General features: G+C 52.1%; 2 protein-coding genes across 15 annotated transcripts; both read right to left on the reverse strand.

Annotated features, from left to right (window-relative positions):
• Positions 1-499: 499 nt before the first annotated feature.
• Positions 500-37,532, reverse strand: CTCF (CCCTC-binding factor). Of its 14 annotated transcripts, none has more exons than XM_076349507.1 (14): positions 37,483-37,532; positions 33,096-33,245; positions 28,855-28,967; positions 25,072-25,166; positions 13,862-14,651; positions 13,032-13,202; positions 11,981-12,114; positions 10,358-10,478; positions 9,362-9,511; positions 7,792-7,952; positions 7,191-7,373; positions 6,660-6,795; positions 3,102-3,269; positions 500-2,064 (listed from the first exon to the last, which is right to left on the reverse strand). In XM_076349507.1, exons 4-14 carry the CDS (start codon positions 25,123-25,125, stop codon positions 1,883-1,885), a joined length of 2,250 nt encoding a protein of 749 aa, XP_076205622.1. In that variant the 5' UTR covers positions 25,126-25,166; positions 28,855-28,967; positions 33,096-33,245; positions 37,483-37,532; the 3' UTR covers positions 500-1,882. The 14 variants fall into 14 exon arrangements, with proteins under 14 accessions (XP_076205622.1, XP_076205618.1, XP_076205620.1 ...); XM_076349503.1 differs by having other exon boundaries at positions 13,862-14,654; XM_076349505.1 differs by having other exon boundaries at positions 13,862-14,654; positions 25,072-25,199.
• Positions 37,533-43,869: 6,337 nt separating this feature from the next.
• On the reverse strand, positions 43,870-68,521 carry RIPOR1 (RHO family interacting cell polarization regulator 1). The gene is given in 24 exon segments (XM_076349518.1): positions 43,870-44,850; positions 45,893-45,983; positions 46,293-46,376; positions 46,490-46,686; positions 47,065-47,223; positions 47,364-47,525; positions 47,684-47,819; positions 47,971-48,145; positions 48,526-48,665; positions 49,097-49,909; positions 50,790-50,876; positions 51,132-51,261; positions 51,492-51,640; positions 51,855-51,980; positions 52,179-52,222; positions 52,309-52,372; positions 52,455-52,607; positions 52,715-52,768; positions 53,297-53,320; positions 53,640-53,718; positions 54,047-54,196; positions 56,546-56,672; positions 68,265-68,349; positions 68,351-68,521. Coding segments are annotated over 24 exon segments (3,498 nt in total). The 3' UTR covers positions 43,870-44,752.
• Between the last annotated feature and the right edge of the window lie 604 nt (positions 68,522-69,125).

Below are 69,125 nucleotides of genomic sequence, written 5' to 3' on the forward strand. Positions count from 1 at the left end.
CAGAATGAAATAGAAATACATTCCTGCTATCTAAACCATCAGCTACAATCATTTAAACTCACAGCCAAAACAAACAGAAGCAACAGCTACTCCCGCATTACTTCTTGCTCAAGCTGTAAACGCTGAGGTTCGCAGCGGCCAGCCCAGCACGTTTTACATCACCTCTCTGCTGCACGCTCCTCCGTGCGGCCCCAGCTGAGACCCCTGGTACAAACGGAGCTGCTGTAAGGAAACTGGGACCATGCACTGGCTTCACCGCGGTAATGACACTTGCTTACGTGCACACCCACCTGCGGCCGGCACAGGGCAGCGCGCCGTGATTTAATGTCACGGACAGCTTACCTTGCATTCGGCACAGGGCAGACGGAACGCAAGAGAAGAGCTGGCCCCTGTTACAGGCGTGCAGCATCCTTCTAGGACGAGCAGCTTTACAGTCTGGAGATCACTGCCAGGTCACACCGTTAATATACACAAAGAAAGCAGCCAGTGAGCACGCATGTTAATCCATTATTATTTATTAGCTGTACAGCAGTATATTCTCCTTCCCAGCTTTCAAACCCCATTACATATTTTATAACAGTATTTTTCCCCCCCCATGTTGGCTTCCTAAAATAATGAAAAATATCACACAGTACAGCTAAGTACAAAAATGCATCAACCTAGAGTCTGATAGCTAAACTGATAGCTCTCTTAAAAGCGATACATAGAAGAAAAATTTGTTTGAAATCAGCAAGACTGAGGCTCTATAAAAAGCTTACATATTTTAACATGTGACAGTTCATATACAGGCATCATTTGTATTTCACATTATTCCTTTTTTGTCTTTTCAGAGATCCAAAATTGTGTAATTACTGACCTATTAAAATTTCCTGGCCCAGGTTTTGAGGGCTGCAGTGACCCACTTAAAAAAATCACCACTTCTGCCTTAACATAGGATTCATAAACACAAAATACAACTACAAGATAGAGCAAAGAAAATGTCGTCGTGAAATTATAACTCAAAAAGAAGGTTAATTATACATGTTTCAAATGCCAGTTTTGTGTGCTTCAAAACCAGCTTTCACATGTGGGTTTCTCTTGTTCTGCAAGCAATAGTCTGGGTACGTCTCTTCTCTACATGATTGGTATCAACAGCTTTTCCAACATTTACACTCTATCAATTCTCTTGTCACTTAGTTTGAAAGGAATTAAAATACTGGGGTTTATTTAAACTGCATTTTTGCATACCTCTTAATTAATGGAAAAAGATTAAAATGTAAAAAAAAGTTATTTACAAGCTTGACCATTACAGAAATGCTTTGCAGAAAGCAAAGCATATTAAGGACAGAAACCAGTTGGAGCATGCCAAAACTACCGTGTGCAGCCGACTTGGAGAACCGGAGCTAGTCAGTGGGGAAAAGCAAAAAACATTTTAAAAGTCTAGAACCCTCCCAAGTCTGCATTTACAGTTAAAAACACTACTGAGAGAAGGAGGCTCAAGGACTCTGGGAACTGGAAGGGCAAGTCCGGAGTGGTTTACCACATACTCTAGTCAAGGCTTCCGCTTTCATATATTAAAACTTGGTGCATGTAAACACGGCCCTTGGACCAGCTTTACAATGCAGTTCAGAGCAAAACTAAATCAAGCATCTCACAGGAAACCCTCAAAGACTCCAAAGTATTTCCTAATGTTCCATGATCCTGTAATGCTAACATAAAACAGCAAGTTCTAGTTAAATCACATTCTAACATCATTTTGAAGTTTTATTTCCCAGTATGTTTGGTAAAATGGTCTAAAATGATGCATTTCCCAAAGCCAAGAAAAAAGGTAAAAGGAAAAATAGATTTGAGCCGCTTAAACACAGCCCAGGCCAGTTCAGTCAGCCAGCGTGGTCTTCCTCCATCACCGGTCCATCATGCTGAGAATCATCTCAGGAGTGAGGTCTCCATTGGGAGCTTCCACTACAGCAGGCTGAGCTTCCTCCTCTTCCTCTGCTGTTTCCGCATCAGGTTCTTTCTTTACTTCAACTATAATATTTTCAATTTCACCAGTGTTCTGGTCTTCAACCTGAATGATTGCTGCAGCTAGAAGGGCAGAAAACAAAGGGGGAGGGGGGAAACAACATTTTTTTTTTTACTGGTTCCAGAGCTGGCCTGCACACCTCACCAGATAAGTATCTACCAAAAAGTTAAGACTCTTCCATGGAAAGGGAAGGTGGGGCCCACAACTCACATTCCCACATTAGTAGGGAGCAATTCAACCTGCCTCATTCATCCAAGTATCAAGCATCTATTTCCTTGCCCCTGTATGAAGATGTGCTACCACTACAGTTCCAGTATGCCTTTTGATATTAAGACATCATTCAAACAATGGATTTTGTAGAGTAATCAACAAACAAGACCATATCAATGTATGGGCGTAAGGCAAAACTTCAAATTCAGGGGAATCCAGTAACGCTAGTGACGAACTCAGCATAAAATATTTCCACAGGCTGTAATTCCAGGAAGGACACAGGCCGCACTTGTAGCACTGAGCAGACAGGCAAGCCACTGGGGAAGCCATTCCCTCTTGAGGGAACAAGTTTGCCCTTCCTGCTTTGTTCTTACAATTTATTTACTTAGACTTTGCGCAGTTATCGATGTCTATTCTTACGGAGAAAACTCTGTAGAGTTGAAACTACATCTGCATTGATGCTAGGCTCAGAACTACAGGCCTGAAGCATGTTCGTTTGTGGCAATACTTACAAGAGTTTACATAGGTAAGAATACCACGGTGATTGTACCAACAGTTGCTTTACCAGGAACTGTACTATAGTAGAGACACCGTAAGTGGTACAAAAAGAAGTGAGCGATTTGCACATCAGTGAACTGGAGTAATACTAAAGAAAAAGTGTCCTCTCCTTTTAGCACAGTCTGAAGTGGCTATGTTCCCTCAAGACCAGGAAACCCTTGCAACAAACGTCACACAAAAGGTGAGTTCTTAGCAAAGTAGAGACAAGTGCAGTTATCCATTTTTAAAATAAGCTCACTTGAGGGGAGCCGTTCTCCTACAAGAACTGCCAAATCCAAGGAAAAATCAGCTCAAGCAAGCAGTGTAACATAAGCTTCAAATAGTGACTTACGCTGGGATTGTTTTGGTTGGGTGGCAGCTTTGCCTGGTGGTCTTCCTCTTCGTTTCTTACTGGGAGGTGGCGCAGGAGCCTCTTGCTCGACTTCTGGTTCGGCTTCAATTTCTACTGCTGTCTCCTCCTCATCTTCATTATCATCCAAATCTGGTTCAGCATTTTCCTCTGCAAGAGATGTTATATCAGGTAAGTCTTCAGTTTAAACAAGAACAAAACACATCCACCTACAGAGAACCACCATCAAATCCTCATCCAAAAGGAGTCAACTCTGATGAGAAAGAAGGCAAACAAGGCCTTTGTCGAGAAGCTGGTGGCACAGACTGTTAGTCTGCTACCCTCACATTAGAGAGAACAAGTTGTCCTTCAGAAAGCAAAAGGAAACATAATTATGTTAGATTATGTGATAAAAGCTCCTCCTCCGCACATCCACAGAGGAGCTCGGAGAGACAATGGCAGGAGGGAGGACCACATAATGCAGTGCTGGGCTACTCCCAGGCCCATCAGAGGAGACATCAGCACATCAGAGTCCCACCTGCACAACCCAGAGGAGCACAGGAGTGCACAATGGAAGGTGGGAACCCAAATCAAGGACTTGTCTGTCTTGGCTCTCCTGGGAGTGGCCCAGACGCCAGCCCCAGTGTCCAGGCATGAAACCCACCACAATGAGTTATCAGGAACAGCTCTCCAGATCACCTTTCAGACTAAGGGGTATGGGGGAGTTGCTGGCTGGGGGTGGGACACATAATGGGATGCAGGGGAAAGGCAGTTTTGGATCACACAGGACTACTTATGGGATGCTTAGGGGAGGGGCTGAGGTGATTTGGAAAGGAGTAAGTGTGGGGAAAATAGAAGGGCAAGAAGGGGCCAGTCACATGTTAATAGTGGTAGCAGCCACTACAGTATCTCTGTGAAACACTAGAGCTCAAGAGGGATCCAAGAGCAAGTCTCCTAGCCCTCAAGAAACGGCAATGCCATCCTTCAGTCGTTCTCTGTTAAGTAGACAGGAAACCAGGGTAGCAGCTCCCAGATACTGGGACTTGCGTCCAAGACCTCAAAATCTCAGGTTGAGTATGGCAGAACCACACAAAACTGGGGAGTTCTTCAGCCTTGTGGGTGAGCACAGGCCTGCAGACCACTCACCATGCTTTCCAGGGCCATCAACACACAGTCTACCAACCAGTGACCAAGAGGATCTTCCCCAAGATCTCTCTTCAAAGGCAGGACAGGTCTAATGCAGTATATTTTATGAGGCCCTGTCTACTCAAAGACTTTATGATGGCATCTCCCATTCACATCAACTCTTTGCACCTCACTACATTTTGGAGCTGATTCTAATCCAACAGTCCTCATGGCAAGCTGTGGGTTTTTTGCAACTTTTTTGTTAACTGAGCTTATTGCTCTACACTTTATTCTTTAGAACACTCCTTAAAGTTACTAGGTTAGCACCATCGACATGTTCAGAGTGCCCCAGGCAAAACCAAAGCAGACAAAAAGCAGTAAGAGATGTCGAATAGGATGATATTGTTTGGACAGCAAAATGATTGCCCTTAAATTTGTAAGGGTGTCCACCGCATAGAAGAGTAGCTTCACTCACAAATGAAAGGGCCATTGCATAAGGCATACTTCTGTTTATCCAACTAAAGGGGGAAAAAAAAACCCGCAAACTGTCCCTTACATACACTGAGGCGTGTATATGCTGCATTATTTTACACAGTCACTCAAGGAATATTCCGCAAGCCAAATTTCTTTCATCTATTGGATTTCTCAGGTCCCACCTTTTTAGAGCTTCTTTACATTCCCCCCTCAACTCAATGTCTGTCAACTAACTGTCTAATGTTGGGCAGACAGGCCAGATGGGAGACAAAACTATCATTTGCTATTTTTCCCATTAGCACATGACAGGTCTGTTTCGTCACAGCTTTGCTCACCATTTTTACATATTTAGCAGTTGCCAAAACTCATGAAACTGCAGATCTAGAGATAGAAACAACACTGCATAATGCAATTCTCCTGAGAATGTGGTTAGGACCTCTTTCTTGCCGCTACTCAGCTCACACTAGTCAATTCTTCATGTCTATCAAATGACTCTTGAGGAAGTCAACCCAGACTTGTCAACTCATCTGAGGCTGAAGGGATTCTCTCAGTCATGGAGCCTGAGCCACCATCATACAATGCTCATCATCGGTTCACCTACCAAGCACGACTTTTGACCAGCTTCCCCAAAAAACTGTTTTGAATCCAGATGATATCAACTAAATAAAATTTGGGGTTTTAGACTAGGCTAAACTCCCAGGAAGCCTATAAATCAGATAATAAAAATTGGATACTCCAGAATCCCACATTTTTAATTACCTTCCATCAAGGCAGTTATTTCACTCTCTCTGCCTCCACGATATTTTTGTATTTTAAATGAACAATTAGTTACACATGCTTTATTCAACCGATTGTAACGCATTTTTTCAAGTATCTATACAAACATGAGTTTAAGCACTTATTTCTATAGAGTTTTTGCAATCAAGGTTTGCACAAGCCATTTGACCGTACTCACCCTGTAAAAGCTGTTTGCAGCATAAGAATTTCAGATACACATCCTCTAGCCAGAAAGATCCCTGTTCTCCCAACCTACACCCCTCGATTAATTACATAAAGCACTCCAGATAAAAGATTAATCAGCAACGCTGCTTTTGCAGAATTATCTTTGAACTGGTTGGTCTTGAGACTCCACTTTGATTTTTCTGCTGAAGACATGACTAAGTTTTCCCTCTACCAGGAGGGAGGACTATGACTGAGTTTTTCCTTCACAAATAATACTGCAGTGAAGGTGACCACTATCTGCTGCACAGTTTCTGTCGCCTCCCTGTTCTGGAGAAGCTTACAGACAGTAGCCACCCTATTACAAATTGCACCTAACCCATCTTCTGGCACATTGTCCAGGCAGTCAGAGCCCCTCAAAAGCCATCTTCTCAATACCAGCATACATGCAAACACACCCGTGAAGTGGAAGGCACCACCAGCTCCTTGACCCTTTAATTGTCTCAGCAGGCCCTTCACAACAGTCCATAGATTGCCAGCACTGTCTCCACCATTCTCCTGGATGCTGCCAGCCTTCCCCCACAGAAGCAGCCAAGCTATTCAGCAGTGGGGTTGTCTGGACATACCACATGCTACCCAGTAGCGGTGAAGCAGGAGCATGCACCATTTCATAGCAGTGCACCACAGAAACACACGGTTTCTTTTGGGACACTGAAAACGTTACCAGAGAATTTCACACACCGAAGAGCAGGCAGGACAGGAACCGCGCAGCCTAGGCAAGGGGTGTCAGACAGTGTTTTTTCAACCACTCTGTCCTGGAAGAAGCCCAGGACAACAGAATCTATACTATCCCTCACAGGCAGTCACCTCTGTACTTGGCCATGTACTATCATGTTTTGCTTGCTGACTAGATAAAAGCCTTTCAAGTGCCAGAACAAACCTGCAGAACAGGCAAACTAACAGCTAACACACACAGTGAATCACAGGCCTGTAACTCTCAGAACGTACTGAGCTTTTTCTTACCGCTATCAGAGGAATCTTCTTTCTTAGACCGCATCTTTCTCTTTCGGCCACGTTTGCCCTTCTTTGTCTCTCCTCCATTCTCTCCTTCCCCACCATCTAGGCCAGAGCAGTTATCAGCATGTCTGGCCATCGTGTTCTACTCAGTGCAAGAGAAAAAACACAACAAAAAATACAACATGCATTGAATTCAAGATCAGATATTCTGGCTCTGTATTTTCAAACACATTTCTGGTAACTTATGTCTCTTTTTTTAAAGGAAGACTGTTTAGGGGAAATGGAAAAATTTCATTAACTTTTATTCATAAAGTTGCATTTTCACATTGCTCAATCATGTCAACACTAATACGTGCTAGTACTAATTCGCAATTATACCAGGTCTCCCTCCCTCTCTTCCTCTCAGAAAGAAGTGCTCTATTTAGAAGACCTGTACCTCACCGACCTTTCCTTTTGGGTAAACATGTTCCCCTCACCTTGGCTAAAAGCCTCATTCCATCCCCAAACCCCACAATTCGAAACAGCGTATTCCCTTACCCTGCGAGTGAATGTTTTGCCACACTTGGAACAGACAAAGGCAGCAGGGACAAAGTTGGGATCGTGATACCGTTTGAAGTGCATATCGAGGAGCTGTTTCTGACGGAAGGTTTTATCGCAATGGCTACAGGCATAAGGCTTTTCTCCAGTATGGGTCCGTTTATGCATGACCATGTGCCGCTCCTACCAGGGACAAGACAGGAAAAGGAACTTGAGAACTCAGACATACAGCTACAGAAGAGCAAATTTTCAGCTAAAAGAAGGCCAAAACTTTATCCTTAATATCAAGTAAAGGATGATTCCGCTGGAACGTGAGAACATCTTGATTGATGGCATAGTCAGTCCTAGCTACTTCCATCCTATATGAACTCTTATCCCTTTGTCAACAGATACATCAAGGTTGTGACTTAGAAGGTACTTCTCTACAGGGGAGCACTACACCAAGAAGCAAAGGCCACTGAACTTTCCTTCACACCCTTCAAAAGATTTAGAGAGCTAATCTGATCTCGACAGCTGGTCAAACTTAACAGCTAAGATTTCCACCTCGTATTTTTAGCTCCTGTTCTAACACTCGTAAGGTGTGCCAGTCCCACCAGCTTACCTGTCTGCATGCATAATCGCACTGGTCACATTTGAAGCGCTTCTCATTCTTGTGAGACTTTTGATGCTGGATGAGGGCATACCGCTCATGAAATACAGCGTCACAATAGCGACACTTCTTGCCCTGTTCGATGTAGGAATGCTGCTTTCGCAAATGGACACCTAGGAGCAAAAGAATCAGAAGCTTTAATCACCATGGCTTTCCAAGCATGAAAGACTAGACTACAATCCCCTTAGTGATCTTCCCTCCACATATTCTTGAGCTCAAGCCAAAAAAGTGAAATAGTTAATTTTGGATTCAACTAAAAACCTACAAAACCCGTAATTAAAAGCAACCCGAACAATTTCTAGACAGAAAGATCTTGCAAAAAAACTCCATCAAGTTTTTCCATGGGATTCTACATTTGGCTATTAGTCACAATCTGTGCTGATACAGTACACTTGCATTTGATAACGTACGATTGTCAAACTAGAGCGTCTTGTGGACTCTTATGTCTAAGACTACTCCGAATTGCCTGGATACAGCCAGAAGCCAGGTAATACACTGGGGGAAACAGGATTTTCTGCAGGATTAGAAGTCAGAGTGACAGGGCTAAAAGGCAACAGGGATACCAGCAGATAATCCCCGACAGATGTTTTAGTAACTTCTTTAAAATCCTCAACTAAGAGCACACCACAGCTGCACGAGGTAGCTTAGGGTAGACTAAAGCATTACTAGAAAAATAATTCTTCATAGCTAACATCAGTTTTCCTCTGTTGTAAATCAGCTCGTTTGCTCCTGACATCAACTGACTGCCATCCTCTCAAGCTGCCTCTCACTGTAGCACTTTACACTTGTCTTTACTGGAAGGGAGCCTGCCTTCCCATTACGTGGGTGATATTTTGTTTATAGACAGAAAGTTACACCAAATCGTGGCTTCTACACCTTCCTTCTCCTCAGCTGCTCTGTGCATGATATAATTTTTCACCTTCTTGTAGAACGTAAGAGAGCTTGCCTGCCGGAGTCACGCTGGGTACTGCTCACTAGATCAAGACTCTCCTACCGCAAGGACTCGAGGCTTTTGTGACAACTCAGTCTCTCCTACCCTGTCTGTGGCACGCAGCTCCACATCCTGTAATATTAAACTATTTGGTCTAATTCAAACCTTTTAGCTTGATGAAAATATCTCTGCATGAAACTTAATGGCCTCCCATGCGCAGGAGGTCAAGCCAAATGATCTTCTGTTTTTTCAGACCTCAATCCATATACAGTTGTAATCTCAATCCAAGTTCAATAAATGCCTTGCATCTATGGGCCTGAAAACAGTAACCTGCCTTGTATGCTTGGAAAACATGCTACATTTTCAAATAATGAAAAGAAACTGAAAATTCTTATAGTTTGCAGCACCTATTGTAAGCTAAAAGCGTGTATTACCAGTCACACATCTAAAGCCTGTGCTTCATGTTGTACAGTTACCAGAAGTATTAGGTTAAAAAAAAAAAAAGAGACAGCAGTTGGGTTACGTGAACTCTAATTCTGGGAAGTGTTTTGTAGAATCTTCACCAAATGGCCACTTCTGAGAGATACATACCCAAGTCACTCTTTCTCGCTATAACAGTATCACAGTGAGGACAGTGAAATTTGGCCACATTCTCCGTGTGCTTCTGCAGAATGTGCATCTTCATGGTACCACTCTGAGTGAAGCGAGCATGGCAGATGTAACATTCATATGGCTTCTCTCCTTTAGTAGCCAAAGGAAAAAAAAATAGCACAAGTACTTTTATTAAAAAATCTCACCAAGAAGTCCCAAACAAAACAACCTCCCAAAAACTTGCAACAGGCAGCTAGTTGACAGAAATAGTAACTAGAAAGAGCTCAATAATGTCTCTTTCTCTAGAAGTTTTAGCTCCAGTATGCATATTTCTACAAAGAGACTCGAGTTCAACCTCTAAGCAAAAGACTTAAGTTACTATCCTTACTTTGAGAAATGCATGGAAGACCTACACACAGGCTGCCAGAAGACAGCAAGCAGCATCAGATTTTTCGGGGGGTGGGGGTTCTAAATGCTCGTGTATACATGCAAAGGCATTTTTTTCCCCTTCAATTTTAGCAGTATAATTAATTTGGCACTCCAGTAACGTTCTGTGCTAAAACCATCCCTATTTCTATTGAAGAAAAAAATTTAGGATCTTTACGAACTAACATGCATGAGGTGCTTTCGCAACTACACTCAAGCATGAAACTGTAAACGCCTATAAACTTAAACTGGAAGTGGAACACTGGTAATAGAAGTTTCTTCTCTTCATACTAGAAGAAGTGTCTGTATTTTATCACTTCACAGTCAAACTGGTAATTAGAATCCTCCAAGCTCATTTCTCAGTACAGCAATTACTATCAGGTTATGAATTTATTAGCGCTTACAAGTTACTGTGCCTTCTCTTCAGCTACAGACTTTATAAAGGTTTTATATTAAACTACAAGATAATATTTCTTTTGCTGTTTAAGTGTTAGCACACACTGTACACAGCCTCAGCACTCTGACACTAAAACATAAAAAACCCACACTAAAAAAACATGGCATCAATACCAGAGTGGGTCCTCATGTGCCTCTTCAGTTTGTAGGTATCCCTGCTGGCGTAGCTGCATAAGCTGCACTGGAAGGGACGCTCTCCAGTGTGAGAACGAATGTGGCGTTTCAATTTGCTAACCTGGAAGTCAAGAGCAAGACTGAAGTTAGCATAGATGAGCAGGTCAGATTGCCAAAAATACAAGAAATCAGTCAAGAGTTTAAGGTAGTCTGTTTTTATCTTGCCACTAAAACAAGCAGACATGTTTCAATACCATTCTCATACTGCACATAGCCACTCGCTCCTGCCCACTCTACTTCACCTCCCAACCTCATTCCCAGTCTTGCTTGATGCTTGTTCCCACTTTCAGTGCAGCCTGGTTTGGTCTTGTGCTCACCTTACTGTTATCGACCATCTCAGCATCTGAAGACACGCTAAAATTTGAAAGTATCCTGGAGAGACACAAGAAAATGTTCTGGGAAAGCACGCACCCAAGAAACATTGCGGGGGGGGTTACTGTTCCCTGTACAGTATATTTTTCTCCACAGGGTGCTTTCTTGGGTCCTCTCCAGTTACTTTGAGAGGGATAAGATAAATCAATTCCTTGCTAAGAACAACAAAAATCTAGTCCTGCAATCAACAGGGTGACTTAATTCCTTTCCTCTCCTGCTTTTATCTAGGAGGCACGAACCCAGCTTAAAGGTCAGCATGAACACAAATGTTAAGGCATTTTCTAACCTAGCCTGACCACGCTGCTTGATCACCAACCTACGTCTACAAAACGCAGCACAAGCTCACATGAGGACCAACTTGGTTATTCTTTCCTAATTCGTACTATGAAAACCACTGCAACACAATTTATACAGCACTCAAACCACAGGGCCTGGAATTACAGCACAGCAGCCACAGTGTGGGTAGGAAAAAAGCCCGAAGCCCGTACTCAACGTCTCCCCACTGCAGCCTTCTTCCACTGCAGACATCTTTTTTTTTTTTTTTAAATTATGTGGCTGCTCATCTTGCTCAAATTTCTTATCACAATATAAAAGCTATCCTGTAGCTTAAGTAGCAATACTGCATAGGGGAGAGCATTCAAGGAAACTTAATTTGCTTGAGCAAATTAGACAATCACCCAGTATTAGCAAAGCTACTTTTCACCAATATTGAAGCAAAGGCTCATTAAATTTTGGCTATGGTCACCTTAATGGCATGAACAGATAATGAGCAGAATGCACATTTCTAAAATGGGAGGGCACCTCTAGTCTGAAAGTACATCTTACTGCAGCAGGAGATGGCTGCCTCCTTCAACATGGAGCACGCTACAATTCCTGCAATCATCTACAATTCCTGCAATCATCTTAAAGGCCAAATAATTTAAGAAACAATGACAACTGTTGTCACCAAAGAGGAAATGGATATCACCTAGGATTTCTGTGCATAAATGCTCTCAAACTGTTTTCTCATTAACTGAGGAAACCGAACCATTTGCTTCCAAGAGCAGACCTGATTTGTAACTTTTTTTGCTCAGAGCCTTTTAAACAAACGGCCAAAGAGGAAATGCCTAAGAACAGAGTTTATAACAGATGGTAAACAAGCTCTGAAGCGCACAAGGAAGTATTCAGCACTGTAACAATTAACTAACATACCTCCACACTAGCATAATCGCACATTGAACATTTGAATGGTTTCTCATGGGTATGTTTGTAGCGGCGATGCCGAACCAACTCTCCACTGGTCACAAAGGCCATGTCGCAGTCTGGGCACTTGTGAGGGCGAGTACCTAATTGTTTGCAGCAAAACAGAAAGATGATGACATTCAGCTTTAGTGGCAAAAGAAAATATGGGACAGCTTTTTTTTTTTTTTTAAAGTGAATTAACAACATTGCTTTCATGTTCTGAAAGATTAGATTAGAGCAACAAATAGTACACAGGAGTCACAACATTTGTATACATAGCTAATGGACTGAAGATCTTAGAGAATTAATATCCTTTCAATGAGGAAACAAACTCCCTTATTTTTGTATCACTTGGTTATTTACAAATTTCAAGCCATCCAGTTAGACATAATGTAGGCAGGCAAAGGACTTGAGGGATATGACACTTCTTTTGGCAGAAAGGTCACAAAAAGCTTAATTACAGTTCAATTACCTGTAGTTCTGTACCAGAACCTTACATAATGAGAAACAAGTTCCTAGCCATAAGTTTTATTGGTCCAGTTAATCTGTTCCTTGAGGGTGGATTTTTTTTTTAATTATTTTTTCTTTTTTCTTATTTTTTTTTCCTTTTTTTTGTGGGTGTTTGTTTTGGTTTGGTTTTTTTGCTATTTCAACTCCCTTATGTTTAGCCCCAGCCTCACTCTCATCTTACTTTTCTGCAAGCAGCAGTGGCAACACAAAGCTTGGAACACAACTACTAATGCCCAAGACAAATGGAACATTTTCTACAACTTCAGGTAATTTCAGATCAAGCCCAGGATCGGCTTTATACCTATGTACAGGGTGAGCTTCGCACCTCACCTGGCCAGGCAGAAAACTGTGTTCAAATGAGAAATGAACAGCAGCATTGCATAGTTTCTTCCTTTTTAGCTTGTTCCCTAAGTGGAATTAGACAGATTCAAGAAAGATCCACCCTGTTGTTCTATCTATTCTACAGACAGAGCAGATCCTACAAAAACGAAGTATGCAAAAGCGAGAGTACCTGTGTGAGTGTTGAGGTGGTTCCTCAGCAACGTGACTGTCCGAAAAGCCCTGCCACAGAGATGGCACTTATGTGGTCTTTCATCGGTGTGGCTTTTCATGTGGCGGTCCAAGTTGGAACGACGCGGACAAGTATAACTGCACAGTTCGCACTGGAATGTCTTCTTTACACCTAGCCATGAAGGAAATCATCTTTACTCTTGACAGTACTGTGGTCTACTGCATAACATAAGAGATCAGCAGGGAAAAGGAAAGATTCTTGGAGGTGTAAAAGGGAACCATCATGTACCATTAAATCCAACTGCATATCCTTAGGAACAGTCACTGCCTATGGTTGGCTTGGCTTCAGTTTTCATTAGTGTGCCAGCACTCAATGTTCCTTCTCCACTCTAAAAAGAGCTCCTCAATTTACAGTTTTAAGAAAAGTCAAACATACCTATTGCTGTATTTTGCACCATCTACCCTACCCAGCAATTGGTTAGGAAAAACCCACAGAACTAATTATACCGTTGGTTCCTGATGTAAACCACGTGTACACAGACTCTTACATATGTATTACAGCAAAGAGAAGAATCTTTTCAACTGTAGTTGTACGGGAATACTAATGCCACAGCATCACGCTCAAGGAAAATGAGCTCCTTTATAGCCTAGATGGAGGAGATGGGAGGTTTGCCTAAGAAACAAGAGGCGAGCGCTCTTATATAAAGTGTAAGTGGCATTGGGCATGTCTGCTTTACTCCCACTTGCATCTACTCAGTCGCTTCAATCATATTGCAAGGTCCCACCATAACAAATACATTTTCAAAAACCACTTGCAGATGGGGAGCTTACCTTTCTTTTTAATTTTTGTTGGTTTAGGTGGCTTCATATTGCCCACCACCTTTTCTGCATTGACCTCAGACAACAAGCCTTCCTGCTGCTCCTCTTCAAAGTCATACACAGAGACATCCACATCTTTGCCTTCCTCAGTGTAGCGAAGCTTACTCTTTTTGTTTTTCTTTGTTTTTTTCGCTGGTGGCTGATAGTCTGGATCTTTTTGCCAATTGGGATCTTCCTGTGGCTGAAGTTCACCTTGTTCCAGTGTCTCCACCTCACCATTTGCACCCACTTTCACTACTTGGAAGCCTTCTGGTAAAGGGAGGGTGTGACAGATCATGGGCTCTCCCTCTTGCAGGCCTCCTTTAGAAACCTCATTTTCATAAGCTCCCTGAAGTTCTTCCACAGACGTGGTGGCAACAGGTACAGTCACTGGTACAGGTACTTGGACCAGTTGAAGCTCACCAAGGTTTATAGGCTGCTCTTCCATATTAACAACCTGAAGTGTTATGATCTGCGTGTCATCCACCGTGGCCTCTGTTTCTTGAGGCACTGCACCCTCCATTACTTCAGTCTTCATTTGAAGAAGAGTTGGATCCAGCTGTTCCATCATCACCATCTGCACACCACTGTTGACATCCTGCACTACTTCACCTCCATCTGCTTGGTTTGGTGGTATATGACAAGCATCGTCCTCCTGCCCACCTTCACGGCGTCTTTGATAGGTTTTTCTCTCTTTCCCCTTAATAAAAGTTTCCGATTCCTCCACAATAGCTTCAACTGCCTCACCTTCCATTTCACCTTCCTGCTGTAAAAACAAGAGAATGAATGCTGCACACCATCCAATGTATTTTAACAACTGCACAAACCCCACAGAGAGACAAGTGGCCTAACTGAAAATAACCAGTTCAACAGCAGCAAAGTATTGCAATCATATTCAGAAAACAGGATTTGAGAACTGCAGGTCTCCACTAGCCTATTGCCACTGTAAGCCGAGGCAATCACAGAACGCTGCCTGAAGTGAGGCAACTGTACCGGTTTCTTGGAAAGGAAGGAAAGCAAGGAGGAGAGATTAAGTGATGTGTTCCCATTTCTCAAAGACCGCAAATCCCACAGGCAAGATGTACAGCAGTATTATTCCTTATTGAGCTTGTTTAGTCACTTCACACCGCTTAGCAATATCAGAGGCAGTCTTTGGCTATAAATTTTAAAGGCACAAAAATAACATACTGTTAAAAAGCCAACCTTAAAGAGAGTATTACATTTGAGAACTGCAGAACTTTTCCAGGAAGAAAAAGCACTAAGAATTGAGCACAAGAACTTAAGTCTCACTTCTTTCATGTCAAACAACTACTAATTCCTGTATGCTTAAATTTCTCTGAACAACAAAAATAAAAAGGACATAATCGAGTTAGTCAAGTGTATTTCTTGCAAGCAGCCTGGAGTTCCATTCCTGCTCCCACTTCCTCACCGCCTGGCCCCCCAGCAAGAGCAGAGGATGACGCACGGTGCCCTCTTCGGGCCGAATGAGCTGCAGCAGGCAAACAAGGCTCAGGTGAAATTTTACTTCAATTTAAATGATGTGGACTCAGCACTGGCGGACTCTAATGATTCCTCATGATACCTGGGTTAAATCAATCCACATAGTCATGAACAAACAACAATACTGAAGCTCAGCATTTTGGCAGGCCTTAACTGTAACTCTGAAAATAGTTGCATACAAGCATAACATTGAGATTTTCTTCCTTCTCAGACCATCCAGCATTCTTCTCTGCAGTCAGGGTAAAATATGAAATTCCTGTATTCTTATTCTGCAGAAAGGTTGTTTCAAGAGCTAAAAGAATTTATCATTTTGCAGCTGTCTTTTTTCCCCAAATTAAAATAATAAAAATCATAGTAAAGGAGTATTTCGTAAGTCTACCTCTGTTTCAGGTGGTTTACTTTGGAAAAATTAAAGCAGATTCCACAACCATGTCAAATACATTCCCTGCATCAGGATACAATTTATTATACCCCTTCACTTAAGCGCTAAAAAGGGACCAAGGTCAATTTTACTGCTGAAACAAGTAACAAAAATGCCAGTTTCCTTACAAAGCTTGTGATAAAGTTCTGATTCCAATTCCAGATTTGATAAGAGACTTCCACATTTTCCTATTAGATTGACTGGCCTCTCAGACCAGCTAATGGAATCTATTTAACCTGCCTTGTGAACAAAACACTTAAATCTCGCATCATACTACTTTAAAATATCTACACTTAATCTTGCACATTCATTTTTGAAATACACAGGTTATACACAAACACGAAACACAGCTGTCAGTTTTCATTAGCTTTAAGAATTCTAAGACACATAATTGTTATTATTTTTAGAGTCCTTGCTTCTACTTTACTGCTTTTTCTATTATCCTCCACTTCTGTTGTGAGAACAATTTAGTTCGTATTGTTCTTCAGCCTGCTCAGACTAGGGGCATCTATTACTGTGCAGTCTTGATATTCGTTATGTCGTGGGCAGCAGCAGTCTCCAGGGGGCATCAGATACCCAGAAATACTGACATATGGCTTCGTGTGCACTCCCTCCAGGGATCCAGCCTCTCCTTTCCTTTACCACCCATCAGCTTTTCAAGTCAGAGCAAATCCATATGGACAAACAGCTGAAGTACACAAGATGATGTAAGTACTTAACACTAGCCAGCAGGCGATCAGAACCGAGCCTTGGTCTTTGGCCTACAGCAACTGCGAAACAGTCAGAGCAAATTGTTTTTCAATCATCTCAAGTATTTGCAGAGAGAGAGAGAGAAGGAGAAGCCTCTTCAGGTGACTTGTCTCTGAACAAGAAAAGAAAGGACAGAGCTAAACAAAATATAAGAATGTGGTAAATGGCTGGGGGGGGGTAATAACAAAGATTGAAAATGGATGGAAAAAAGGCAAAAGCCCATCTGCAGACCTAATGCAATTCCACTTCGGTGCCTTGCAGAGGAACAGAGCAGAGGTCAGCAACCTTGACACAAACACATGCAGCTCTGAGCAGTTCAGGTGGGGCTCTCATACGGACCTTCACATTAACTGCCAGTATCAAAGTTAACAAGACTGCTAAGTCACCTGAAAACACGTCAACAGGCCAAGATTTGCCAGTGTCCTCTAGGGTCCTGCAGAAGCAGGTCCTCCAGTGGAGTGGTAGGAAAGCTTCCATCTCCCAGACTCGCACACTAGAAAAATCCCATGTCTGCCAAGGACCAGGTCACTCATACGTGAGGACTTTGCCTACGGCTCACATTGTCAGGAAGGTTTGCCAGCCTAGGAATGCAGGCTTACACAGACCAAATAAACGTCTGCAGGCAAGACTTTGCTCAAAGGGTGCTCACAATGAGGGGTCTACACATGTGTGAAGTGGAAGGACTCCTACAACCATTCACTAAAGAAACTAAGACACCCCTATTTCTTCCAGCTCCCTCTCTTATTTTAGAGATGCTTATCTCTTACCCTAGAGTTACCGGTCGCTACTCGCAACATCCTCCTGCGAAAGCCAGACCCCAGAGCAGCAGGCCTGGCGAAGCACGGCTGTCCTCCAGCGGCGAGCGACACGCACTGCAGCGGCGCAGCCTCCTGCCACCTCCTCTTTCACTGCCCACTAGTTCATTCTGACTCAGACCTCCTGTACTCCAAAATTCAGCACGCGGACAAGCATTTACTCCTGCCTATTCCATGCTATGCACTACAGTCTGTTCCTCTCAGTAAATTAATCTGAAAATGACTGTTTTTAAACCAGGCTCTTGCCAGCAGGGGAAACGTTACAGTATTTTAAAGAAAACTACAAACCACTCCAGGTTATATTAACAACGTACCATAAAAACACAGAAATATACAGAAGGAGTCTCGATGGATGTCTTGGCCAGCTCAAAAGTCTTGCCAAGCTGCCAAGATTTCTTCCCAAGAAAGTGCGGATTTTCAAAACAAAATACTTCTACAACTAGGGGGGACACAGGATGGCCTCTAAACCTAAGAGAGGAAAGGGGGCTAGGCAAAATGTATGGGCTCTTTCCTCTTAAATAAGCTCACTGAAAAGACTCTCCATCTCTGCTGCGGTGAGCTTTGTGCTGCCTGTCCGTGTCACTTCTCAGTCACTCTGTGGTAAAGTATTTGCTAGCTTTTTTCCTTTCTCTCTTTTTTTTGGGTTTTTTTGTTTTTTTTAAACTTAATCGTCCTTTTTCACAAAATGGGTTTTAGAGGAAAGTTTTATGCTTATTGCAGGAGTCACCAGAAGATACCATCAACTCACTGGATGTGATCCTGCAGCTTGCTGAAGATTTTCCATTTCCACTAATTTTAATAGTAGCAGATCTTCCTCAATTTTTTACAGATTTACACTCCTAGAAATTACCCAGCCAAGTTCTGAGAAAAAGTTTCTGATATTTCAGAGAACATGAGTCATTTGCTACACCTAAGACCATTATAGCAGAACACTAGGAATAAAAACCACTGAACGTATTTTGTCTTACCATTCTCCCAACCTTTTATTTCTGGCTTTTATCTTCAGCTCTCTTCCTACCAGTTACTGTACCTTATATCAATAGCTTAGTTCCACAATGACTGAATCTAAAAAGGAAAACAAAGCAGCAGGTTAACAGAAGATGATTTGGTAAATCAAGACTGAAAAAAACTAAAGAGACAAGCTTCCAGAATAAGGAGAGTGACCAAGGAAAGACCAAAGAACACCTGAAATCAACACCACAATTCCCATGTAATAGCTCAAGCTAGTCTTTACACACATGCTCGCTCAACAGGCTCCAACAACTCAAATGAGACACTGCGTCACTAAACAGCTCAATGCACTGTCACAATCCAATTAGCCAGGTAAAAAGTTGTGACGTCCAAACAACAGACCTAAGCTTTCTCAAATAACTGATGGGCAGCTCATCTAAAACACCGAAACAAGCAGAAATAAGATGGGGTATGCATTTGATACAACTGACACCTTATTCCAGTGAAAGGACTCAAAGGGTTGCTTGAGAGAAAGTAATTTAATGCCAACAGCCCAACTACCTGCAGCACAGGAGAAAGTCTCAGCCCAACCACAATACAACACTTTGCTATTCTGGGTCCCTTCCAAAAGCCTCACACTTAACCAGCAAAGCATTCTGCTTGAAGGTATAAACTCTTAACGTTCAGGAACATGATTTAAGAAAACTTCCAGTACAGTAAGGCTGATAAAACTCACCACATCAACACAAGAAGACTGAGAGACATAGCAGCCAATTAATGCAGTCCTACAACAGCATTAATCTTAATTGTAGAAGCATTAAAGACAACTTGCTGTAGATGTCAATGCAGACAATAAAAACCCAGAGACAGATGTTTATATATTAGGATGGCTAGTGCCATTGCATGTTTTTCCAGCTGGGTTATTTATAATAAAGCTACTGTCACAAAGAGGCATTTGCCTGCCTCTCAGCCAATGTTAAAAAAAACAAACCCTGAACTGCATCAAGCTTCATGGACCAATTAACAGCAATATACTTATTTTTTGCCAGACAAGGCAGTCTCATTAAAAACTGTGGGACATTAAAAGCAATTGAAAAGTAGATTTAGTGCTGTAATATACAGTTCACTTGAGAAAAAAAAAAATTTAAAAAAAATCAATAGAAACAACGAAGCCAAATGCTGTCAATAAATTTTTTGGCATTCATAAAATAATGAAAACATCAGCAGCTACGTTAGCACAAGCAAAAAAACCACCCTGCAACACATTCAAACTATGAACTCAAGTCAATCCACATACACATCCCACTCCAAAATTGTCATGGCTTTGACACTTATGTATTAGCCACTTACTAAAATTGATACAGGAGTGGAAATCAAGCATTATGTTAAAATACGGGAGACATGTTTCTCCCGCATACCCTGTGAACCTTTGAAAGCTGAAGAGAAGGGTAAGCAAGAACTTCACCTAAGAGTCTACAGTTACGCAGTATTTCTGCCACTTAAAGCAAGAGAAAGATTTAAAAAAAAATAATGCATCCAACAGGGTTTATGGACAAACGGGCATTTTTTTCTTTTTTTTTTTCCCTGCTTGCAGTCAATACGTATGTCTATGTCAGTATTTAAGGACATTAGCAGATGCAAAGTAACTGCAGGAGTGCTTGGCCATTCTCCCTCCCCATCATGAAAGAGCCATATCGTTCTTCTGAAAAGCCTCCTAACTAAGCATAGTCAAAGATAAGGCAGTTTAACAGGTAGGCAGCCTTTGCTTTTCCTCCAGCAGGGCTTCCCTGCTAAAGAGATGAACATGGCATGAATGTAACTTTTTCTAAAGCAAATAGACATATATAAAACACAAAGCACAAAGTATAGCCTTTGCTAGCGCTGCTCTTAGTCACTATTCACTACAGTTGCTCCCAATCTCCTGGGCGTATCAGTAGCACCCCTAGACAGGCAACAAATCCAGAATATGAACAAGGTGCTATGTGCAATCTCTTCTCAAAGCTCCCCTCTCTCGGTTTAAAAGCACGCCAATTCTTGTTCTCCACACAGTGTGGCACTAGAATCAAGAAATCCTGACACAATTGGGAAAGCGGTAGGAAGGTGCTTGAAGAGTTCTGCATAGGGCCACGCACCCCCAAGAAAAGTTTGCTAGCTTGGTCTCAGCACTTCACAAACACAGCTATAAAGCCTGTGAACTCAAGGTGGTTCTAGGAGTTCAGCCATGGTACTACACTCAAGAGGCTCAGCTGGATCCAAACAGGCGAGCTGTGGATAAAGCCAAAGACCCACAGGTTATCCAGAACTCAGGTTATATACAGAAACTGAAATTTCATAGTAGACTCTTGTCCATTTCTGTTGCTAATCACCCACAGAAATAGAGAAGATTAATAGGGGTGGAGTTACTTAAGCATTCAATTATAAATAAAAGTTATACAAAAGCTTAAGAATCTTGCGTTGAATTCTTTAGGAACAGGTGAAAGAGGAAAACAACTTTATCCTCTTTTTTCTTTTAGAGATAAGCCTAGGAATGTGAAACTACTTGACAAAGCTCACAAAACTTTAAGGAACAGGTAGCATCCCATGAATAACTTGGGCGAGGATATTTTCATGGTGCTATCACGTGCAAAACATGAAAGATTTACTACCAACAGCAGAAACTAGAAAGCTGGGATAAGTTTATTTTATTAATTTTCTCATGCTGGAAACGTAAAGCTTTCATTCGCCTACTGCATTAAATTCCATATCCACTGGTTATGACTGCTACACCCATCTCCAGCTGTTTTCTTGTCTCCTCCTTGCCACTTACAACACTGGCACTGAAAAAAATGTACTACTTAACAAATTTCTATCACAGCTTTAAATTAAAAAAAAAGCCATCTCATGAATTCACTATTAAGCAATTACTTTGAGAAATATTCTAGCACCTTGGAGAAAGAAAGGAAAACCAAGAAACCTAGAACAGAAGAGTGACAGAACTTCATTGTGGATTAATAAATGCTTGTGCTCTTTCAATGTACAAGAAGGGGCCTGTCAATGTGAAGAGGTCCCAAGAAATATGTAAAAAAAGCTACAGGAATGACAACCATATAGTTGTAGAAGGACGGTTTCCTTAAGTACTGACCCTGCAAAGGGATCGGATACAGGCAGCCAGCTTCGATAGTGTCTGGAGTCCAGCTGGCAGTTACCTAACCCAGGTGCCTGTGCCGGAAGGCTGGGCTCCCTAAATAGGGCAGGGAGAAGAGTACATTCTTCCAGAGTGTGACTCAAAGCTTTTGAGTGGATCCCTACACTAAATTACCATCTAGAGGAACCCACCTTTCTCCCCATTAACCACAAAGGAGACCAGATTCTTAACTTGCATAATGGTTTCATAATCCCTGTAAGACAGGAAAACACAGTGCTGCTGCCAAAAGAGCTGCTCTCACCTTTTTCCCTTCCTTCACATTGACAGAATAATTCACTCACCATAATGAACTCGATCGAGAACTAATTGCAGCTGAAAACTAACGCAGGGAAAAACAGTTAATTATATTAGAACATGTTCAGTTCCTGATCCGAATCCCCCCATGAATGCTTGGGCAGACAGAGGTAAGGGAGCAGGTTGAGTGCCAGGGCCACCTTAAGCAGCAGTGCCAGCTTAAAGCTCTAAGCAAACCACAGCACCAAGAACCTTGTATCCCAGAAGCTAGGTGGCTACACTGAGCTGCGTCCCTCCGCTTTGTGCCATCCTGCCATCCACCGCATACACGCTCCAGTGAAGCTGCTTTCTCTCAAGCGTCCTGCAACCCTCTGGGTCACAGCCAGTTTGTGGGTGCCTTCCCGTTTAAAGTCAATAGCATTTAACTGTGATCAAACCCACACGCTATTTTATTCAGTTAGTTGTTGAGAACCAGAAGTTACCTTTTACTTACACTTATGTGAAGGCAGCACGCTTTGGGCCAGATGTTATCAAAAGTAATCTTTACCTTTTACCCTTATGAACTCTCAAGAGCACAGCCAAGCCATCTCCCTGGCTACAGGACATTCATTACCCACAGGTAGCTTGGTGTAGAATTAGAATCAAAATGCATCCTGTGACATTTCTACAACTACCTCCAGCCTTTTTTTTTTTTCTTTTCTCCTTTCTTTCCTTCCTCCTTTTCTTTTTTCCCCTCTCCTTCTGTAACCTAAAAAAGTAATCTTCCTAGTTGCTGCTCCTGCCCAGGGATCTTAGCAGAGCTCTTTCAAACATTCATCATGTCCCAGGAAATAATTCAAAGTGGCAAGAACCTTCAGTCAGCACTGACCCTTATTTTTCAGTCAGCGAGTAGCACACACCTGTGGCTTTCTGCAATTACTCAGGATAATGTTACCCTGTTACTTTGGATCAGGAACTCAGGGGAAGACATGTGCAAGACGTGAAAATGGAGTATATATACAGGGTCCCCCAGCAAGACAGAAGGAAACTCAATTCCATATCTTTCCTCAGCTGTTTGCAGAACAAGCTCCCTCTTAATCCTTGCACCTGACAGTGGCAAAAGGCCCCCGAATCATGGCTCTTCCAGAAGTAATACTGCTAATTCTGCCGTAATAAGCTGTAGCCTACAATGGAGAGGAAAGCACAATACAATAATGTCAACTGCTTGAAAGAGTGAAGAAAAATAAATCACTGCAGTTACTGACAACAAATCCCACACATACTCAAGGCACTTATAACTAACTTTTAACTTGACATGGTAAGCCTTAATGAAGAAAGCAGTCTGGTAGAAGCATTTCAGCTTCATGTCTGGAAGTACGACTTCCTCCTCGTTTTTCCTGTAGATTTGGGGAATTAAAGTTCCATTGAGAAGGTAGTAGGGACAATTTTAGTAAATATTCTTGTTCTTAAACTTTGTTCCATTCTTCCTTATCCTTCCTATGTAACTTTCTTTTAAATTTTAGTTTTAAATTTTCTCTATTTCTTCCAATAACTGCTAGTGCAGTCTCACTAGAGGACACTAGTTCTTCAGTCACACACAGAATTCTCTAGTGAAAGTGGGGAAATGTGAATTAAACATTTCCCTATCAACCATTTTTTGAGAAACGTTTCCTTTTTTAATATATTAAGAAAGGTATTTTGTTTTGCTAACCTGACAGTTCATCTCAGAAGGACAAACATACCATTTTACCAGGTGTCAAAGACAGAATGATTTACACTTCAAAAGGAGCAGTCACAGAGGAATTCATTTCCAGCTGATGCTGGATCATAAAACTAATCAGTCCTCCCTTTTACAGTTCTTCATAATATATAAGTGATGAAAGAGCTCACAAAAGACCACTCGAACACTTGAAGGTAATAAATTGAGAACAACAGAAAACTGTTTCAGGTTAAAACAGCCTGTAGAATCCACTGCCTCAAAAAGTAAAGTCTAATATTGTAGGTAGTTACTGGAAAGGGTTAATAGTTTTATCAACAAGTATTTGTGGTCATCTTCCCCCTCACACATTAACTTAGGCTATTAGCAAACTGCTAACAGCAAAAAAAGGTGCTTCTTCAAAATCGGTCAGACCAGAGCAGGATTCTTTGGCCATCCGATGCAGCGTTGCATGATATCAAGACAGCAACACCAGACACTACCACACCTGAAAAGAGACCAGTGCAACAAGTTTCATGGCATTCTGGAGACTTCATAATAAGCTACAAGTATTTGGATTTTGTTTTCCTCTAAGGCTTCATCTAGATGAAGAAGTAACCAAGAACAAACTTTTCTTGGATTTTTCAAAAAGGAACAGCTATTCCTTTTATCTTTGCACGAGTACTCATTAAGTAGCGATACTCTGCCTAGACAAGGGAATTCAGGCTTCAAGTCAGAGGAGCAGGAAGCGTTCATCTCTGGGATGGTAACATGGGTCCTACCCCATGAACAACAGTTGCCCATGCAGTAACAATTAGTCACCTCACAAATTACACCCTGCTGCATATAAGGAAAACTAAAGTCAGTGCTAGTTAGCTTAATGTCAGGCTGTCAAATGTAGAGGTGTAGTTTACTGTCCTTGCAGCAGGGACAGGAAATTCCGGGAGAGTTTTGAGAACACTTATGGCAGAAGGGTGGTGGACAAGAAACTCCTGGAGCCTAAATTAAGTCATCCTTGCTTTTGAATCACAGATGGCAGAAAAGTTCATCTGAATTAATAAATGTTGGAACAGATGTAAACGGAATTAAACCCAGGTGAACCCTAGACAGTGGTCCTCATGCTGAGGTTTTAAGCAGTTTAATACATTTTATACACACACCCAATTAATTTGGACTCCTGTTTCAAATATTCTTACACACCAAGCCCTAGAAGTGCCTTTACGATCAACCTTCAAAGCAGATGAAGCAAAAAAAGAAAACTCCCACAAAGCCACTTGACCTTGGGAGGAAAAAAACCTTTCCACCAGGAGTAAGGCCTCATTTTCAAATGCACTAACTGTCAGAGAAGCCATCCCTGCCTTTAAACTGCCCACTCGTTCCCACCCACATCACCCCAACTATTCCTCGTGTTAGCGCAAGCACTTCTAAGACTGCAGCTAACTGGTCAGGAAACTAATCCAGGCCAGAACTCACCCAGCCAAAAAGATACTTATTTCCATCCAGACCAGGTCTCTGGTGTGCCCAAACACTCAGGCCAGCCAAAAGAGCAGCACGGCAAGAGGGTTTCTTCCAGCACAGTGTAAGCTTTAAGTGTTCAGGAAACTACTGCCTCGGCATGGAACGCATACCACACTTTAAAACCCCTTAATTTACATTTATTTTCTTGACGCTTCTGCACTTCTGCCTGGACTGATTTGTTCTCTTCATGCTGGCTATTCTTCATGCAGCTCCTGATGTCAGAACACACTCTGGAACAGAACAGATGAGTCGTACTAGTGAAACTACATAAAAGAGAAAGGGAAGAGAAGGGGGGGGGGAAGCACTGTTTGAATGTTTAACATTTGTTTAACAGAAAAAGTGTAGTCACACATCTCTAAGAAGAATAGCATTGATAACTGCTTGAGGACCCCCTTCACTTATAAAAAAGCCTTAAACAAAACCAAGAGTATTTCAATCGGCTTTAATACTTTTTACTAGGAAGAATGAACTCATTTTACAAACTTCTCTCTCTCCCTCTTCTCAAACTCTTTAGCATTTATGGTTCTTACAACCTGAAACTCTGTATGCCTCATGTCAAATTAAGAACGTAATATGACATTTTATAGCTGGTTATGCCTACTTCAGATATCCTTTTCCTCCTGTGCTGTGGAATACCAAATCACAACACAAAAGCAGGTTTTATTGTTAAAGGGGTGTAAATTAGGGCAAATATAACCTGTTACATACTGTCAATGCAGCAAGTAACACTATCAATAAAGTAACAAAATCATCTCTAACAGACTTCTAACCTTGTTACTGTGAGGAAGAACAGCCTCAGCTCGTTGAAGAGTCGCAAAGCTAGCTTTGTTACCCTAATCAAGTAACAACTTAAAATATTCACATTTACAGAACTAAAATATTTACAAGACAGAACATTATTTCTCATCTCTAATCCTTTTCAGTCCTCAGTGTGCATACATGCTAAAAACCCTGGGAACAGTAAGCAACTCCACAGGAGTAATTCTCAAGCAAGGCACATACTCTTGCTGCACTCAGTGATGTGGGCCAAGCAGTGTTGAATTTCACACTAGTTCTACGCCCTTTGAATTTAAGTACTTTTCCCCCCCCGTCCCGGTTTTTCTGTCATTTATCTAGTACAAGGCACTCAAGTCTGGGTTCTGGCTGCATTTTTTTCTTGGCAAGTCTATTTTTAATTGTTTATCAGCTTCAAAGAGCACTACCGATAAGAAGTTTGTTGGAGCTGTGGATGCTCAGTGATAGTAAGCTTTTAAAAAAGCATTTGGAATTGGTATCTTTTCATTTCACACTTACTCTGCAAAAATCACATATGCTACGTACATTCACTGACCAGAAAAGGGGATGCTCAGAGGTTATGTGGGGTGTGCTCCACTGCTAAGGGCACATTAAGACTGCTGACGCAAGCTGCATCCTTGCCAGGTTCTGTGCTGATGAGAGCTTGCGCACAGCGGTAGGCATATAAAATAGTTACTGTTAGTAGCCGAGTTTTTATTCCTGACTTGTGACCCTGGAGAAGACTGCTATTTCCTAAAACTTAAAAACTTGTAAATTAACACAGAAAAGCCTTAAGAGTGAAGGACTTCTCCATTCAGAAGACACTTGATGCAAAGCGAACTGTATCATCTCAGAAGTTTTGTCACTGGATGAAACACACCAGGACTCTTCAATAGAGCACATTTAATTGAACGGAAGCATCCTTTTATTATTGCTATTCTTTTATCCTAACTTTGGTTTTCCTGAAATTTTGAATCAAGAAATAGTTTTCTTCCAGTTTTCAAAACCTAATCTTTTGCTTGGCAAATGACATAACAGTGGAGAGATCTGTTTTGAATAAAGATTGTACCCAACCTCTTTGTAGGGGAAAAGAGAAACAAAACAATAATAATTGTAGTTCTTTTCCACACTATAGACAACACAATTCAGAATAGTTTACAGGGATATCTGCAGATCACAACTGATGCTAGGTTAATGCAAAGCACAACCATCACTCTTCTCTCTTCACAAGGTATTGACTCTGCTTAAGGAAATAGATTACTGGAGTTTTTTAAAGAGATGTTTTGAAGTAAGCAGCTCAGACACTGCTCAAGGAACATCAGCCTGCTAATGTGCAACCCAAGGAACAAAGTTTCCCAGCACTGCAAACGTACATACTTTAAAAATGCAAGGCATACTTGTTCTGATCCACTCCATGGTAATGTCCCAGAGGGACGAAAAGCCGCTCCTACCCTCCTTTAGTGGAAAGATAGCCTACTTCTGTTACAGTAACCAGCATATTTTCTGGCATAAAATACCTTGCATGAATTTACATTCCAATCAGATCTTTGACATATGGGCAAGGTTTGATAAACCTGAAGGAAAACAGGGATAAGCTGGGATTTTAAGTGCTCCACATATCCATTTTTGAGTTTAGTACACTGACATACACTGAAAAGAGCCCATTAGAGGGCTGCCAAAATGATGAGGTGGCTAGAGCAAAAGACCTACAAGAGCAGACTGACACAGTTAGCTGTGAGAAGGCTAAGGGGAGATCTTGCTGCTACCTTCAACTACCTAACGGGAGAGCAAAGAGAAGATGAAACCACACTCAGAGGTACACAGTGAAAAGACAAGATGCAACAGGCAAGCTGCAACAATGAGAAGTGGTCAAATTTTGGAGCAGGTTGCTCAGAGACGTTGTGGAAACTCTAATCTTTCAGCCGTTGAAAATATTTGATAAATACAACCCTAAACCACCTCATCTAACTTCAAAGCTGGCCCTGTACTGAGCCAGGGGTTGAACCGGGGTACCACAAGAAGTCCCTTCCAACCCAAATTATTTTACCATTCTCTGGCACTATATAAGATGAAGGATATACTTAAACTTCAAACACAAAAACAGTGAGGTTTTTTTCATCTATGCAATTATAACCATGATGCTCTTAGGACAGAGAGATTTATTGGTCTCAGCATTCGCTTCCACACAAGTTCTAGAGGACCTGGAACACTTTTGCAAGATCTCAAACGCTGACCAGTTCTTTAGCTAACGTGCAGAAGTACAGTCATTCTCGGCAATCTACTAGTGACCTGCACTTTCAGAGCGGTGAATATACAAAGCCACCTAATATTTAAGAGAGCGGCATTAGAAGAGCACAGGCTTAGTGTATCATTGTTTAGGAGACACAAAACCACATGTGATATGAAGTCAAAGAAGGGCTGTACAAAGACCAACATCAAACAGGTGTTTGACAGGTTGCACCTACCAAAGGACCACAATAAGTAAATCCAAACTAATAAAGAAGAAAAATCTGTCTTTGAAGAAACGAGGACTACTGTGTGCTCTTTTCTCCAGAATCTTAACAAGAGGTTCTATCTTGAGTGCCAGAAGGTGGCTGAAGAGGCTCCCTGGCTGCCAGCACGGGACAGCCTGTTTGAAAAGGCAGCTCTGGGACAAGAACAAATGGTAAAACATCATACTAACAACTGCGCTGGATCAAGTACTTCTAACCAGGGAGAGCCAGACTGGTAACAGAGCAGGACAAACATTCAATGCTATCTCCCTTCTTTGAATCTGGTGGAGCTGGAGAAAACATCCCTAAGGATTTGTTTGCACAAGCCACTCAAAGCAGATGTCTCCAAAAACATTACAGATGTCATGTCAGGTAAGTAAGACATCTGAATATTTGATAGTCTGCTCCATCATACTGTCATGGAAGCTGCCAAATTCTTCTTCATGTAGGTCAAAACGCTGGTAGAACAGGGAGAGGATGCAGCTGCTTCAACAGGACAAAACTATTTCCACACACACTACAGGAGCCAAGTATAAACTACTCTGGGCTCAAATAATGCTCTAGTAGGAGTCAACAGTGGTCATTCCTGAGCAGGAAGGAGAGGAGTGCATTAACATGGAAGGTAGGCAAGGATCAAGTAATCAATGAGTACCTTTTGAGTATTCAGTATTGCCACGGGAAGCGATAAATCTCTCTTCAAAGATCAGAAATGGCAGTAAGTTATATACTCAGCAGGAATGCTGGGTAACACTAACTTCTTCCATCCTCCAAAAAGAAAAGAAAAGAAAAAAGGTTTTAATAATCTGATAAGCTTTGACTGAAACTACTAGCCTTCAAAAATTTGATTTTTCCAACCTGTAATCTGAAAACTCCTGAAGTGCCTCTAAAGGATTCTCTTGCAGTACATACTCGGAAAGTAAGACTAAAGTTTATATTGCATCTCCGCTGCAAACAGTTTAGCACGTAGAAGAAAGCTACTGTTTTAAAATGTACTATTGTTACACTTATGTCAAGTACGTACAACCCAAAACAGGGGGACATTTTTAATTCAGTAGCATTTCCTGCTTTAATTTTAAATCTCTGGATGTTAAACATCATTTCAAGGAAACAGCTTTGCAAACTGAATACAAGGAGACAGAGAAACTACACAAGAAGGTGAAGTAATTGGCCAAAACTCACTACTGGTTCCACAGCAGTGAAAAGCTCTTCCAGGAGCCAGTCCAGAGCAACGATGTCTTTCATCATTGAACAATGGGAGAATTCAATTCCCTTGACAGTGATTTTAAACATAAAGCAAAGTTTATTGCTCTACTTCAAAAGAGGAAAAAAATGTTTACAAATATCCAAATGCTGCCATTAGTACTTGTGGTCTCAACTACCTTTTCAGAAAGCCTCTACTTACCCCAAAATATTTTGAGGCATGGTTCCACAAGGGCTTAAATCAAGCTCAGAGCTGCAGTTTTTCCACATCTGCTTACATCCAGTTGCCCCCCACCTTTTTTGGTGGGGAACAGATGGACGCACACAGGAAGCAAGTTCAGCTGACCAACTCACCGCCCGGCAATGCAATTTCCAGCACACAAATGGAAGGAGATGGGGTCACAACAGTCCTGATGCAAGCCAACTTAATTTTCCAGGGAAGCCATGACTTTTACTTCCCTAAATGCGCCGCTGTTATTCCCAACATAGCAAGAGCTATAGATTCACTTGTACAGCTTTTATCAATAGGTTGGGAAAAAAAGAACAACAAATTCCTTTCTCCAACAGTAACATAAAAAAAAAGATGCCCTGCAAGGACAGATCAGCGTCCATTTAGTCCAGCAGCTTGTCTCCAAAAGCTCAAGCAGGATACGCTGCGTAGGGATAGCAGTCAGTCATGTCTGTGGTTTACCACCCTCATCCCAACACCCAGCCATGGGATTAGGGATCTCAGCCTTTGGACATGCTGATCCCCTTCTGAACCTACAGTGTCTCCACTGTCTCTTACCAAAATAGGTTTTCCATCAATTGTGGTGTATTTTCCCCATTTCTTCCTCCTACAAGGAGGCTCACCACAAAACTCACTGCATCTACCTAAAAAGTTGGCCTTGTGCGAGTCCTAGGAACCACACCACAGAACAGCAATCAGACTGGACACAGACTGAATTTCTGCAAAGAACACAAGTGGTAGCAGCAGAGCTACCCTATTTGCCTTCTTACAAACAGCCAGGAGGAACCAGAATTGCCAAACTCAAGCATCAGGTGCTTCTGTTGAAATCACCATCCAGAGGAGCACGTGGATTATATGCAAATTAGCTCTGCAGCTGAGACAGTTCTCAAGCTTACATTTCCCCCTTCCCACCTTTAACATATGTAATACATGAAAAGTACTTTTAGCTTTCAGCAATCTCCACCTTGAGATGCTTAATCCACCGTCAGGCTACTCGCTGTAACATTCTGGAGAGCTCAAAGTGTCAAACACTTGTGTCAAGTCTCCACACGTGATGCATTATCATAGCTCAAAATTATTAAGTGTTGTTTACTACTTCTTCCACAGCTTCACTCTCCCTAGTTTCATTCCTGATTAATTCAGTATTTTACTCAGCATCCACTTTAAAACAAGGATCACTGCATTGTAAAATAATTTCACACAATACACATAAATGCAATATATAAAATATGATTCAGTAAACAATTTTATATAACAAAATAAATAATAATTTTACTAAGCTCTATTTTCTGAAGTGGATTCAATAAAAATCACCGTGCTTCTCCCTCACTGAGCATTTCCCATGCTATGAACTGGGAAGGAAGAACCCCTTTAGTGATACAAGCTTGGGAATGACTGCACAGCAGTGCTGCTGACAAGGTCCTAGGCCTTCTTGGTAGACAGCAAGAGGAACACGAGCCAGCAGTGTGCCCTGGCAGCAAAGAAGTAACATTTATCCTACCAACAGCTCGCTAATACTATAGTCACAGATAAGGATTTTTTACAGTCACAAGTTTGGACTAAATATATGGGACACTATTTTGACACACCTCCAATATATATCAGTACCTGCTTACTTTCTCCTGCTCAGAAGATTCTACTGGCTTGATCATGTTCTAGATTTCTAAGGAAAAGTCCTAAACCTATCTCTGTTCAAAAAAGAGGGAAACTGGTGAAAGAGAAAGAAGCTGCTCCCCAGCTTTTTTCTTTAGCATGATCACCTCTCTGATCACAGAGTCTGACCTCTTGTGAATTACAGTTCTCTAAATGTATATGAAACAAAAGAAGTTCAGTACCTTGCAGCTGGCTGAAGCAAGTTTCAGAATTTTTTCCACAATCTTGATTCAAAGATGTTAAGAAATTAAGAAATGCACGACTGCTCTTCATATCATAATCCAATGGTTAATCACCTTCACTGTGAAAAACTAAGTCTTTTAATTTGAACTTATCTGGCTACAAATTCTTGTTGTGTTTGTCAGCAAGATTAAAAAAAGCTCACTAATACCCAGAATTATCTTGCCAGGGAGATATCTGAGGACTCTAATCAAGCCACCTCTCAGTTTTGCCGAGAAGCTGCACAGTAAACTTAACACTTCACTGCACGGCATTACTTCTTAGCTCTCCAACAAATTGGAGATTAATCCCCCTTGCAGCCAGTAATTTTTTTGTTTGTTTTTTAAGTGCTGATGCCAGAACCGGACATAGTATTTTGGTAATGACTTCAACCCACCCCACACAGGCAAGAATGTATCTCTACTCATCCCATTAATGCATCTGAGAACTACATTAGCTTCTTTGTCACAGCATCACCTTGGAAACTCACGTTTAAGCTGTTAACCCACTATGACTCCAAAATGCAGTTCAGCCACTGCTTTCTAGGATACCATGTGGCTTGATTTAAATTCAGCTGAACTGCCTTGTTCCCAGGTGTATAGCTTTACATACAGCAGCCTTAGCATATGCATCTGAATGGATCTACTTCACCTGACAATCATGATGGCTGCCTTAGTGCTATGTGCCTTTCCATGAACCGCAATTTTATCATGCAAAAGTTTTAAATCAACAGACATTTTGCACCGATAAAATCAGTAATGAAAACAAATTGTGACAAGCAATTACCAGTTTTTGCTGAACATCCATGGAAACTATTCAGTCTTGTGCACCCCCGGACTGTTCCTGAACTATCCTGGCCTGAATGGCATTCAGTACTAATTTTTATATTCTGTAAGGTCCTCAACATCAAGAGAGATACCTTTAACAAAGTCAAATAATAAATTTAACAAGCTCTAGTTTCCTTAAAGCCTTATTTACTAGGATTAGTTACATCCTTTTCTCTCCTTGTTAACTAAATTCTGTACTAAGAGTAAATGGGAGAACTGGTAATAATGTAAACTATATATGTATTAACATCATGCAGTGCTAGTCAAATATCCAAGGTAGCCCAGGTGTCTCTGCATGGTACTACATTACTAGCTGCCATGTTCATCCACTCCATCTCCTTTTAATACCGATACATCAGCACTTCTCCAACCTCCTGGAATTTCCCTCATGTTCCAAAGTGCATTAACTACGCAATATTCCTTCCATTACTACAGTTAGGGATATTCCAGTGTTAAAAGTGGAAAAAAAAAAAATACACTGGCCAAGGCAAACATCTCTCTCACCTCCCAATGTACTTTGGTGGTGGTTTTTTGGGCGTTTTTTGTTTTATGTTTTGCCTTGTGTTTGTTTTTTGTTTTCATTTATAAAAAAAAAACCCAACCACACAACAGAGGAATTTCAGAAGCTTTCAGAACAGCAACCTAATTCCAAATACCTGAAAGAGGGAACAAGGATTACTTTGATACCCCAATTAAGGCAAGTAATATTCTTTATATAGTTGGACCAAGCTACTTTCTCCTCTACTTTACAGATAGCTACTTTACCTGCTGACGTTTGAGAGACAGACAAGCTTCTAATCATGATGCATATTAATAAAGACAAAGGTGTATTTCACGCTCCAAACAATCTGTGATTTGGCTTCTGTTTTGTTAGAATTTGGCAAGTTCAATGATGTCAACAGAAATTTTTAGATTCTGGGGAAAAAAAGAAGAGAGGTAAAATAAGATTTTCAATATAAGCTGAACTTAACTCACAATCTCCTTACTCAGCCTTTACATTTGAGTGAAGCTTTTCCGTGAAACGCATGAAGCTTTAGAAACGTCATGGGTTTGTTTCTATGGCAGAGAAATAAGACAATGCTGATAGCTGACTGACAAAACAATATGTATTTGGGCACACTACCTGAACTAGGGGGTGTAAAGAAAATACCCTGTAGCATAGCTTGCTTCACTGCTACCAGTACAGTAGCCCTCCCCTGTGTTACCTGGTCAGCACATCCTAACTGATCACTGCACTTCTTGTGCTTTTAAATGCTTTTAAACATACCTGGCCTCACCTCTTAATATCAACTCCATACAGCACACTGAAATCCTCAGGTAGCTGACAGTAACAAGTGGGAGGGCTGGAACTGAAGAGTCTCTATAAACAAACCTTCACATAAGAAATGCAACTGTAAACATCTATGACTCACGACTTCGTCTGTAGGGATAGTTAAAGAATAATTCTTCAGGAATCCATTCTATCACAGATCTCCCCTAAGTAACGCATGTTAACTGCACCGTTCTTGAGAGCTGTCTCTGTACTACTTCTGCATTTTCACCTGTTAAAAACCATATTGGAAAGACGTTAAGACTTGATAGCTTCCAGGTTTTTATAATACTAAATGAGGGAAACTTCACTTTAGCTTTAATTTATATCAGACACCAAAATTGAGTTGTCCAGTATACAGCTACCTGAATGTTAACACGACCTGAAACATAAAACACCCTACCCACCCACCCACCATTCTACTCTTCAAGGTTATTTTTGTTAATCAGAAAATACTGAGATCACTCAGGTGAGCAGCTATTTCGTTTTCTTATGCTTATTCTAGACAGATATTAAATATCTCATTTAATTCCTGAAGAATGATAGACTACTGGAAAAAAGTGGGAGGAGCAGCAGAACGGGGTGTTTTAAATGAAATTCAAATATCCTTCAGTACAAAAAAAGCAGCATCTTCAGTTACAGTCAGGATAGGACAAAGATTCTTTCTAAGTTTCAGCAAAAAAACTGAAAAAAACAAAAGCCATGTTCTGAACCATTTTTATGGGCAGTAAACATAACCTTTGAACAAAAAAAGGAAATTTCCCGGATCTGTGTGCATCTCTAAGACCATGTAGCATTGCAGAGGAGTAGGGCTTGATACTGTATTGAAATTTCAAGGTTTAGTACAACAAAGACTGAACTGGGCATCTGAACTACAGCCAAATGGATGAACAGAGGTTTAAAGTTAAGCAAACAAATCAGTACAGTTCAGTAAGTTAACACAAACAAAACAGCCACCGAGTCAAAGCTTTGGTTTCTTTCAGCTCCACTGCGGAAGCTGAAGACTGGCAGTTCAGTCAGCGCAGGTAGCAGCGGTGGCTGTTCCTTATTACATGTATTTCTAGAGCACGTACAAGCACAGGAAGAAGCAATATTTGTGATCCTAATGCTCTATTACTCCCTCAAGCATTCCCTCTCTGGTAAAGAAGAGGTAAGAGAAGCAAGAATTGCCAGAATGGGTGAATCAGCCAGTTTTTATGCAAATATAATCAATATATAAAAAATATATCTGAAATAGCTAATGTACAGAAAATTGTTCAGACAGAGCAGGAAGAGCTACCCAGAGTTCAAAGCTCAACACCTGCTTGCTGTTACAAGAGATCTACCAAAGTATGAGGGATAAGGACAAGGAATAGGCTGGCTCTTATCAGAGAGGAGATAAACCTAATAATGCTCAACATCTGACTTCTGAAAATCTTCATTAGAAAAGCAGGAGTTCTTGGACACTAAGGGGAAGAGAAGAAATTAAGTTCCGTAGTAGGCTCTATACAGAAATTCCTAAGCAAGTTAGTAATCACATATAATTAGATTTTTCAGGTAAATGCTGAATAAACACAAGAATAACACGGGTCAGCTTCTGGGATTTTCAAGACAACAGCAATGGTACCACATCAGGCAGGTATCAACCTGCAGCCACAAGAGCTGGTAATGAGACACACAAATTCGCTACGGTTCATATTCAAGATACAGCCTGCTAATACGAAAAGCTGGTCTTGAAATAGGTCTTTCTCTCAATAACGCTGCAGGCACGAGTTGCCAGCAAACTTAACGCTGTAGTGACAGCTCCTCAAGCTCTGTCCGAATTAGACAAGACTTGCTGTATTATTTCAGTTGTAGAGCCACTTGAGGGTATAGGAACTCAAATTTTGCACCTTTTGCTCAGACGTTATTCCTCAAAAATATCCCACAAAGCATCAAGAGTATTAACGAAGCCATTCTGTGCACCCTAATAACCTGTCTCATATATACTAAAAGCACAGAGGACTTTAAAATTGAGCTAGCCCTATACATCCAGAAGAAAAGCAAAATGGAAGTAAAAAAAATAAAAAAATCTATCAGCCTAAAAAAAGAAAGCATTGCTTTGCCCTTATGCTCAAATTGCTCCTTCCTTCAGTCCTCATGACGTCTTCTGTACTAAAGTAACATGTTAGGTACGGCTTAAGTAAGAACAACAGCTTGAATACAATATGGAGCTATTTCTTACACCCAACAGACTCCTGCAAATTCAACAGGCTCTGCACAAGCAGAATAAACTGGAGAACTTGAGAAAATATTTACACACTTCCTCCACTGAAATAAAAAACACATATACTGGAAGCGGTAAACAGTATTTCAGATGCTTCTAATAACACCTCTGGAGTGTATTGCCAGGATTCAATAACTGGCAGGAGGTGAGGAACAGCCATGCATTTATTTAAGGGGGAGGAAAGACTGGGTAAAAAAATAGGAAGTCACAAACAGGAAAGCGAGCTCATTCTCACTAGCAGGCAAGTCCTGGGGATTACACCGAACAGAAAAGGATGCATACAACATGACAAAACCCCCGTATCAAAGTCATTTCACAAAGCTAAGGCAAGGCCAAACCTGATACCGTATAAATACATTTACTAAAGAAATTTAAAGTTGATGTAGAGAACAAAACGCAAGCCGTTTGGACACGGAACATGTGCGATTTCCTCTTCTGCATCACAAAAAGAATCGGGTTTTGTGCTTCCCCCCCCCCCCCCCCCCCCGCCTCCCGCAGAACAAGCCCATGCAAGAGAGGGAATAAACCCGTGGTTTGTGATGGGCTTTCGGGCTCCATCCCTAAGCAAGAGCCCGGCCGCGGAGGGGCGGCCGCCCTGAAGCGTGCCTCGGGAGGCCCGCAGCCCGGGCCAAGTCGAAGCAAGTGACACAACTTGTCGCCGGGTCGGCGGCAGCCCAGGTGCGCCCCTGCTCCCGACCACGCCGCGGCGGCCTGAAGCCCCGCGGGGGCCCCGGGCCCGGCGCTTGGGGGGGGGGGCGGGGGGGGGCGGCGGGGCACCCGCTCTCCGGGAGCGGCGGCGGCGGGGAGCGAAGCGGGAGGGGGGGGGTGGGGGGGGGGTGTTGGCGGCCGGGCAGCGCGGCGAGAGCGGGCGCCCCCCAGCCGTGCCCGCGTCCCGGTGCTGCATGGCGCTGCTCAGCCTGCCTTGCAGAGGGAGCTCGAGTCCCGCTCTGCGCCTCGCAGCGCCTCTCACTCCGCAGCACACGCCAGCGCAGCGAGGCGGCGGCCGGCAGGAGCGGGACACGCAGCCGCCGCCGCCGCCACCGCCCTGCGGTCAGGAGCCGGCCGGACACCGAGGGAGGCCACGGGCAGCGGGCGGAGGGCGCCGGGCCGAGCCCTGCAGAGGTTCGCGCGAAGACGGCGGGGGAGGAGGGGGAGGGGGGGGGAAGCGGCGGTGGCGGGGCGGGTGGGGAGCGGGCCCGGCCCGGCTCGGCGGGGCGGGGAAGGCGGGGGAGGGGAGGAGGAAGGGACGGGAAGGGAAGGGGGGGGGGGTGCCGGCGGCTCGCGTGGCGGCGAGGGGGCGGTAATCAGCCCCGGTGGCGCGGCGGAGGAGACAAAGGAAAGAAAATGGAGTCGGGGCCGGCGGCTCGGCCGGGCGGGGACGGTGGGAAGGGAGGCCCGGGCGGGCCCGCAGCCCAGCGCCGCGCTGTGGGGAATGGCGGCGGTGGCAGGCAGGCGCCGGCCGCGCTGGGGACGATAGAGGGAGACAAAGCCCCCTGCTTCCCCGGCGGCGGCCGCTGCGGGGCCCCAGCCGAACCGGAGCCCCATCGTGACACCTAGAGGCCGGAGAAAGCGACTGCAAACCCCCCGCCACCGCTTACCTGCGCCCGCACCCCGCCGAGCTCGCTCCGGCCGCCGGGCCCCGCCGCCGCCCCGCGCCGCCCACGGGCCCCGCGGAGCCGCCGCGCCCCGCACGCCCCGCCGCGGCCGCCGCTAGCGCCCAGCACCAGCTCGCGGTTTAATCGCTCCACAGTCGCTTCGGACACAAAATGGCGGCGGGCGGGCGGAGTGCGCCTGCGCCAGCGCGGCTGCCGCGGCCGCCGGCCGGAGCGGGGAGGGGTGGGGGGGGGGGGGGGGGGGAGGAGGGAGGGACGGCGCGCGGGGAAGCGGCCGCGCGGGGCAGGCTGGGAGCGGCGGGCGGGGCGGGAGGGATGGGGGCGCGGATCGCGCGCCAACTTCAAACGCGGGGCCGCGGCGTCAGCCGGCGCGCGCCTGTGCGTGCGTCGGTGCGTCACGCGCTGCTGAGGGCGGGCTGGCGGCGGCGGCGGCAGCGGGCTGCGCCTCGCCTCGCCCGGCCCGGCCCGGCCCGGCCCCTCGCCGCGCCCCTCAGGGGAGCCTGCCCGGGCTCTGCCGCTGGCTCCGCCGGCGGGGCGGGCAGCCCGGCGGCGGCGGCGGCACCACCGCGTGGGAGACGTTCGGGCAGAGCCGGCGGGTGCGTTGGGAGCCCCCTGGGGCCGCCGCCGCTCTGCCTCCCCAGCGCCTGCTGCCCCAACCGCGCGGGCTCCGAGGGCCCGGCGCCCTGTCACTGGCACCCCGAGCCCCAGGCACCCTCAAACACCCTCGCCCGTGCCTCCGCACGCCTCCCCTAGGCTTCGCATAAGCTCAGACTCCCCCCGTTCACCTAAGCGAAACTTTCAGGCCCGCCAGAGCGGGCGGCTGTGCCTCGGCTCCGGGGGAAGGAGCTCGTGAGGAGGATAAGGCCACGGCGAAAGTCTACGCTGAAATTTGTGCCTTCCTCCGTGCTGAGGAGGGGTTCGCCGGTTGAAAGACGGAAGCTTTTCTGAAGAGGAGCCAATACTGTCATGAATTAATCCCTAGGAAAGTTGTAGGGCAATTTTATAAATACCAACGAGTTACTGGAATTAGACGGTATTTGCCTGGTGGTTTTAAAGGACCTTGGGCTTGCCAAGCTCGTAATCGAGTGGGACAAGCTGCTCGCGTTAGCTTCAGCACTGCAGGAATGGTGCATGTGGTGCCAGGTATTTAGCAGGGAGCTTCTAGGGAAGTTAACAAGGTTGGGTCCCGCCCATCAGAAGTTAGATGCCTCAGCAGTCTGTCCACGACTGTCCCCCTCCACCCCCAAAAGGTGGAAACAGCTACAGGATCCATAGTGAGATGCGTGAATTTAAATGAGAAAGCACGGGGGCTCGCCTGTCTTTCATTTTCTGCAGTTTCCTGTGTTGCTGAATCTTTCAGGTTTAACATACTTTCCCATCTCCAGTAGCGTTGTTGCAGACCTATAACTGACTGACAGGCAAGCTGAAGGGAGGGCTTCATTCATTCTATGAGCTCATGCTGCATCCTCTTTGTATTTTCTTACCATAAACACATGTGAAATGGAGCTAGAGTAATGGGTTAAAATATTAATGGTTCAAAAATAAGATGCATTGGAAGGAAGCTGCATTTTTTGCTCCTTTTATTTACCTATCAATCCCTGGAGGACAATAAGGCCAGGAATTCAGAGAGAAGACTCAATGTAAAGAAACCTCAACACAAACCCGTGCTAGTAGGACTAGAGAGTTATAAGACTGTTACAATGGAAACTGATACTAAAAATCTTGCCCCAAATTTTTGCCTCTTGAGATGTCACTGCAGGGCAGGGTAAAAGCTGTTCAACAGCCTAGGCTTTACCCCAACCTGCTTAGCGAGTGACAAAACCATCAGGCAAATGTTAACGTGTGTAAACTGTGCCCTTAAATCCTGGTCTGAATAATGCTTATGCCTCGTTGAGCTGTGTCACGGAGAGGAGAAGGGTCTGCTGGGCTGCTGCTCCGTGAGGAGGGAGTTTGGCTGAGAGGTGGTGGCGAGTGAGAAGATCAGGTCCTGACCCTGCTTTACGGGTTTCTCCTGCCTAAGCTCTCCCAGTCCTTGCAAAGAAGCAGAGCACCGGTGGCAGTGCCGTGGGCTGCGTTGTGAGCACCGATACTCCTTTTCGGGGCTGTTGACAACCGAGACCGAGTTCCCTTCTGAGGTTTATGACACCAGGCTGAGTCCATTTATTCGTTACAGCAGGGGAACTGTAGCTTACCCAGCAGCTCGGGGACGAGCTGTGTTGAGTCACGAGGATGTGGCTCTGTTTCTTCAGCCTTGGCTGAAGGAGAAGAAAAATAGTTACAAAGCAATGGCAAAAAGTGACCATTAATTATGAGAGGTGACAGGGTGTAGCCCACAACCATGACCGCTGGGGTCTTCATCGCATGAGAAATTTGAATCATAGAAACAGAATATCCTGAGTTGGAAGGAACCCACGAGGATCTTCGAGTCCAACTCCTGTCGGACTATCAAAAGCTTTGCTAAAATCCAAAAAAACCCACATCCATTGCCTTCCCTTCGTCCACTAGATGGGTTGGTGTAAAAGGAAGTTAAGTCAGTACAGCATGAAGAATCTGCTAAGAACATTTCTGGGGAAATGAGGTTCTGTAGCGTGAATTTTTTAAAAATCATTTACATTTATTCAAAGCTGTCAACCCATCAATTCTCATGCTGTAATTTTTGGAAGAATGGCATATCTTTTCGTGTGTAGCCATGAATCCTGCTTTAAGCTCAAAACTTGGTTCAGGCAGGAATCAAAATGGAGAGGAGCGCTGGCTCCAGGAGACTGCCTGGAGCACACTTTGGTCTCCGTATGAAATGAGGCCCCAGCTGTCACCCTAGGAGCGGTCCGTGGAGAACAAGCCCGTACGTATGTGCCTGACAGCCCTGCGAGGAACACATCAACGATCGTGAGGAGGCTGTTGCTTTGCTGTGGTTCAACGCAGACTACTTAGCTGTTCGAATCATTTCTAAGTGCCCTGGTGAATGCCTTGGAAACGTGATTTCATACAAGCCTGGGATAAGGTGAGAGGTCCAACTTTAAGGCTGCTCAAACCGGAGATGCCCAAACTACAACCCCCTAAAAATGACTTGGCATCAAGATTTAAGACATTTCTTACACGAGGGCTGATGGGAGCTTGCGGCGCTCCGAAGTGGCAGCGTCTGCCTGGGCTCATTCTGGCTGGTGGGTGCTCTTGGTGTCACAGCCTGGCACCAGCCCCGATGCCGTCCAAGAGGAGGGTGCGTCTGCTGATCAGTTATTTTGTGCTGATGATCTGCAGGGGCTCCTCAGGACGCTACCCTGACACCAGCAGGTAAAAACCGATACCGCCCAGTGCTCCAGAATCCATATGCACGCCTTTAATTAAAAGGAAAACAGCAGTAAATGAGGAAAAGGAACGTCTTGCCAAAACCAGAGCACATGGGTAATGTAACTGTGACACAGACACCCTCCCACGGGCTGCAGCTCCTACAAGAAAAGCAAGTAGCTGCAACAGTCGGTGCTGCTGAGCACAAGCACGTCCGTACGAGAGGGAGATGTTTTAAGCGCTGACACAGATTTGGCTGACAAATGTGGTGCTGGCACACTGTCTCCTTTGAAACAGCAAACACACTGCCGCAAAACATGCTCTGTGGTGCTGTGTCTGTCCCCGTGTGCTGTGAGAGTGGCTCCCAGGGAGTTCACCCCATGAAGCGGTGCGGTTCCTGCGCAAGGGCTGGAGGAGACATTAAGTCCTGGAGGGAAAAGTTGAGTCCCCTGCCTCCTTTCAAACAGCTGGCTCTTGTGATGGTTGTCATACTCCTCCCTAGCCCTCAAATAAAAAAAAAAAACAAGCAGGATGCAAACTGCAGTGAATGTTTTAAGTGAGTGCTGCCCCAAAACCAAGACCTTTTTTTTTTATTCCAGTTTATTCCAGTTAAAATGGCAATCCTGCAATTCCAGGTGACCTGGCAGTGTCCGTGGGGCAGAGGTCTTTGGCAGTGCTGGTCTTTGGCCCCCATTCAGAGCAAGGGGCTGGGCAATAGTTTCCTAAATTAATCTAGTGGGTTTTTTTTTCCCCAGATGTTCTTAAAGCCACATAAATAATGAGAGTATTCCTTGCAATTCCAGGAGCAGAGTCATTTTGTCCTGACCTGCAGCTCCCTGCCTGCCCTGACAGAAGGCTGCTTTCCTGCTCCGATCTCTCTACAGCCTTAGATAAGCTACACCTTAGCTTATCTTGGAAGGTGGTATTGTTCTGCAGGGATGGGGCTAGGTTTCGGCAGGGCAAGGAGGACACCCACGTAGGTGAGTGAATTGAACTCGTAGCTCTGGCCACTGAAGCACTGGGCTGTTTTTATTTCCAGCAATTATTCAGGGGGGGAAAAGAAACCAAACCAAACGTAGAAGATGGCTGGGCCACTTTCCACCTCTCGGGTGCTCTTGTCCGCAGTTGTATGTGGCAGCTGGGACCCGCATCCCACAGCCTACAGCTGACAGTGCGATGCAGTGCTTTGGGAGACACGCTGCTTCCCTCCTGGGGCTTGTCCGGCCCCCAAAGCAGGTGGAGGAAGGCTAAGCTAGCAGTGATGCAGCAGCGTCCCCTGGTTGTCCCCTTCCCGCAATCCCATCTGCAGATAAAACTGCATCCAACAGTGGTTACACTAAGGCGCTGTCCCGTCTGGGACACCCCATGCACCGTGACGTGCTGTGCAGTGTTAGCACGGAGCCGCATGCTGGCCGTGCCCTGCGTGTCCGGCCACGCGTGGCATTCTACCTGAGCCAGCCCAAAAAGCTCTGCTCCAGTGAGGAAAAAGGACACGGAGGCCGTAACCTGCTGGGAGTTGCTTAGAAACCCCGGGAAACGCTGATGGACAGACCCTGCTCAGCCTGGGGGCCATAAATCCCCAGCTCTGCCGGCGCTGGCAGTGCCAATGCGATTGCTGCCTGCTCCAGCTCGTGGCTGGCAGCGCCACGGGGCGATGCCGTGGGGGTCCCTGCCTTTGCTGCTTTAACCTACTCCCTTTCCAGGACCATAAGGGCCACTAAGATGATTAAGGGATTGGAGCAGCTGTCATATAAGGAGAGGCTGAGAGAGCTTGGACTGTTTGGCTTGGAAAAATGAAGGCTTGGGGGGGGCGTTCTTATCCATGTCTATTAATACGTGGTGGGGGGGTAAAGAAGACAGAGGCATATGCTCCTCAGTGGTGCCCAGTGAAAGACCAAGCACCAAACTGCAACTGAAGTACAGGGATTCAAGTTAAACTTCAGAAAAGCTTTTTCTGTGAGGATGGTCAAGCACTGGCACACGTTGGTCAGAGAGGTTCTGGCATCTCCGTCCTTGGAGATACTCAAAACCCAACCAGATGTGGTCCTGAGCTCTAGCTGACCCTGCTTTGAGCAGGGAATGGATGAGCATTTCCAAAGGTCCCTTCCCACCTCAACTATTCTCTGAGTCTGATCCGTCGTGGCTCGGTGACGAGACCCGCACCAAGAGGTGCCAAATCTCTATGGGGATGGGTTGGAAAAACCAGTTCAGCTGGGCGAGCTCTGGCCCTGGCTCTCTGGACCCCTGCTTGGAGTTGGGTGCCATGGTGTGTTCCCACCACGGGTACAGAAGATGGTAGAAACCGGGGCTGCCCCGGGAACAGCGACAGCGTTCCACGCTGTCGCTGTTCCCGGGGCAGCCCCGGTTTCGATGGGTCCCTGGGCTGGGCACCCCCATCGTGTAGCTGCAGTGTGGCCACCTCGTGCCACCTTGGGTGATGCTTCCCACACCCAAAGTTTGGCAACATCTCAGCAACTCTTGCAAAGCTCAGGGAAGGTGGAAACTCCTTCCGCTGCTGAAAAGGAGAGACCCGCTCTCCTTTTGGTGAAACCAAAGGCCACCGTGGGAGCAGTGTTGATCCTCAGCTTTCCAAGCGCCTGAGAAAGACCCAGCTGAGCCCAGCTCTGTCCCTCAGTCCAGAAGCATTCCTCCGCGCATTTATAAAGACAACGTTGGAAACGGCGTTTAAATCCCTGCCGTGACAGCATCCCTGGAAGGCAGCACAAGGAGGCATGCTGTGGGACCGGGCAGTGCCACGCATGGCCGGGGCAATCCTCTCTGCCCCGGCTGTGCCAAGCCAGGAGGGCCAAGACTTCCGTGCCCTGTGCTAGGTGACGGGTACTGCTCCCCTGGCACACCTGGCCGCGAAAGGCACCCAGCAGCCGCCCCACGTGCTGCCTCAGGCTGGCGCTTGCTGGTGGCTGAGGTGCGGGGCAGGGCTGCACCCGGGCGATGCCAGAGATCGCAATTATGCCCCATGAGACACCCCCCCCCCCCCCGCCCCCCTCCAGCCCGCTACGCTGACCCCCAGCTTACCCTGCCCCTGGGCAGCGGGGCCAAAGAAACACCCGCACAGCGACACCGTCACTCATTAAAGGTTTGGTTTTATTTCTGGTTTAAAATCAAAATTAGTTGTTCTCTGTAATTACATTATATATAGATTTATAGAGACATTATAGAAAAGAATTTTTTGCTTTTGTTTTTCTGCAAAAATCTGTAAATAAAAAATAAAATAAAACAAAACAAAAAAAAAAAGGTGGCAGCTTCTGTCCGTCCGTCTGTCCGTCCCTCTGTCGCTCCTCCTGCCCTCGCGCTCCACGGCGCTTCCCAACAGACCAGGAAAGGCTCTGGGCTGGGGCCACGTCTCACTACACTCCCTACAGCCACAGCCGGGGAGGGACAGGAGCACATGGAGCTGGAAAGAAGAAACGCCAGCAGAATATATTAATATCTCATATTTCATTTTATTTAAGTCCTGGGGACTCCAGGTGGCAAAGGGCAGCAGTCCCCACGGCCCAGGCAACTCCTGGAAAGAAGCGGCGTGGTTTCCAAAGTGCAGGTCCTTCCGGGACAGGGCACATGCCCTCGAGCAAGAGGAAGGCAAGAGGAGGCAGAGAAATCCAGAACATCTCCCTGCCGCTCCGGTCCCAGCAGCTGTAGCCGACGAGGCGGGCAGGAAGGGTGGGCTCCCCGTATATTTTAAATAGCAATCAGACGGTGGGATGCGCAGCGAGCCCCCCCTGCCCAGGGGTGCGTACGTGGCACCCCGCGGGGCCGGCGGCCGGGGGCAGGGGAAGCGGTGCTCCATAAGGCAGTGTGCGGCCCCGGCGAGCTGCCGGCGGGGGTAATACTGCAGTGTGCTGCCGAGAGCGGGAGCTGCCGGGTCACGGCTGGCCCCAGTCCGTGCAAGCCCGGGCGGCCCAGCGGTGCCTTTGCCCTCAAGGGATGGCAGGTGGGTTTGCGTGGCGTCTCAGAAAGCTGTACTGGCCATGCTGGCTGGTGCAAAGATCCTCGGGAGGCTGTCCAGGGTCTCCTCCAGCCGCCGGTGAGCTGATTTACCGTCTTCCCCTGCGAGTACACGCTGCGGTCAGTGAACCGAACTGCAGAAGCTCTTGTCCCCTGCCCCATCCCCAGCCACCTTCCCCGGCTAACGCCTGGCAGGGCAGAGCAGAGGCGGTGTGCCATGGCCACAGAGTGGAGACCTCTCTTGTCCTCCTTAGCATGCCCTTGGGCAGGTCCCAGCCAGGGTCTGGCTCAAAAAGCCCTCAGAGCTCCCGATTCAGATGTTGCGAATCCTGTTCTTCAGCTGCCTGCCGTACCCATGCCCACACGGGGCAGGGATCACCCACGTTCGGGCTGCAGGAGCGCTGGCTTGTGGAGAGCCTAGCTTGGGGCAAAGGGGCCAGGGCTCGGGGCTGTGCCAGCTCCAGCGTCTCAAACAGCTGTGCACATCTGCATGCACTGGCATGGGGATCCCGAGGGCTTCCCCAGGACCCTCGGGCACACACAGGGATGCACGCTTCCATGCCACAAGCTGACTCTGAGATCTTCACCCGGCACCCCCGCACGCAAATCTGCCCGCGGCGGCCATCCCCAGCAAGAGGTGGTGACATGGACAATCTGCCGGGACATGGGACACGAGGCATCTACATGTGCCGGGGTGCCATGGGGATGGGCTCTATGAACAACCAAGACACACAGACTCCAAAACGTGACATGGCTGACAGGCTCTAAGACAGAGACATTCGTGAGCAAAGCGGCAGGAGCGGGAACGGGGGGGACAAGGACGGCTCACGTGTCCCAACCTGTGCAGCAGCTGCCACGATCTGGAGGCCTAGAAACCCACTCAGATGGTTCTTTCAGTGCCATCTAGCAAATAATAAATAACAACCAGGCTTAGTGCTCTGTGGCCACAGAATGCCTGGCCCTCGCTGCCCGCTGCCAACTTGCTCTTGCCTGGCAGAGCTTGGGGCACGATGAGCCAGAGTGAGCCGGGTAGGCAGGGGCCAGCCCAGGACCCCCTTCTCCCGCGGGCACTGCTGGCACCAGGAGAAGCTGCTCGGGATGCCGTGGGTGGGGAGGGAGCAGAGAGGAGCAGCGGGACACTCACCGCACAGCATCAGGCTCTGCTTGGCTGCCTCCCGCACAGGCTCCTTGTCGGTTTGGCACAGGTAAACCAGCTGCTCGATGCTCTCCTTGGCCTGCAGGGGAAGGGACAAGGGAGTGAGTGTGTCTGGCAGGGCTGGCAGCAGGGACACAGCCCGGAGGGGAAGGCAGCACAGGGCGCTGCAGCCCCATGGTGCAGGAAAGTCCCTCATCCTGTCCCTTCCCTCCCCATTTCCCTTCCTGCTCTGCCCCTGCCTGCTTCTCCTGGCACATCTGGGGCACCCCCAGCTCCTCTCTCCTGGGAGCAGGAGGCTGTGCAGCTGTGTCCGGACTCGCCGGCCACATGCGATTCCTCTTCCTCCGGAAGATGCAGACCTGCCACCTCCTCCCTGCGTCCCTCTCACCTTCAGGCAGCCCAGTGCCGCACACCCTGCCACACGTGTCTGCACCTCCTCATCCTCCAGCTGCTCCAGGTAGCACACGAGAGCCTGGGGGGAGATGGGGGGGGGGGTCAGTGCCACTGGCCGCAGCAGAGCTGGGGGGCAGCACCCCGAGGACCACGGCGCCATCCCACCTCGTCCCCGGCTTGCCCAGCACGTACCCGTTGGCGGAAGCGAGGGTTTTCTGCCAGGCTGCGGAGCTGGGCCGACACGGCGCTCACCACCTTGCTGTTGCCCTCCACGAGGAGCAGGCTCAGCGCCTTCAGTCCCTCCTTCTTCAGGCGGCCCTCGGGCACGCGCTTCAGGGCACGCAGCACCACGTCCTGGTCGTCTGAGTTGAGGTTCTGCGCCAGCAGCGCTGCAGGGAACCGCCAGCTGAGCCAAGGCGCAGGGAGCCTGGCAGCACCGCCCACACGCCCCTGCCACTGCAGGGAACCCATCCCTGGGCACTCTGCACCCACGCCGGGCAGAGGTGGCCCCACGCAGGGTGCCAATGCATGGCGCTGCTGGGGCACCCAAGCCAAGATGCTGGGGACCTACAGCAAGCACCCAGGGTGCTCATGAAGGCAGCACGGGAGTAGGCTGTGCACTGGATAAGACCTACTTGCCCACCCCAAGGATGGCTGAGCCTCCGGGTGATGCCCCAGGGCATTCATGGCAGTGCCGCAGGGTGATCCCCTATGGTGATGCTCCGGCACCCCATGCCAGAGTCTAGGGAGGGCGGGAGGGCACCCACCTTCCTCTGCCAGCTCCATCACGTAGGTGTCGAGCACCAGGGCACCAAGCGACTCAAAGTGGCTCCAGTACTGGAAGATGGTGACCTGCTCGCCCTGGGCACTGCCGGGCCGCCGGGGCAGCCGCCGATTCAGCACATCCTCCACCAGTTTCACACACACTGCAGGAAAGGGCCGGGGTCAGGGTGTGCAGCAGCCGTGGCCGCCCCTCTGCAGGGCTGCTGGCACCCATAGGCTCCAATCATGGTCACTGAGTGGGGCTGGCAACTCTCTCCCCAAACACCCCTGGGCGCCCGCTCACCGGCATCAGCCAGGCCAGGGTGCCGCTCGCTGATGGGTGCCGCATACTGGGTGCTGAGCACCTGCAGGAACCGCTCCACGGGGCAGGTGTAGATGTTGGGCACCTCCACGCAACGGTCCCAAAGGGGCAGCACGCCCTCCTTCCGTGTCGAGAACTGCACCACTGCGGGGACAGGCACCATCAAGCCACGGCAGCAGGCAGGTGACTCCTGCCCTCCGGCTGGCACGGCCCCTCGCTGCCCAGCCGTGCCCACGAGGGGAGACTGGGCCCCGCGCAGTCCCAGGGTGGCACGGACGGTCCCCTCAGCCGTGTGTCTTTACCTTCGTTGGCAGAGCCGGCTGTTCCCGCTCGCTCCTCCGTCAGCTGGCACACGATCTCCAGCACCTGCGCCTCCCGCAGCAGCCTGTCCAGGGCGTACATCTCCCGGCACCGCAGGGGACCGAAGGTGCCCAGCTTCTGCAAGGCATGGCCAAACCGGGGACCTCACCGCCCACACCACAGCCTCCATGCTGCGGCAAGACACCCCTCGAGGGGGGACCCACAGCCCACCCCAGGGCTTCCCTCCCCAGGATGTCTCCTGCCACCGTGCCCTGGCCCCTGTCCTCACCAGCAGCAAGAGGTTGCAGTTGTTCAGGTGAAGCACCAGGGCCTTATCCAGGAACTCGTTGCCAGTGCTCATGGGGTCGGTGCTGGCCTCGGAGCCACTGCACATGCCGGTGTCATCTGCCCCTGTCTCGCTGGCGCTGGGGGCCCTGCTGCCGCGCCGGCATCTGCCAGCCCTCCTGCAAGCCAGGGAGAGACCGAGGCAGCAGGTCAGCACAGGAAACCTGGACCCGGCCCTTCCCCATCCACAGTGGCAATGCTGGGCAGAGTTTCTGTAGGACCTACAGTATCATGGCATCAGGGCTGCGTGAAGGAGCAGGTCCCAGGGACACAGGGCACAGGGGCTGCCTCCCAGCCCAGTCCCCATGGAGAGATGCGGGATAACATTGTGCCACCAGAAGGGCCAGATCCTGCTGCTTCTTGACCTGGACCTGCCCTGAACTGTGATGGGCTGGTCTAAATGTGCTTGGGCATCCTGGCGGAGCTGGGCATCCCCCATCCCAACTGCCCCAGGGCCACATCCTGCCCCGCGCCCCATCCCATGAGCCCCGCTGTGCACCTCTCGTCTTGGAGAGGCTCCTCCTCGGAGCCCTCCGAGTCCTCCATGTCGGAGGTGTTGAGGAAGCTGAAGCTCTCCAGTGCATGCTCCACCGTCAGGCTGATGCTGGAGGCCCGGCTGAGGAAGACACCCTGCTTCTGCTGCGGAGGAAGGCATGGCAGGTTTGGATCCCGGCTTGCCAGCCAAGACAGCCCTGCCACCTGCATCCCTGGGCACTACCATCAGGAATGGCCCTGTCCCCATCGTCCCTGGGCACTGCCATAAGGGATGGCCCCGTCCCCATCATCCCCGGGCACTACCAGCCAGCATGGCCCCATCCCCATCGTCCTTGGGCACTGCCATAAGGGATGGCCCCGTCCCCATCATCCCCATCACCCCCGGGCACTACCAGCCAGCATGGCCCCATCCCCATCGTCCTTGGGCACTGCCATAAGGGATGGCCCCGTCCCCATCATCCCCATCACCCCCGGGCACTACCAGCCAGCATGGCCCCATCCCCATCGTCCCTGGGCACCGCCAGCAGGGACAGCCCCGTCCCCCTCGCCCCCGGGCACTGCTGGGAGCCCCTCACCAGCAGCATCTCCTCCAGGCGCTTGAGCTCCCGTTCGAGAGGCTGCAGCTCTGGGAACTGCCCCCGATAGTCGTCCAGGGCTGAGCCCAGGAGGCCGATGGCCTCCTCCAGACCCGAATCCACCGCCTTCCCCCGTGACACCTCGGGGATGCCGGCAGGCAGCGGCGGGGCCGGGATGGGCCTCTCCTCTGTGGAGGCTTGTGCCAGCACTGCGGGGACCCCGGTGCCGCAGCCGCCCTGTGCCGGCGCCTGGCTCTGCACTGGCTCGGCCCCGTCAGCCTCTGCCTCGCAGGTGGCGGCCCACGCCACGGCGGCGCGGGGCTTGGCCTCGGCGCCCCTGTCCTGTCCTGCCGCAGCGGCTGCCACCGAGGCGCCTGGGAGGGGGTCCGCATCCCGCTCGCCCATCCCCGTGTCCTCCGGGCTGGGCGCGGGCTCCCAGGGGCTCTCCGCAGCCTTGGCCTCCATCGTGGCGTCCACGCTGGCCTCGCTGATGTGGCTCAGAGTCCGGGAGTAGGGCACGTGCCCGTTGGCCACTGCCTCCTTCTTACGGCTGCCCGGCTCCTCCGGCTGGCTCTCGGTGGGTGGGATGCCGACGACGCCAGCCCCGGGCCTGGCCTCAGCCTCCTCCGGCTGCTGGGAGAAGGAGATCTCGATGGCGGGGGCAGAGGCCTGCACCTCGGGCTGCACAATGGGCTTGTGCGTGGCATGGCGGGCGCTGCCGGACAGCTGGGGGCTGGAGGAGTCGTCCGAGGACTCGGAGGAGATGGACCAGGCCGTGCCATTCTCCAGATCCTCCTGGCGCCGCAGCATGTTCTGGGAAGGGGGGAAAAATGGTGTCAGACAAGACCCTCCTACCAACCCTGCTCCTCCAGCTGCCTTTCCTTCAATGAGGGGCAGGATCCGGCCAAGCCGGAGGGCGCCGAGGATGTTGCAACCCCTGGCACAGGCTGCCGCTCTGCCCTGGCTCTGCCGGCACAGCAGGGTGGGCAGCGAGGACCCGGCAGACCATGGCTGCCTCTTCCAACCCTGCACCCCACGCCATGCCCGGGGGGAGTCCGGCTCCCCAGGCCCAGCCACGCATGCCCCGGAGCCCCAGGGTGCCAGCGGCTCCCCAGCACGGCGGGCAGCTCCAGCATGGCCGTGACAGGGTGCGACATGTGGAGCCGAGGACACCACCCGCCATGGCTGCAAGGACGGCAACAGCTCCAGCACCAGCTCATGGGGGGCAGCACTGGCCATCAGCCAACGTCATGCCAGTGGTTCACCATCACTGAACTAGTGCCACGCCAACGCCATGTTAGCATCACACCAGCGCCGTGACAGCATCACGCCAGTGCCACGCCAGCACTGTCACACCAGCGGCATCACGCCAGCACTACACCAGCACCACGCCAATGCCACGGCACAGCACACCAATGCCACCAGTGCAGGGACATGGACAAGCCTTCTACTCACTAGTGCCCGGCTCTTGCACGAGGGTGTGCGGACAGAGGAGCGGGGCCAGCCCATGCAGCCCAGGCTGCCCCAACTTGGGGAGTGTCTCCCCAGGGCCAGCCAGACCCTGGCCTGGCAGGATCAGGCCTCCGGGCATCAGCGAGCGCTAGTGAGTAGGAGACAAGGAGCGGCTACGGCTACTGCGGGACAGCCACACCGCTGGGCTAAGCTACTGGCCGGCTCCAGCCCTCGCACTTACGCGGCCCTGCTGCGGCCATCTCCCGAGCTCGGCCGAGGAGACGTCACCGCAGGAGCAGCTCTGAGACAGCTTCTCGAAGAGTGTCTCCTGAAAGATGTCCAGCAAGGACCAACCGTGCTTGTCAGCCGCCCGCCCCAGGCTCTTAGGCAGAGAGAAGAGGAGCTGTGAGTGTGGGAGGAGCAGGTGCCGGTACCGGGGAGCCGTGGCTGGATGGCTGGAGAGGAGCTGCCCACCCCCGTGCCCGAGCCGTGCCACCCTCTGGGACGTAGCCTGGGCACATCCCTGTGTGGACCCCTCCAAGGGCCACCTCTCCTGAGCTGCCCTGCCCAACACCACACTTACGTAGAAAGCCTGTTCCCGCAAGGACGGCGTGTCAGGCGGGCTCTGGTTGTAGGTGGAGAACCTCTTGTTCACCGTGGAGGCCTTGTTGACGGTGCTGGCTGCCGAGGGCTGATCGTCCTTGTCGAAGGGGCTGGGGAGGAGAGCAGGGAGGTGAGGGGTGTGTGCCAGTCTGGGGGGGTCTCAACCCTACTCTGCAGCAAGCAGGACACCAGGACCCCATCCAGTCCAGCTCTGGTTTTCCATAATTGCAGCCCAGTTTTGGGATGGGAGAGAGCCTGGGGCAGGCCACCTCTTGCCACGCCATGCCGGGCATCCCCAGCCCTGCCACGTGCTACCAGCAATGCCTGCTGAGACACTCACTTCCAGGTCACCTCCAGGCTGAGTTTGAGGGTGCCCAAGTCGTTGATATCCACAGCCACTACTTGGGGCAGAGCCGCAAAGAGGTCCTTGGTCTCGCAGGACACATTGCCCACCACAACGTGGTTGGCCAGGCTCTTTAGCTCTGTCACCTGGAGGAGAGGGAGAAGAAGATGAGATGAAGCCATGGGCTTCATCTTATCCATGCTGTTTGCATCCATGCTGTGTGCCAGGGTGCCACCACCACCAGACGGCCTCCTCCCACCCCAGTGAGAGTGAGGTCTAGGTGAGGTCCTGGAGGGAAGCCCTGCCAGGATGCAGGGTGGTAGCTGGCCCACACCATCCCTGCCCTCCTCTGCACTGTACCTTGATGGAGAGGAACTCGGTGACAAGGGGCAAGAAAACCATTTCCTCGCTGTCCCACACCTGCTTGCTGTTCACCTCGATGCGCCCCCGCAGCTTCCACCGCTGCCGTCCGTACTTCATGAAGATCTGGGGATGCAGAGATGTGGGCGTGGGGTAGATACAGTGCTGGGGTGGTGGGTGCTCTCTGTGCGTCCCCGGGCATGGCCAGGGACCTGTGCCACCCTTCACTGCCCTGCAACGTGCCCTCCACACCAGCGCCCACCTACGCCCCGCAGGCACCCCAAGGGCAGAAGAGCAGATCCCAAACCATATGGTCCCACCAACCTCATACTGGTCACCAGCACAGAGCCGGGCAAAGCCTGCCAGTCCTGCAAGAGAAGGCAGAGGGACGTCAGCAGGCAGCAGGCAGGCAGGCAGGCAGGCAGTGGGCCAGGGATGGAGCGAGACGTGTTACCTTTCATCCGGATGTGGAACTCGCCCAGCTGGCTCTCCAGCTCGTTCTCCAACAGACACATGTTCTGGGGACAGACGGACGGCACCCATCAGCAGCCACTCATGGGACCCAGCACCTTGCCAGCCCACCCCAGCCAGCTGTCTCACCTCTGTGTACTCCTTATAGCCCTTGCTGGCCTCGGCCAGGCTCTCGCGTGCCTCCCGGCTGCCCGGCGAGCCCGTGCTGTAAGCCTTGACCATGTTGTGGGCTCCATCGCGGAGCCGCCGTTGGATGCAATAAGCCTCGTAGAGCTCATCTATCTGCAAGGACAGGCCCGAGCTGCGGTGAGGGGCAGGGTGGGGGACAGCACGGCGTCCCAGCGCTGCACCGACATTGTCCCAAGGTGACCCTGGTCCCCAGCTCTCACCTTGCTAGCATGAAACTCCAGGCGACGCAGGAAGCGCTCGATTGACTTCACTTGCTGGAAAAGCAGAGGAGACGGCGTGAGCGGCAGCCCAACCCCTCCGCAAAGGAGCCGCAGGTCAGGATGTGCCCTACTGTGTGCCCATGCTGCGGCTGGGATGGGTTCTGGTCACCAGCCCTGCCTGGGAGGTGCAGGGTGGCAGCCGGCGGTGAGCGGAGCAGAGGCTGCACTTGCATCCACGTGCTGCAGCATCCTCCAGCCTCCCCTGCGCCGGAGGGTCCCCCAGGAGACAAGCCAGGCTCCAGGGTGCTCTTCTCCCAGCCTCAGAGCTAATCCAGGCTCAGCACTCACCAGCAACAGCTTTTGTTTGCAAGAAGGGGGTTACAAGCCTCTGCCTGTCTCTGCTTCATCCCCTGCCTAGACCCACACTGCCCGCCCAGCCCTGATCCCACCCCACAGGGACTCTGCCGGGCAGGGGACCGGGGGCAGGCAGCGGGGCAGTGCAAGCGGAGAGGGGCTGGCGGTAGCACATCCCAGGCGCTAGGAAGGGGGAGACAAGGGGGATGGGGCACTGATCCCGCTTACCTTATCCAGATCGTAGAGAAAGCCCTGGAGGAGAGAGGAGAGGGATAAGACGCAGCACAAAGCCAGCTCTGCCCACCCAAGGAGACCCAGCACATCGCACCCACCACCCATAGCGTGTCGGCAGGGATATGCAGCACCCAGCCAGGGCTGGAGAGTGCATGACAGTAGGACAGGAGCCCCGTGCAGCCCAACACCAGAGCCCAGGTTGGCCCCTGACATCCCCACAGAAGTAGGCTCTGCCCCGGGACACAGATGGACCACGAGCTGCCCCAGCCGTGCCCACAACCTCGGTCGTCTGCCCAAAGCACCGCTCCCCGTAAGGCTCTTCCCAAGCAATACTCACCAGGCGCGAATTCCTCTTGGACTCGCGGATCTGGGTGCTGAGCTTCTCCAGTTCCAGCTGGTGTACCTCCAGGTAGGCTCTGGGAGCAACCACACCACGGGGGTCAGGCTGGGACACCGTGTCCAGGGCTCCTGCCACCCACAGACCACACCAACCCAAGCACATCTGGCCCCGCATCCCCACTTCCCTCTCCAGCACCAAGGTGAGGGAGCCCACTTGTGCCTCTACGTGGAACATGGTGGGATACGGGACCCCACGCAGCCCAGGCACTATGCCCAGGAGACCTGGTATGTCCCTGCCTGGTGAGGGCAGAGAGCTGCCAACCCCAACCCATGGCAAGTTGTCCCTGTGCCCCTCAGGGGCTCCCTGCTTCCAACCACCCGGCCACGGGGAGCCCCAGTACTTACGTCAGGCCCTTCTTGAGAGCTTCGTACACCTCGTCCAGGCGGTTGGGCTGAGGCACCTTGGGTGGTGGGGATTTGTGGGACATTGAGAACATCCTACTGACCCTGGAGCCAGTCTTGCGGGAGACGGTGGGGGTGAAGGGCGAAAGGTTCCTGGGGAGAGAGGCAGGCAAACCCGGGACAGCCGGGGTCAGCACACAGCACTGGGGTCCGCCGGGGTGCCCCAGCCTGCCGGGCACCCTGTCTCGAGACAAGAAGGAGCTCCAGGATGGAGGCCTGGTCCGCCCGGACCTGCTTGCCTTTCCCAGGACTCCCCGGCAGCCAGTCTAACCGGCCAGCGGGGCCGGATGAGATGGGGCCGTGAGGCTGGGCAGCGCTGCCTGCATCGCATGCCTGCAGTCCCCGGCAATGCATTTGGCTGCCCCAAAGCCATGGGAAGGACAAGGAGAAACCCACAAAGCTGGCGATGGAGAAGAGCAGGGAATTAACCCCATCCTGGCAGGATCAGAGAGGCTGGCCGTGGGGTAGCCTCTGCGGAGGCATGGGGGTCCCAGGCGCCAGCTGGAGGCAGCAAAGGCAAAAGGGGCTGGCACCAGCCGGAGCCAAGCTGCACTCCTGCGGTGCCTGTGGGGACATCTCCAGCCCTGGCCACCCTCCGAAGGGGCCATGCTCTGCTCCATCGCCAGCACCCCGGGTTGCCAGGGGCACGGAGATGCTCCCTGTGGTCTGGGCGCTGTGGCAGGGTGACACATGCCACCATCGGCTTGCTGCCCTACCACTGTGTGCTGCCAGGGACAGGCAAGGATCCCAGCGGGTGGCAGCATGGGAGCATCCCAGGGACAAGCAGCCCTATCACCCCATCACACAGTGCAGCGACACGGGGCAGGGACATCCTCACTGATGCTACGCCTCTCCAGATGTCACCAAACCCGTCGTATGGAGCTGCTGGCTGCCTGTTGCCTCCACCTGCCCCACCGCCGCCTTGGGGACCTCCCCCAGCCGACCAGAAGGGAGGCCGACCCAGCGCCTAGGACCCGAAAACCACCCTTCCTGCTTTGTGCAACGGAGTCACTCCCCAGCCCAGCGAGCCACGCCCCGCTCAGACCGGCTCTTCCCTTCCTCCTTCCAACGCATCGTCGCGCCACCGGCGCCCAGGAGACACCCTGGCCTCCTCGGTTCCCAGCCCCGGGCCGGACCTCCCATCCTGTGCCGCTCTTTGCAGGAGCGGCCAAAAGACTTCCCCGAATCATTGGTGGGGGGAAATGAATGTCTTGGCCTCCTCCCAAGGCAGAGCGATGGGTAAGCACTTGATTTCCATCATCCCTCCTCATTCCCGTCCTCCAGGGCCCCTGGAGGCATCTCCCACAAGCACGTCCCCACCAGCCACTTGGCTACGGGCATCCAAAAGTCATCCCTCTTCCCTGTCCCCAGGCGAGCCCCTCTGGCACCCCCAGATCCAGCGACGTGCCAGTGGCCTGGAAAGTGTCACTTGGCCCAGAGGCTGGACAGAACCTGGGGACAAGAGCCGAGCAGGGCTGGAGGTCTGCTGCCAGGCATGGGGAGGCTCTACCTGCGCTTGTGCCCACCCAGTGAAAGTGCCCATAGCCTGGCAAGGCAGCTTGGCACTGCTTTCTCCAGCCATTTGGCTGAGAGATGTCTCTCCCCCGGCACCGGTGGGTGCACTGGGATGTAAGGAGGCTGGCTGGGCGCTAGGAAAAGGGATTAAAAGCATTAAAATGCCGCAGTCCCACAGCCCAAACCTGTGACATGCCCATGTCCTGACAACCACCTGCAAAAGGGTAGCCAGGAGCCAGGGATGGTGCAGAGGAGGGTGGCGGGGATGAGCAGCGCGTGGGGTGGTTCTCACCGACGTGAGGTTCAGCAGAGAGGAGGAGGAAGGGTATGATGGGACCATAACATCGCCAGCGGCCGGAGAGGATGAGTAGGGAGCGGCTGTTCCTCGCAACACAGCTGACGGGCAGCCAATAAGACCTTTCAGCAACAGGTTTGAAATGACCCGGAGGAAACCCTGATTCACGCCAGCACTCAAACCCCGAAACCGGCCGCCGCAGGATGTCAAGGCCGTCAAGACACAATGCTTCAAAGCCACCCCAGCTCCTTCACTGCACCCACTAAACATGATGAGATGGTCACAAGAAAGCTCTTAAGAGCTGGCTGAAGAACGAGGGTGAGCTACACCTGCCCCCTCCATGCTCTGGTGGCAGCAGCTGCAGGGCTGCAGGGTCCTCACCCAGCCTGGGACACGGCACAGCGGAGGGTTGGGGTGATGGGCTCTGTCTCCCATCTGGCCTCGATGCTCCCTGCAGTCCCCTGTGCAACATCTCCCGGGTACCACAAAGGTCCCTGTGGGAGATGCCTGGCAGTGGATTGGGAAGGCGCCTCAGGATGCGCAGCAGGTCCCGCCACCGTGCCCAAGCCTGTCCCTGTCCCTGTCGCCATCCCCATCCCTCGTGGCAGGCAGCAGGAGCACGCATCCCCTACCTGAAGGGCCGGTCGGCCGTTGAGTTCACTCCAGCGAAGGACTGGCTCCTATTGATCTTGGTGACGAGGACTCGGCGCTGCGGGCGCACAGACAGCGACATCGTTGAGTGTGACCTGGAGGGCCTCCCTGGGGGGCACGAGAGAGCGGGGTCACCAGCAGCCAGGTGAGGAAACACACACAAGCAGGGCTGCCACCGAGACCAGGATGGGAATGGCACCCACAGACCAGGGTGCCTACAGCACCCACGGGCTGGGAGCCTTCCCTCCGTCTCAGCCCAGGGACACTCCCGGTGGCACCGGCCACGCAGGTGCCATGCTGTCCCCAGCGATGGTGCCGGTGCCCTGCCCTGGGTGAAGAAGGGCTCCGGACACCGTGAGCACTCAGCGGGGACAGACAGACGGATATGTCCCAGCTTGGCCCCATGGGAGCCACAGGAAGGGACTGATGCCCAGTGCCTACTGTGGCCCTTCCCAGACATGACCATGGCAAACCCTCTGCTGTGCCCCAGCCCCGCCACCCCCTCCTGAACCCTGCCTTGTCCCGTGTCCCGCTGTCGCCCGTGGTACCCCGCTGCAGGGGCAGGAAGGGCGCGGGACCAGACCCAGCCACCCAGCCCTTTGCTGTCTCCGTGCTCGCTTCCGCTCGCTCCAGCAACCAGGAGGGAAAACCACAGGCAACAAAGCGATTTGGAAAGTCCCCGGCTTTGCCAGGAGCTCTGCGTCGGGGAAGGAAAGGCCGAGCCATTCCCTGCTGGACCCTGGAAAGTCCGTGCGGGCAGCACGTGTCCAGCCCCACGGCCGCCGCAGCCTTGCCTTCTGCTCCTGGCAGCGCCAGAGACAATGCCAGGAGCCCCGAAACCACTGCCTGTACCTGCCTGTCCCCACAGCGGCCGGTGCAGTTGATGCCAGCCAGGACGGAGCAGATTTCTGAGTCTCGGGACCCGGGTCCAGACCCGGCTGCAACCCCACGTCGCAGGGAGCATTGCTGCAGCCCTGGCCGGGGCTCGGGGAGGGCAGCCCAAAGCACAAGGCAAAAGCAGGGGAGTGTGGGGCTTCTCCTGGCCCTGCCACCCCCAGCAGTGCCAGCTGGGCACATGGAGGAGCCCAGCCTGCAGGGCAGCTGCAGGAGCAGGGCAGAGGCTGCTGGATGCTCCACTTCATCCCAGCCACCACTGACGCCAGCTCGGTCCCTCTGTCCCCACCAGCCCCCAGAGCCTAGCTGCGGGCTGGGGAGCCAGGAGCTGCCGGGGAGGAGCTCACACGGTGCCTGGCAGCCACACACCCTGCCGGGGAAGGCCAGGCAGGGCCCTAGGGACACACAGCTTCCCCCACTGGCAGATGGGGCCAGAGCCGCCTCCCCACGCCTTAAGGGGCTTACTCTGCCTTTCCTCCTGCCCCCAGCATGGCTGGCAGCGAGCTCCCGGCCCCAGCAGCACCAGGATGGCATGGGGATGCAGGCGCTGCTGGGGCTCCCACCACTGTCCCCACTCCTTCCCCCGGCACAACAGAGCCCGGGAGCCCAGCTCAAACCGGCCCCGCGCGGCACACACCTGCTCAGCCGCCGGCCGGGACACCCCCGGTGCTGCGCTCCCCGCCGCCCCACAGCCATGCCGTCACCTCCCTGCATGCCAGGCTGGGGCCAGGCATTCGCAGCGCCCGGGATGAGCCAGGGCCGTTCGGAGTCAAAGCCAGCCACCGCCGATAACCTCCATCCCAGTGGAGCCGGGATGCAGCAGGTCCATCTGGTTCCCCCTTGGCACTCAGGTCCCAGCCCAGGACCACAGAGCCGCTCTGTGGGTCCCGCCGCCTCACCGTTATCTCGGTGAGATAGTCTAGTCCCTCCAGTTTCCAGGACAACACTGGCCCAATTAAGCTCATTAAGAGGAGCTGTAATCCCTGGCAGCCCAGCTGACCTGCAGGGCCTGGGCAGATTACCCTCTGCAGGGCTCTTTAATCTGCTCCCCACTGAGCGAGCAATGCCCATGGCACCCGTGCTTGCTGCCCCGGCTGGGCGTTACAGTGGCTCATCTATAGGGAAAGCACCCACCACCCCTACAATGGGGCTCTCCATGCATGGGGCACGTCACAGCTCCTATGGGGTGAGCACGGCCCTGCCAGTCCATCCTCCAGCCCACATTGCCTTCTCGGGGCACGGCGGGGCTCTAAGGAGGGTCACCCAGGCAGGAGCCCGCAGTGGGGAGAAGGACGCTGAGGGTATTTGTTGGAGGGGAGAAGGATGCTGCTAGCATCACAGGGGGAAAAGGATGCTGGGGGTGCCGTGGGAAAGCAGTGCCCCAGCACAAGTCCTCAGGAGAGTCCAAGCGATCCCCAGCTGCTCACCCAGGCACCTCAGAGGCTCCAGCAGCCACCTGCACCGCTCCCAGGCACCTGAGGCTCCTGCACTGGCACAGGGAGCACTGCCATGAGTGATGGCCGCTGGCAGGACCACGTCCCTGCACTCCAGCCCAGGGACCCAGCTCCCCCCCAAACCCCGCCTGCGATGCACCGTGCCACGAGGCCAGATCGCCGGCAGGATGGGTGCAGACCTGAGTCGGCAGCAAGGGATGGCGCAGCCCCAGCACTTGCTGCCAGCCAGCCCAGCGCCTGGCCCCGGGCACTGCCACATCTTGCCAGCGCCAGCCTGTCTGCCGCAGCGCCCTGCGTCCCCAGGCCTGGCATCCTGCACCCTAAACCCCCTTCAAAGAGGGGGACACCGTGCCCCCTTTCTGCGGGAGCGATGCCCCGGGAGCCCCAAGGATGCTCGAGCCTGGCACACACACAGGCAGCCAGCCGGGTGCTGGAGGGCAGCTCTGCCTGCATGAGGCAGGGCAGGCAGGGCGCGGGGTCTCCGCTCCTGGCACGTTTGGCTCACGGCCGAGGAAAAAACCCTGGCGTGGTGCATTCCTGACATTACCGAGATAAGAGGTACCTGGTACCATGGCAGCACGGCCAGCCCCAGTGAGGAGCAGAGCCCGGAGCATGCTTGGAAGGGGCAGCTGGCCACCACATCTCGCCCTCATCTCGCAGTGAGCCCCATGCCGGGCTTACCGGGAGGTCGGTACCGGGCAGAGCACCGGCACACTCCTGTCCCTGCCACACACCGAGTCCCAAGCACATCCCTCCCTCTCCTGAGAAGGAGCCACAGAGATCCTGCCCCAAAGGTCCAGTCCCTGCCAGCCCCCCGCCCTTAATTAGGGCTTCGGTGCTAACAAAGCCGCCTCCCAACCAAGCTTTTCACCTTGCCGTGCCTGCGCCACAGATCGTCTGCAGATCTCCTGGGGTAGCAAACACAGTCCTGGGAGTCTGTCTGTCTGTCTGTCCGTCTGTCCCCAGCCAGCGCTGCCCGTGGGCAGCGTCCAAGAGGGCAGAGCAGCCAGGTGCGAGCAGCTGGGCGGGCAGCACTGCGGGAGGTGCTGGAGCCCACCCTGGGGCTCTCCAGCCCGGCCGCCGGCTCCTCTCCCAGCGCCGGTGCTCTGGAGATGATTGGGATCCCAAGAATGCTGGTCTGAGTGGCGGAGGGGGCAGTCCGACCGGCTGGGTTGGTCCCAGCTGGTTTCTGTTTCCGACACTCAGACACCAGCCTCAGGTCGCTCCGGCGGGTTTATCAACACTGCCCTGGTCGGAGACGCCCCAAAGTGGCTCCCCCCGAATCCACAGCCCCGCAGCCCTGGGAGCTGGGGGGGCTCTGACCACCATTTCCAGTAATGTCACTTACTGGAGGCCAGCAACGCCCGGGGTGGCCAACCCAGCACCCTCCAGCACCCCTGACCCCGGGGAGTGGCACCCACAGCCCCCTGAGGGGCTTCTCCAGGAGGGGCTGGCAGGGCTGGGCTGTGGTCCCCATGCTGATGGCACTGCGGCCACCACCCCGGGCATAGCGGGTACCAGTGTCCCCCAACGAGGGCACTGCACGGTGGCCACGGGCTAGTCCATCCTGCCCGTGGTGTCTGTGGCAAGCGGCGGGTCCTGCCAGGCCACACCAGTGGCACGTCCCCCCCCCCCGGCCCCGGCACCCTTGCGTGAGCGTCCCTTGGGCGCACGGCGGGGACGACCTCGGGAGCCTGCGAACTCAGCCCATTGGCGCGGCTCCCTCCAGCCCAGCCGCTGCATCCTTGTTTGCACAGCTGCGTCCCCGCTGCCCTAACCCAGGCGCGTACCACAGCCCCCCCACGGCCCCTTCCGGCCCCGGGGCGGCCCTTGGCCGGCTCCCGGCGTGGGTTGGAGCAGCTCTTCCCTGCCGCTGCCCCTTGTCCCTCCTCGGCACAGAGGACGGGAGCACGCGGAGACCGACGCCATGCTGCCTTGGTCACAGGGAGCCTGAGAGCTGCCTCTTCCCTGACCTCCTCCATGCTCTGCCTCTCCTCCGGCCAGGCAGGACGCTCCCCTCCCCCCCCCCGCCCCCCCCGGCAGGCGAGGAGGGGGACTGGCGTTTTTGGGGAGTTGGATGGGTCAGAGAACGGCATCCCGGCTCCCTGTGACTCACCCAGGAGAGAAATTCCCAGCCATAAGGTCGCAGCCCCCGCCGGAGCAGGTGATGGCGGTCCGGGTGCTGCGGGCCGGAGGCTGGATGGGTGCTGGGTGCTCTCGGCCCCGCGGCAGTGGGGGCATGGCGGCAGTATCCGCCTTCACGGCCGCGGGAGGCCGGCTGGCTCCTTGGGCCAAGTGGGAGGGCGGCAGGAAAGGGAAGGAGCTGCGAATGGGAAGAATTGGAGGAAGTGCTTATTTACCCCGCGGAGTATCCCCGAGGAAGGGCAGGGCACGGCGCAGGCAGACACTCACGGCCAGCTCCCCGGGGGGAGTCTCGCAGCCTCCCACCCCGCCACCCATCCCACGGGCTCCCACTTCGCAGCCAGAGGGGGATGCAAGCCCCAAACTGGGACCCAGGGAGGTGGCTACCGCTGGAGCCAGGGGGGGGTTTCCCAGTGCCTGACTGAGCTCAGGCCCAACTTGTTTTCTAGGGCGGCTCCTGAGAACCAGCCCAGGACCACCATAGTCCCAGTGAAGTGGGTCCCCCACCACCAAAGGCACAGACAGAGCACCCAGCCAGGAGGGTTCCCATGGCTTTGGAGGCCTAGGGGATCACCTCCATGCCCCGCTAGATGGGACTGCAGCCTGGCCAGGGGCACCAGATCCTGCTCCCGAGTGGGCTGTGACCCCTCTCAGAGGCGCTGAGCAGAAGGCAGGGCTCTGGCATGATCCTGCTGGGGCTGGCATAACCCCGCCAAGGTCCCACATGCCACCTTCACCCCCACCTGCTCATCTCCAGGATGCTCTGTTGGGTACCAGTAGCTTCCCCCTAAAATCCTACCCGGGCAACATGGTCCCTGTGTGTGAGAGCAGCCCCAGGACTCCTCGTTCTGCCCAGGTCCCTGGGGCCGCGGTGCCAGGGATGCTCGACGTGGAGCCGGGCTCTGTTTGTCCTCATGAGCATGGCCGCAGACAAGATGTGGGGGGCACAAGGGGGGAGAAAACCAATTTGCTGAGGAAAGCCGTGCTGCCGTGGCATTGGGGGCATATCGCCCGGGAGCAGCGGGCAGCTGTGGCCCCCATCCTGCCTTGAGATGCAGAGCCTGGGTCTCAGCGTGGGCAACAGCAAGGCTGGGCAGCCGGCAGGTCCTATCCTGCCACAGACACGCCGTCACTGCATGCCACGGTGACAACTGTCCCCCTTGCAGGCTGTGGATACCCGTCCCTGGAGAAGAGGAGCTCTCCTCCCTGGGGAAATTGCTCACCCAAAAAAAGCCCCCCGCGAGCCCGGCCACGTCACCCCAGGAGCCTCAAACAGCTGGGGGTCCCCAAATTAATGGCGTTTGCCGGGGGGGGGCCCCGGTGCCGCCAGCGCTCGGTACCTTTTGGTTTGCCGTTCATGGCAGGCTGCGGCAGCACATCCCCCTCGGGCTGGGCTCAGTGTCCCGGGCGGCTGTTTCTCTCTCATGCTGTCTGTCCGTGTCCATCCGCCCGCGGGGGCAGGGGCCGGGAGGGCTCCCCCCAGCCAGCAGTCTCCTCCCACGCTTCCCCTGCCCGAGGGCTGACATCACTGCCCAGCGCCGCAGCCCCGGCCGTGACTCAAGGGCTGGGGACGGGAGGACGGGAGGACACGGGAGGATGCCCGTCCCCCTTGGAGGGAAGGGGCCCCACCAGCACCGGCTGCTCCAGGAGCACGGCATGGCTCGGTCCCCATCCCTCCCTCCCCACTGCCCCCCTGGGGAAACTGAGGCACGGGTGCAGGGGAGGGGACCACACTGCAGGTCACCGCGGTGCAAACTCCCCCCAGCCCCTCTCCGGGTTGCTTTAAAGCAGGGAAAAAAGCAGGGCTGCAGCCTGTGCCGGGCACCGCAGCGTCCCCCTGCCAGCCACGTGTGCCACACCGGCCTCGTGCTAGCCAGCCCCCCGCAAGACTGCTCCCCTCAGAGACCCCCTTCCCTCAGACACCCAGGGCAGGCCACGAGCCAGGGAGCAAACACTGCCCTGCCGAATGCACCGCTGGCCCTGAGCTGCTGCCGGTCCCTGGTACGGGGGGGGGATGCTCCAGGCACAGCCCCTCGTCCCCATCCCTGCCGGCTCCACTGTGGGCAGGCACAAAGCTGTGGGCAGAGCAGGCAGCCGACACACCACTGCGGGGAGCAGTCCCGACAGCCCTGCTGCTTGCTTTTTTATTTTTTTTTACATATATATATATATATATATATATATATATATGTAAAACTGCCGTGGCTTTGCTGTGGGCAAAATGCATCCCCGTGGCATGCCCGTGGGCATCCTGCAACAACCAGCAGCCGCTGGGAAAAGGGTTTCCTTGCTCAGATGCCCCCAGCTTGTGTCGCCTGGGTCTCCAAAGGCTCAGAGGGGCTGGCTTCAGCCAGGCCTTCCTTGCAGGGCTCTCCGAGGATGCTGGGTGCCATTCCCACGCGGGAACCAAGGGGGTCCAGCTCCCAGGGGGCAGCGAGGCAGACCCACCTGCCCTCCATGACAACCCCAGTGGCTGGCGGCACCTCCCGGCCCCACAACTCCCTGTTTAGGGCACAGGGATGCCCTAAACAACCAGGGGACTCTGTGGCACAGATGTCACCCCCATCCAGCACTGCAGGTCCCCGCATGGGTCCTGGTCCTGGGGTACCCAGGCCTGGCACCCCCCTCCAGCTCCGACGGAGGAGGCTGGAGAAGCCAGCCCCATCCAGGCTGGGACCGGCTGCCGTCACGTCACCGGGGCAGGAAGAGACACCTCCCTCCCAGGCTCCTTTCCTGTTTGCTGCTGCTTTTAGAGCGAGGTCAGGCCAGGTTCAGGAGGAAAAGCATTGGGGCAGGGTCTTGGGGGCGTGCTCGCAGAGATGGGGTGCTCCTGGACACAGTTAACCCCTTCCCTAGAGGGTGAGCCAGTCATGGGGCTGCTTCCCCAGCCCAGAGCTGGTTCCCTCCCTGCTGGTCCCTGTGCAGGATGGGGCCAGCACACCCCAGGGGACGAGAAGCATCTGGGGCTCCCTTGTAGGGTGGCATGGCTCCCCCACCACAGGCACCCATGCACGTGGCTCCGGAGCCAGCCATGGCCAGGCTTGGAGAGCTGGGGCTTGCAGCGGTGCCACCAAAGAGCACTGTGTCCCAGGTTACCCTCTCCTCCTGGTGCTTGGGTGGGTGCCCAGGTGGGTGTCCGGCGCCAGCCCCATTGGGAGAGCAGCTGGGGGAAGAGCTGGTGAGATTCTTGGGCTGGCCCCAAGCAGCATCCAAGGAAAAACCATCCCAGCACTGGCAAACGGAGGCATCTGGTCGCCCACCTGCCTGCAGCCTCCATGCCAGTGTCATGGGCATGGAGAGGAGCCAGCAGCCCAGCATGCCGCAAAGCATGGTGTGGGGGGACCCATCTCCACCCTGGCCTTCAAGAACTTGCATGAAGACCAGCTCTCCTACGTCGCCTGGTCGGGATGCGTCCCCCCGGCTCTCCCCACCGATGGGCAGAGTCCTGACCTGGCGGCTGCCATGGGCAGGGGGCCACCACCCGGCTTTTCACCCCTTGCTGCTTCTCCCTGGGGGAAAGCATCACTCCCGGCACCGCCCTGGGACCGACCAGCCTTCTGCAAAGCCTCCGCCGCGCTGGCAGCCATGCGGAGCCGGTGCCCGGCACACGGCCAGGCAACACGCCCGCAGCGATGGCCCATGCCAGCTCGTTTGTTCTCATTAAAGGTTAACAAGAAAGCCTCACTAAAGCTGCCGGGAGCCGCGGGAGAGGCTTTCCCCGGTGCCATGCAGAGTGAAGGGACGTCCAGGCTTCCCTACCAGAGGGGTGACAGCCGGGCTGTGCCGCTTGCGGGGACTCTGCCTCTCCGTAGCCCTGCCTGCAGCCCTGTAAAGGGCTGTGGGGCAGCCGATGTGCAGGCAGCGCAGGCAAGCTGCATGGCACAGCGCCGTCCTGGGCATCACCCATGGGGAGACCGCCGGGAGCAGGCAGGAGGTGGGGGTCATGCATTCAAAAGGTGGCAGAGGATGCCAGAGGAGGACACGGGCATGGGGTATCAGATGTCTCCTCTGAGCACCTCGTGGCACCCTGCACGGCGCTCAGCAGGGCTTGCCAGCTCAGGGACACCTTGCCAAGGGAGGGCAGAGGAAGGGCACGAGCTGAGCCACCACCGCCAGGGCCTGGGCGGTAATTGAGTTAAATGAATCTCTGTCCCTGGCCTGGCCGGGGACAGGGAGTGGGCACAGGGAAGGGGACAGCCCCGCAGCCGCTGGTCACCTCCCCCAGGTCAGGGCACTTGCCTGGATGGTCACAACCCCCCAGCTTGGCGCAAACAGCCAGGGCAGCTGCCTCCACCCTTCCTACGCAGCAGGGACATGGGCATAACACCCCAACCGCACCCTTTTTGGGGTTGTCCCTGTCATGCCCTCCTCTCGCCGGGCCTGGGGAGCTGTCCCGAGCATCCCCACCCCAACCACAACAGCTGAACATGCAAACAAACCCCTCCACGGGCAGCCGTGCTCAGACACGCACATACAGCCGTGGCCAGTCCGCGTGCGGGGAAAAGAAAACTCCAGACACCCCAAGTGGACGTTCCCATTTCCCTGCCCTCGGTACAATACAGGACTGGCATCCCAGCGGCCCCGCGTCCTGCCAGCACTGCGCCCTGGGATGGTTCCCCAGCTGCTCCCTGCTCGCCCCGAGACCACCAGCTCCAAGGCTGTGCCCACCCAGCATCACCCAGCCCCTGGAGAAGCCACCCGCCCCAGGAGCACGCCCCCCTGCTGGCACCAGCACCAAAGGTCAAGGTGATGAAGCTATTTCAGGCTGTTCCCGGACAAGTGCTCCCCGGACACAGACATCCTTGCGTGGCTGGGAACGTCACCGCAGCTGGAACCGTGGCACGAAAGGGCACACGCCAGGCTCTGTGGGTGCACAGCGAGCAGAAGGCACCAAAGAGCTCCTGGTTATGGGGGAGACCTAGGAGGGGGCAGGAGGTGACAATTCTGGCAAGAAGACCCACCATCATGGCTTGAAGGAGAACCACGTTGAGTGACCAAGTGACTTGTGGCCAGGCAAGAGCCAGTCCTGGTCTGGGAAAGCCCAGTCGCAGAGCTGCAGGTGGTCACCCCCACCACGGTGCTACAGCCGACCCCTCTGACCTTCTTTTTTGCAGAAACCAGCAAAGCCAGCTCCAAAAAATCCTGGCAACCCAATCCCGCGGATCATATCCTATGCAGAGTTTTTTCTGCAGGGTTGATGCCCTGAGGGCTGGAGAAGGACCAGCCCTTGTGCCAAGCCAGGCTCTACCTGCAGCCAGGCTGGCACCAATGCCACCGACAGCGTCCCTCGCCGCAGGCGCTGGGCACCCCACATCCGGGCACCGGGGCTGCGGCAGACTCAAGCCCTCCCCCCTCGCTTCCTCGCGTCGTCCCCACACGGCAGCAGAAATAGAAGCAATATAAATGGCAGCCCTATAAATAACCCCAAAGCACGAGGCGGGGAGCTCGTTCCAGCTTGGCAATGGCCTCAACCCACGCAAAGCCAGGGCTTGGTCTGCCTTTGCCGTCCCCTGGGGACCCCAAATGCAGGTCAGAGCCATGGCAGGAGCTCCGAGGTGCCCACCGAGCCTCGGCCACTGGCGCAGGCTGGAGCCAGGCACGATGGCATCCCTGGGGGATGTCCCCACGCCCCTGCCCAGCTCCTCTCAGGGTAGCAGCAGGCACCGGATGATGCCCACCCCGGGCATCCCACAGCAACCCAGGCTGCAAATTCCTTGGCAAAGCGGGAGCGCTGCCCAGAAGCCTCGGGCAGGGTTTGGGAAGAGATGCCCCCATGCCCCACCACCGTCCCCGCTGCAGATCAACAGTTATTCCCCGGTTGCACCCCAACACCCACCTCATCAGCTGCCCATCCCGGCATCCCCCATCCCTGCCCTGCCCATCGCTGCCCGCATTCCCACGCTCAACTCCATCACGTCGCGTCCTCCACAGAGGCTCGGCCGCCACCACGCCAGCTCCCACCGCAGCTCCTCTCCGCCTGGGGGGACGCGGCAATGCATCGGGGACCTCCACCGGCTGAGAGCAGGCAACGCCACCGGCAGCAAGCCCTGCGCTGCCTGATTTTGCGTGGCGTCATACCCTCACGCCCCAGCCCTGCCCGGGGGACGTAGCAAGGCTGCTCCTCAGCCACTGGCCAGGAGATAGGTCCTCGGCCAGCGTGGGATTTATAGGAAGGCCAGGACTTCCTGGTGGCCTCAGTAGTCTCCTCCGGGAATCTGGCAAGGGTGAAACCCGCTGAGGCTGTTTGCAAGCCCTGGGACGGCCGGAGGTGTGGCAGGGAAAGAGTTAATGGTGCGAGGCCTTCCCAAGCACTTCTTGGCAGGCTGGGGAGGGCTGGGAGATAGGAGGATCGGGCCAGCAACAAAGCGAGATCTGTCTCATTAATTCCTCCGAGCATTCCTCCCTCCGTCACCCAGGAGGAGGAGGCAGCACCCAGCTGACATGGTGCACCCAGGTCCCTCGGGAGTCCCCCGTCGTCCCCCCCCGGGGTCCCGCTTGGGTGCAAGGGGGGTGATGGGGGGGGGGAGATGGGTGCAGCCTCTCCTCTGGGACCGATGGCTCTGGCGTCCCACAGACGCTCGGGGAGGGCCCTATATGGGCACCGGCAGCTTCCCCTTTGCCTCCCGTACCCCTGCCCCGCCGCCCCACGGGAGGCACGGCTCACGCCACCGGCTCCTCCGCAGAGTAAAACAAGCGGCGCCATCCCAGACCCGGGAGCGAAGCAGCAGCCGGAGGAGCCCACGCAGCCCGGACAGGGGCTGGGGGGGGACACACACCGGGTGGCTTTGGGGGGGTTGCTTGCCCCGATATCCCGCAGTCGGGCGGTTCCTTCTGCGGGCGTCTCCGGCCACGGTGCCGGCCCTGCCGCAGGGTGCGGAGCAGCCCTCCGAACCGCAGGGCGATGGGGCGGAGGAGCAGAACCCCTCGGCCGCGTCCCTGTCCCCACCCTCCCCGCCCTGACTGAGCAACCCCCCCCCCCCCCCCCGCGCCCCTCCGGGCTGCCCACCCTGGGGCTGGGCGGCGGGTGGCAGACGAGGTCGCTGGCAGGCGGTGGCAGGCGGCGACGTGCCCCCCCCCCCCCCCCCCCCCCAGGGTGTAGCCCCGCTAAAGCCACCAACCCCGCTCCCCCTTTATCCCCCCCCCCCGTGACCGGCGTCTCCCCCGGGGCAGGCGGCGTCGCCCAGGGTGCGGAGGTGCCGGTGGCACTCACATGTCCCAGGAGAGGCGGGGGACGAGGCGCGGGGCGAGAGCGGGCCTGGCTCGGTGCATCCCCTTTGTTCCACTCCCATGGACGGGGAGCAAGCGGGGAGTTCGTGCAGGCTCTTGGCAGCGCCCACCCCGGCTCTCTCCATGGAAACGCGGGAGCCATGTGATTTCGGCAGGAAACCGCGGCGCAGCCAGCGCCAATGGCGGCTGCACGGCCGGGAGCGCCTCCCTCCCCGAGGAGGCCGCCGCCGCCGCCGCCATGCCGGGCTCCCGTCCCCGCCGGCCCAGCCCGCCGCTGCGTCGGCGTCCCCCCGGGGGGGGGGGGGGGGAGGGAGGGAGGGAGGGAGGGGGGTCCGCCAACCCCACCGAGAGCTGGAGCGGGATGCCTGCGCCCCGTTCCCAGCCCTGCCCGCGCAGGCAGCCCGGCCGCTCCCCTTGCCCCGGGCTGCTTGCCCTCCTGCCGGCACGCAGCGCCCACAGCCTCTCCCTGCCAGGCAAGCAATGGCTGGAGCCCCCCACCCCACCCCCAAGGGCCACTATAGCCTCCCAGGCTTCATCTCTCCCTGAAGGACCCCGAGCACGTTGCACAGCCCGCCGAGAGCAGGGACGGCATCTCTGGGCGGTGAAGTGACATGACCAAGGCTGTGCAGTCAGTCGGTGGCAGAGGCCGAACGGGCACCCAAGCATCCTTGCTCCCAGCTCTGTGGTACCCAGCGCCCCACGCTGCCTTCCCCCCCACCTCCCAACCCCGACAGCAGAAAGCAGGAGCCGTCCTCAGAACTCTGCCGAGCGGCAAGCCCACCCTGGGAGAGCAAAGCATAGGCACCAACCCGCGCTCCCCATTCCCACCAGCCTCCAACCTCCA

Source organism: Aptenodytes patagonicus, chromosome 11 (genome assembly GCF_965638725.1).
Source record: "Aptenodytes patagonicus chromosome 11, bAptPat1.pri.cur, whole genome shotgun sequence".
NCBI classification, from domain to species: domain Eukaryota; kingdom Metazoa; phylum Chordata; class Aves; order Sphenisciformes; family Spheniscidae; genus Aptenodytes; species Aptenodytes patagonicus.

Bases quoted from the DNA above. Each gene is read 5' to 3' on its own strand.
- CTCF (XM_076349503.1), bottom strand. From the start codon at position 25,125: ATGAAGAGAACAAATCAGTCCAGGCAGAAGTGCAGAAGCGTCAAGAAA. The intron at 9,512-10,357 runs GTATTGATGCCA...TGGCTACTAAAG, and splicing joins GCACATGAGGACCCACTCTG to GAGAGAAGCCATATGAATGT. The intron at 6,796-7,190 runs GTAAGGGAATAC...TGCACTGAGTAG, and splicing joins GCAAAACATTCACTCGCAGG to AACACGATGGCCAGACATGC.